A 72089-nucleotide genomic window follows, 5' to 3' on the forward strand; every position below is an offset into this window, starting at 1 on the left:
TTAAGATATCCAATAATCCCTTAATGTATGATCTTAGGATTTTTTTTGATACATCAATGTGTCCTAGGAATCAATTGAGATCTATTATTATATTGTAGGATCTCCTAATCCTATTAATGTATCTTAAGACCCACAAGTATATCCCATGATCCATTAAATATCTCAAGACCCATTAATACATATTTTGACCCCTCTAGTTAGTTAAGGTACCAAGGACTCCTTAGGACATCCTAGGACCATCTCTATCTCATCTCTCTCCCTAATTGCCCCCATATCTTACTCTCTCTCATCCCTCATCTGATAATCCCATCCCTTCCCCCGCCATCACCTCTCTCTATCATCCCCTATTACCATCTTCACCCATTACCCTTAACTATTATTTATCTCTCTCCACCTCATATATCTCCCTATCATCATTTTCTCTTTATTTATACCTTATGTCTCCCCCATGACCCTTCTCCCTTTATCCTTTATCCTTTTCATATCTATCAATCCCACCTATTCCTCCCCACCCTATCCCTTCCCCAATTTAACTAATTAATTTATTATGATATGTCAAGGCATCGATTAAGAAAAGAAGAGATTTTAAAAGAATATTAAATATACATAGAGGAGTATGTGGAGCAAGATAGTAGACAAAAAAGTGGACACATAAAATAATTTAAAAAATTTAATAGTCATCCAAGTTATGAAAGAATTAAAAATAGGATTAGGCTTGGTAAGATCAATCCTAGAAGAAAACATTTTAAAGTATATTGTGTTAAGAACCTATTTGGTTTTGAAACCTAACCTAGTTCCAAGGACCAAAAACTTCTTCAAAAGTCAAGTAGGTTATGGAGGGAAAAAAAAATTACTTCTTCAAAACTCAATTAGGTTATGAATATATAAAAATAGGCTATACTTTTGAAGCCATAAATTTCACATTAAAAGTCTGATTGACTCCATTCAAAATATATTGAAAAGCTAGTGAAAAGCTCTACAACATACGAAAACTAAAACAATACTAGGAAATTAAAATTTTCTTTGTCATGAATTCAAATCAAGAATGGTCTAAAGTAGGTTGTTGTTATTTCCCAAACATACAAAAAAATTGGTAAATAAGACTAATAACATGTGTTCTCTCTCTCTCTCTCTCTCTCTCTCTCTCTCTCTCTCTCTCTCTCTCTCTCTCTCTCTCTCTCTCTCTCTCTCTCTCTCTCCGTGTGTGTGTGTGTGTGTGTGTGTGTGTGTGTGTGTGTGTGTGTGTGTGTGTGTGTGTGTGTGTGTGTGTGTGTGAGAGAGAGAGAGAGAGAGAGATAGAGAGATCAAATTCAAAATATGTTAGCATTCTTATTTACTTATTCATTACATTTTTTGGAAATAGGGACTACCTTCTTTAGACCATACTTACACCATGTTGTAGATATCATCCATAGATTTATTTCACTTGGAGTAGAGCCTATTTTTATTTCCTTCATAACGTGATGAAGTTTTGGAGATGTAAAATTAGGCTCTATGTGACCTGTTCTTGTTATGAAGGTATTTTTCTTTCCTTTTCATAACTCGGTTAAGTAATATGAATCTTATACTTGATTGGTTTATGTCTTAAAATAATAGCCTAGGGAAATGACCAAAAGGCCTGGGATCCTATTCTAACTCCATTTTTGTTCATTTAGACATTTTTCATCTTCTAAGATGAATTCTCATTTTTTCCTTCATCAGGTGTGCAAATGGCGAAGTGTGGATCTCTTAAATCACCACCATAATCTAAAACATATTCCTCTCTTTCTAACCACATTTTTTCTCTATTTATGGACAATATTAGCATTGTAAGTTTTAATTATTTTTACTACTATGTTGACAATCCTCACTAACATATGTCTACCTTATTTTTAAAAACTATTGATATACTTAACCAAATTCAAAATAAATTACATATAATTGTTCTACACTTGGTTATATACACACAGAACAAATCGATTTTTACTGTTTTGATATAAGTCATGCCCAACATATGATAAGGTACTGAAATTCTATGATGTGGTCACTACAAAAAATTATTAAAAAATAGTTGTAAAAAATTACAACAAAATACACAAATTATAGATATCACTCTTACCTATCATCCTACCAAAGGGGTTTGCAAACTATGTAGATTTTATGTAGCACATGAGAACAATTATGTTATTTTTATCTAAAATAATTAGGAGTTGTATTTTACGCCCATAGGGTTTTACCCACATAAAATTATCCATTTTTAATAAACTCTACTAATTTAGAAAATGCATTTATAGTAATATATAATTTTTATCTTTTATCTACATCTTTTAATTTTGAGTGGACAACACTCAAAAGTCTCTTCCATGTTAAAGTTTTCCTAATTTTAGAATAAAAAGGGTCCACTTATATCTCCTTTTTTCACTATCGTATTGTACTTATCTAGACATGAAAATATATCTACAGGGAGATAGATATACTGGAGGAAAGAGTGAGATAGAAAGGAGATGATAGAGAAAGTAAGAAATAGGTATTACGAAAGGGAGCTTGAGAGAGGGACATAAATAGAGAGAAAAGATATTATGGAAGGAGGGTATAGAGAAGCATTTTTCATAGGTCTTACAAAATTGTGTACAAATAATTAAACGCAAGGAAAACATATATGACGATTTATTATTAATTTTATTTGAGCATTAGTACCCAAAATCTATCTTTTTCCTTATTTACTAATTTTTAACTATGCCAATTCTTATGGGAGGAAAATTTAACTATAAAAGAATGATTTTGTATGATTCAATTCAAATGATTATAGTCAATTTTTTCTTTGTATTCTAATAAAACTACCTTAACCATACTATAGCTCTCCTAATAAGTTTTCCAATGCTTAGAAAAAAATCAAAATTTTGATAAGAAATGCAAAAGTTATGCCTTTTTACTAAATTTTCTATATTTTGTTCATTAATGATATCCAATTTAGAATAGATATCTGATTTGGATCATATATCTAATTTAGAATGGATATTTGATTTAGATTTGATATCCAATTTGGATCATGTACCTGATAATAACAAGTATTTGATATAGTCGGGTACTACCAAACCAAATTCAAGTTTTTGTGACCCATAAAATGTTGAAGAATATTTTAGTATGTTTGGAAAGAGAGAAAACATATTTTCTCTCATGGCCACTTTTTGGCATACTGTGATCCTACACATACACATGTTCTAAATTTTTTTTACATAGATTCCATACATCTTGATCATTGTTATCAAGCCAACACTATATATAAAGTGAAAACGCGAGATTGTACCACATAAGCAAGGAGGTCAACAATATCATCACTAGAGGAAAATATAAATAGTGACACATCATCATCATTTTAATAGTGTTTTGAACACAACTAGGCTTCTTATCACTACATGAACATCTTTTGGACCAAGGGATTCGTAAGTGTACAACACAGATGACATATTTTGAGTCATGTCTACAAAAGATACTTCAACTATGATTCATACTATCTGTACATTACTAACATGTTTGGACTCATTTAAATAATAAACAACATTAATATCAGACCAACACAAAATGGTACAAACAAATCTTTCCCAAATCATTCCTCTAATGTGTCATCAACACTTTATCCTTCCAACAAGTTTTACATCAATGATGACATAAATGGAAAAAAATAAAAGATATAAATTATTGTCTTATTTAGTGTATAAAAGAATTTATCCATTAAAATAAATATGAAAAAAGAACAATTTCATTTTAAACACATCCATTTTTTATTGGAACGACAAAAATAAAATACAAAATCTGAATGCTTGATGTTTGTCTTTTTGTATTGAAGAATATTTGAACTCAACACTAGCAAGGTGTGTGCAACATGAATTTTACAATGTGTAAGAACATATATTTTATATAATTTCATATTAACAAAAAGTATCTCAACTCATTACCAAAAAATTAGGTTTTTATATAATGTTAAGGAACAAGATTTACAAGCTTATTATTATACATTGTCAAACAGAATTATCTAGAACTTAACTCTGACATTGTTGCATCATTAACAAAGGGACAAGTTGAATGACAGATAAATGGAATGTGGGAAATTTTTCTACTACCTATAGATGTTGATTGTAATTTATGTGATAGATGATGTTCATGGTCAACATTAGAATAAGCATGCACTGCAGGATCTAGAAAATTGGTCACATCACGGTTTGAAAGCATTGTAAATACAATGGGCATGGATGGACGAAATGAGGCATCTTCTTGTGTACACAAAAGAGCCACATGAATGCATCTTGAAACTTGCTTGCTACAAAAACTATCTAGTATTGAATGATCGACCACATCCACAATATTTCCCATGATATTATAAGAACTCCACACTTGCATCATAAGATGATGTACACCCATCTTTATAAATATAAAAAATAAAAAATAAATAAAATAACATGTCTTTCTTTTTGGCATACCTTTTAGAGGAGGCTCTGAAAATTTGGAGATAATGTATTATCAGCATTCTTTCTTCCACATAAAATTTCTAAAATAACAATACCAAAACTATACACGTCGACTTTTGTTGATAGGTGGCCCAACATAGCATACTCTGGTGCCATATAACCACTGCATAATCATTTAAGTTTGGTCTGTCCACACATTGAACCCCACCTTAAGTTTTGCCAAAATTGCACTGTAATTGTGGTCACAAACAACAATGATGATTTAGTTCTAAATTGAATGCACCCAACGCGTTCAAAGGTGTTCAAGAGGGTGTGTTGAATGCTTAATGCTGTTTTAACAAATACTTTGTGAGCGAAGAGATCTCCTTCAAGTCTTCTAATACTGTTAGTCAAAGCTTATTGCGTGTCACAGCACTCCTCCAATCCTTTTCGTTGTAATCTCAATAGGAAAACACTATTGTTTAAAGACCATCTTTAAGAATTTTTTTGACCATGGAATCATCGCCCCACAATAAGTCATCTTGGTTTGTCAATTTGAATGGAAATGTTTGCTTTATCCTTCCAAAACTTTTGGACTAACACTGGAAATTGAGCAACAAAGTAGACTGGAGTAATTACATCATGGGTGTTGTTTTCAGACTGTCGTTGTAAACACGCTTGCATATTTTTATCTTATCGTTTGATTTATCTCGAATGCCACTTTCGTTCTCAAAGTGCCAATTGGCCACATGGCATATTCCTCGCCACAAAAACATGGATCCTCCAAGGACCTGATGTGACTGTTTCTGTATTTTATTAATTAATTTATAAATCGCATACCAGTAGTTCTGTAATTTATAAATTAATTAATAAATTGCAGAAACAGTCACATCAGATGCATATATTCTGCTGTTTAGCCATGGGCAGGAAGTTATAGTCGAATACAAGTTCCAAGCGTCTCACTTTTTCCTGGTCAAAGTCTTTATTCCTGTAGATTTAGAATTATCATGTGAATGTCTTTGTTCCCATTTCTATATGGTTTCAGCACTTTCAAAATCTTTGTTTTCCTTTATGCCTTGATATTATTCATAGGTGAAGCTTGACTAAGTTAGATGGTTTTATATAGAATTGTTTCCATGTGTTTATTGACCATCTAATAAGATCGTTTATTTTTTAAGTCATTTATCATATATTTTATAATGTTGCTTGTTTAAACAATAATAATAAATTTTTTTTAATATCCTTAATCTCATTTTAATATCTAATAGTATATATTTTCTAAAATAACTCATGTTACATAATTTTACCTATTTAATTAAAATAAATTTGATTAAATAATTATTCTTATTTAGTCTAATTGATTTATTTTGCTAGTAATTATTCACAATAATTAAATAACCTATTATTCGAATATAATTAATAAAATTCAAGTGGTTTGGCCTAGTTGGCTGAAGCAATGAGTTCTCACTCTCAAGACCCTAGTTCAAATCCCAAGAAGGACTCTAAGTTGTGACTCTTAGTCTTCCATTAGTTGTATGTGTCTCATTGTAAAAGTTGGATTCTATGTTGTGACTCTCAGTCTTCCCATTATTGTTTCTAGTGTTGTTGCTTGTAAGGAGCACTTGAGGGAACGTGCTCAATATTTGGTAGAGAAAAAAACAACCTTGAAACTTGTTTCTTCACCTAATACTATTGACCCTATCCTCCCTAAAATGATGTTGGAGCATTGTTTAGACATTGATTGAGACCTATCAAAATCTAAAGCATTCTTTGGTCAGGTGGACCCTACATTTTAGGTTAATAAACTTATTGGAAGAATAATAGTTTACATTATAGGTATGTTTTTCTCCTTTAGGCTAGTGTATCAATTAGTGCAATAATATGTGGATAATTATTACTCACATTTTTACTAAAGAAGATTTGATCAATGTCCCCTCAAAGGGACCCAAGTTTTTTGACAAGGGATATTATAACTCTATCTATCTGTCTATATCTAAATCTAAATCTATATCTATATAATCTCAAATTTTGAACCTACTAAATATATTAGTAGAGTTTCTCATAACTAGGTTGGCCTTACAAGAATCTTGATAGAATATTGGACCTATTATATCCTCATAATTATTGTGAATTAATTCAAAAAAAAAATCCTCCTTTGATAAGGTAACTCTTAGAAAATCTCATCTTGTCCATGCTAGATTGAGCATGAAATTTGTGGCAAAAAAATCATTAGCTAAGAATATTATTTCAAACATAAAGTTTGGCAAGTTGTATAATCTTATTTTCCAGGAAAATATTAGTTTCTTCTACCAAAACTATAATATATTCACCTACCTTGATAATAACTAACATAGAGCCTCACATGAAATGCCAGATGGTATTTGTAAGCATGTTTTTAGCAACTAAGTTTCAAACATGGAAAATTGGATTGGTGGGAAAAGGATTCCTAAATTGTTATAGATTTTCATTAGTCTTTGCTACTAATGGTACCGTATAATTTGGGAAAGATCCAATGTCATGATTTTGTGTTGAACTTGAACTTTGAACCTGAACCATTCAGTTCTAGTTCTAGCTTGAGGTTCGTGTTCTAGTTTGAGGCTCAAGTTCTAGCTTAAGGTTTCAGTTCAGGTTAAAGAGCACAAATGATGTGTCAGGTTCAAGTTCTAGTTCGACGCTCGAGTTCTAGTTTGAGGTACAAGTTCTAGTTCGAGGTTTGAGTTCAAGTTCAAGAGCACGAACAATGTGTTTAAATTTAATGATTCAAAGTTTGAGGATTGAAATTCAAAAAGTATAGTTCAAGGCTTGATATGCAAGTTTGAGGGCATTGATTTGAAGTAATAGTCCAAAGTTTCAAACTAGACAAAGAGAATCAAAGTATATGCCTAAGCTCAAAATACAAGCTTTAGATTTTAGTATGCAAGCCCAAATTCAATAATGAAACTCAGTTTCAGTTCAGATCCCAAGTTCAGTTCTAGCTCAAGATTTGAACATGTAAGAATTTTCCTTAGAGAAAAGGGTATCTGCAGGATCATGGTCAACCAAACTATGCTCTTTACTGGCAATAAAAAATTAGAAAATTAGGGTTATGTCAACTTGACGTGCAATTTTCTACTTCTTGTTAACTTTATATCAAAAAGTTGAGAGAAAAGAATCTCTAGAAAATTGAATCTAGTTTCTAAACTACTAGGACTTATCTCAAAAAAATAAAAAATTGATTTGTCAAAATTTTGAATTTTAATGCAATATTACAAAAAAAAAAGAACAAAAATAAGAAGCAGGCGTATGTCTGACCACTGTAATCAAAATCAAATGATAATATTTTTTTAATAATATTCTAGATATAAGTAGTAAACTCCTCCTGGATGTGATACATAGTTTTGGGTATTTTATTCTAAATAAATAATAATTAATTAATTTTTAAGTTTAGTATTTTTAGAATTAAAAAACTCTCATGTCTGACCACCTTAACTAATTCAAAACTCTGCAAAATTCAAAATTTCATTTTTTTCCCTTATAGTAGAAGAAACATAGAATGTGATGCATCTTTTGGATTTAAAAAATGTTGTACCATTTTAAAGTTATAAATATTTTTCAAGTAGTGTGTCAGTAAGAAATTTAAACATAACACCATTAGAAAATAAGTAATAATTATGTACTAAACTCATAATTTGACAAACCTTGCATTTATGGAAAGATAAGAACATTCTTAAGGAACCCTTTTCATGTCATTAAATTTTAGTGAAAAAAAAGTCATTAGCTACATGTTTGAAGTAAAAATCACAAGAAAAGGCCAAAAGCACATTTAAAGGATGTTTTTAAAGTTGACCATATAGGTTTGGTATCAAAAGATATAGTAGACCTTATTAAGATATTAATTGTTTTCATTTAGTATCAGGGTGGGTGGGAAAAAAGTCAAAATAGATTTTGAAATGGTTTGAGATTTTTTAGAACTACAAATTTTTCAGTTTGCCACTTTTTGGCCACTTTTTGGCACACCATGATCCTACACATACCCAAAAATAACATCAAGATCATGAGGCTCAAACACTAGCACAATATGGACCAATAATAGATGATCAAAATAACAATAATGAGTACATCATATGTGTTCTCTATTTAATACACACTAGAAGTGCCTATATATAAAGGCATCTAGAATGACTAGGAGTTAGCAAAGTGATAAATCTCACAACTAAGCACACATCCACCAGAGGTGGATTATCCTCCATTGAGCACAGAATTTAGTGTGATGATGAGAGGATAGCTATGACAAGGTATATCTTGTATAGAGATGTTGTAGACACCATGTGCTTAATTAGAGTGCAAACAACTATGTTGTCTACATGACAACTCAAATGAATATGCAAACTCGTATGTTGTCAACAAGACAACTCATTTAACTATGCATACTCCTAGGGTTCTATATAAAAATGCATTTAACCTAAGTAAACTTAAGTAAAGTGTAATAATAATTAATTATTTACGCTAATAGAACAAACATGCTTTAGATTTTAGATTCAAGGTATCATGTTCAGAATTAGCTTCAAGTTTAGATTTTGATATGTAGATTCAAGTATACTCAATTTAAAAATGTTAGTTGTACCCAAAGATTAATTAGAAGTTTATATGAATATTAAATGTGGAATCATGGTTATGATATCCCCTTCTAATTAGCAAGATGGATAAATCTTCTCAAGTAAAGGTGATATGCTATCCTACAATTACCTCACTCCCATTATTGTAACACCCCACCAGGGAACCCAAAAGAAGTTAACCTAATGTTTCACTAAGTCTTCCAAACACAAAGTTTCACTAAATTTTTCAACCATTTCTTTTTAAGATAATAAAAAATAACATTAGATAAAATATATTAGAATCTGTGATTATGATCATCATGCATTCATCCATAAGATTGAGTAGCCACTTAAAACTTGTAGGTTACTGTCAAATCAATTTGTAAAAATGTAAACATGAAACATAACAGATTCAACAACACATTTGACACAATGATTTATGTGAAAACCCAAATTAGGAAGAACCACCAGTAACATGCTACTCTTTTTCATTCTTCTGAAGTGATGCCCTATGAAAGGCCAACCCTATTAAAGGTTACAATACACACAATTAAATGTGACCTGTTAAAAGATTTCAATCACCCTATTAGGAGTGAGCCTTGTTAGAGGACTTTAGACCATTCACTAAGAATGTCACCTAGTCAAAGGATTTACCAATGACTATTAGGACAACCTTAATCCAAATGATTTACCCTCGACTAATACAATTCTTAGACAGTAACTATAAGGCTTTGATCTAATAACAACTTACAACTTCATTTGTAGATTATAGATCTCCATCTCAGTCCTCCATTCTACTTGGATTTTACACATTTCAGCTATGATAGTTTGTTCAACCTTTAAGCATTCATACCCTTAAGCCTTCTTGCTTAACATGCCAATGCAAACTGTTCACTTAGGTCACTTGATGAACCAATAACCTTGACTCCTTGTCTTTCTTAGGTTCTCACACATGACAAGCCTTGCTTCTAACCAATCATCCCTATAAATACAGAATTAAGATAATAAAAATTTCATTTTCCATCATCCAATTTAGGGTTAGGCCAGATTAGGTAGGATTCAATGAATCTAACTCTCATTCCATATCACTTCTAGAGACTTCTCCTTCAATCCTCTTTGAATTTTCCTCAAAACTATTTACCATAAATTCTATGCCACTAGCTCATCAATCTTATCTTCCACCTAGTTCACATAATCCAAGAAAATAAACTTGTCAACTCAGATCCATCGAATTCATGATCTTTCTAATTATGTTGACACTTAGAATTAACTTGCTTCTGATCCTCGGCACATACTACTTTTCTCGGCATGCTCTGAAAAATCACGTAGCATGAACTAAAGTTTACTAGTGCTCGACATCAACTAAAATTTACTCGCCATCCACTATTTTACTCATCAGACACTAAAATAAACTTTTACTCAACTCAAACTAATTTTTTGCTTAGCTTACAATAACTATGCTTAGCACCTACTATCCATTCGGTCAAGCTTGGCAGACAAACTTTGTTTAACTTATTCTTCTGAACTTACTTAGTGTAACCATCCTTTGCAACCTTAAGTAGATTATCAATACACTATGATATCACTATCTTAGCTGATTTTTGTACTCCTTTTTATATCATAACTCAACCTTTCCTCTAGGTGCTTTTGTTACATCTTTTTTATCAAATCATCTTCATCAATCAAACAAGTGATAGTAATTAAATCATATAAGCAGTTGTCTTACCAACAAAAAGAAGATTTGACATCAGTGAAAAAAAAATGATTGAAACATATTTATCATACTTGTATCAATTTGTTTTCAATAATCTCCTTTTTTAACAATCTCCCTCTTTGGCTTTGAAGGAAAACCAAACTAACTTGGTTAAAATAGTAAGACCAACAAAATACCAAAAAGAAAATAATTCCTTGTACTGAAATCTCTCCCGCTATCAGCAACTTTCATCTTTTGAATAGGTTACAAAATTCTTTTGTGTCATCCTTATAACTCCTTCTGAATTACTTCTTATATTGCCCTTCTATAGTTATCTCCCTCTTACTAGGTAGATGTTAACAACAAATACACTTTCTTTCTTAGTAGTCAACACTTCTCCCTCTTACTATGTGTTAGGAATTCTCCCTCTTTGTTCAATCTCCAATCTCTTGTATTTCTCCCTCTTTGACAACAATGCCAAAGACTTATCATCTTAATATGTAGATATAAACTTTTTTAGTTTCTCTTATGTCACCTTGCTTGTGACTGATTTGTAGTTTTAGCTCTTTGATTACTTTAGGCAACTCCTAAAATAAGATCTGTTGTATCAATTTGTAACTTATGGCATTCATCTTGTTTAATGTAGGGCACTCCTTTGTTACTTAGATAGCCTTTGATAGGGGTATCACCCCAAGTTTACCTCGTAGATACTAATGAGCATCCTTAGGTAATGCTTTTGTGAAGATGTCAACAATTTTCTTTTTTGTGTTAGCATATTCCATTTTCACCTCTTTATCTTGAACTAATTCTCTCAAGTATTGATACTTAATTGCAATGTGCTTAGTATTTGTATACACGATAGGATTCTTTGATATATTTATAGCATTTGCATTATCACAATAAAGTTTCACTGGTTCAGTGATCTCTTCCTTCATACCTTTGAGTAGTTGTTTGATCCATAAAATGTTTGTACAATTTACAACAACAACAACATATTCAGCTTCACTAGTAGATTGTGAAGTGCAATTTTCTTTCTTGCTAGTCCATTGAACCATCCCCTTGCCTAAGAAATTTTTTTCTCCACTGGTGCTCTTTCTATCATCAATGTTTCCAGCCCAATCAACATTAGTATAGGCTCTTAATTAAAATTTATCATTTTTCTTATAGTATAGACCATATCCCTTTGTTCCTCTCAGATATCTCATTATTCTATTTATAACCATCAAATGATTCTTCTTGGGATTAGCAAAGAATCTTGTAACTATCCCTATAGATAATGCAATATCAAGTCTTCTATGTACTACATGTCATAATTTTCTAATCATAGACCTGTACAATGTTTGATTCACCTTAGTTGAATTATAATTCTTTGACAATTTGTGTCCTATCACCATAGGTGTACTTACTGGTTTGGATTCCTCCAATCTAAAAAGATTCATTATTTCCTTGACATACTTTGACTAAGTGATGTATATACCATATTTCATCTAATGTACTTGTAAACCCACAAAGAACATGATCTCTCCAAACATAGACATTTCAAATTCTTGCTTCATTTCATTTGTAAAATCCTTACATAAAGCATCTTGACCTCCAAATATGATATCATCAACAAAAAATTAGACAACAAAATACCTTTTCCTTTCTCTATCTTCATGTACAGATTGATGTTATCATCAGTCCTTTCATATCCAATCTTCACGAGATAATTATAACGTCTCTCATACCATGCTCTTGGTGCTTGTTTCAAACCATATAGAGCTTTGTGTAATCTACATACCATGTTCTTATTGTTAACATCAAAAAATCCTTTTGATTGTTCTATGTAAACTTCTTCCTCTAATATGCCATTTAGAAATGTAGATTTAACATACATTTGATAAACTTTGAAGCCTTTGTATGCAAAGTAAGCAAGCAAATTTCTCACTCCTTCCAATATAGCAATAGGAGAAAATATTTCTCCATAGTCAACTCCTTCTTGTGCATACAATTTGCAGACTAATCTTTCCTTATTCCTTGTGACTTCACCATTTTTATCTAGCTTATTTCTAAATACCCACTTGGTGCCAATCACATTTTTGTCTTTTGGTCTAGGAACTAGAGTCCATGTCTGTTTTTCTCAATTTGTTCCATCTCTTCTTCCATGGCTTTACTCCAGCCTACATCTTCTAAGGCATATTTTACTAATTTAGGCTCTTTTATGCTCAGTAAGCATGTATCATTTTTTATCTTTTTTCTTGTCATTGGTCTGGCATCTTTATCTCCAATGATTTGTGTAGTAGGATGATGTCTCTTAACATATTTGGACAATATTGGTTCAGCTCTGACTTCTTCATTAGGTTTGTCTATCTCAAAGTCACTATGTATATCTCTATGAGGTATTTTAACATCTCTCTCATGTACACTAATCTCAGAATCAGAATGTGTCTCAACTTCATTATGTTACTCAACATCTGAAGGTAGCTTAGTTCTTGAATGCAACTCAGCATTAGTATTATGTGATTTGGGCAATCATTGAAAGTTGCTATTGGTTTGTGGCTTGATTTTAACCATCTTCCTCAATAGGCATACCTTCATAAAAGTATACAAATGATTTGTATTCTTATGGTTCTTTCATAGGTTCATCCTTATATACTTCTATATATACATCAAATTTCACATTTTCACTTTCCACAACTTTTTTAGTGTTAGTATTTAAACACTTATAAGCTTTACTTCTTGTGGAATAACCTAGGAATATACCTTCTTCACTTTTTGCATCAAGTTTACTATTCCTAAAATCATTGATAATAAAGAATTTGCTTCCAAATACCTTAAAATATATGACATTGGGTGAATATTTGTTGTTCATGTTTTTACCTCATGTTTTTTCTGAGTATGTCTTTCAGTGAATGTTCTTGGTTCTTTATCTGCAAACTAGGGTTCGGTCTTTTTAAAACTAGTTCTCCCTAAAAAAACCCTAATTAAACAAAATTTTTACCCTAAGTAGGCCCTTTAGGTCATATGTTTTCACCTTATAAATCGAGTAGGAAAATCATTTTGAAATAATATATCTTTTTTTTGGGAACCTTTTAAAGAGACTTTTGTTTTGTTCGATAATCTCCCAAAATAATCTTTACCATTAGATCTCTTTAAGATCCATGGTAGTTGCATTGTTGTCATAAAAATCTATTTTAATTTAACTGCATGCGACATGGCGACCAAGGAATTACTACACGTGGGACCCAGTAATATATGCATGGTTTCAAGATAAATCGTTTGCACCATCAAAACATTTAAGATCAACGGTGGTTGCTATATTGCTAGTAGAAATCACAAGGTTTTTACCAGTCATGACATGGCGACCTCCTACAAAAAGAGAAACATGGTGGGATTAAACCTAAAGAAAGGTACCATAATTTTTCATTAATAACCCTCGTCAGCATGATGGATATCAAAAGTGACAATCATAATAAATTATCATAAGATGAACATGTTGTGTTCATGGTCTTAGATTTCTTCGAAGTATATAGTAGTCACTTTGTCGCCACTAAAAATTGTAAAATCTTTGCCAGTCATGACATTGCAACCCCCAATGAAATGAGAACATGGTGGGACTTAATTTCAAAAATGGTGTTGTAGAGACTACTTGTCATAAAAGGTCTTGCCAACATCTCAGGATGGTATTATGTCATTTGCCACCATGGATTTGCACTCAAAAAAGGATACTGGTTGATTGGTGCCATTAGATCTCTCCTAGATTGATAGCAAGCACCATGTCACTATAGAAACTTGCTTGATCTTTAGTGGATGGGACATGGTGACCAAAGAAAAGATAGAAGAACCAACCACAATTTCAATAAAATAATCATGAAATATTCACTGTCTAATCAAAGCTACATTAATGATGGTCGTAATGTTGCTATGAGGAGGAGATGCTCAATATTTATGCATAGCAGCATAGTGAGAGTGTGACACATGTCAAAAGGTGTTAGTGGGTCCAGTATAACTTACCAGTAGTGTAAGGAAAGGCCTATGCAAAAAATTTTGATTGGGTTGATTGTCAACCTAGCCTATTGAAATTGAGTCACTAATGATTTTATTCCTAGATCATCAGATTTTTTAGAATCGGCGATTTGTTTTCAAAATTAGAAGGTGTTGCCACCTTGTTTCTTCCTTATAGTCTACTTATGAAAATTAAGTCTCCCTATGCAAAGTAGAACTAGGGATATATTGCAGAATTTTTCCAAGTTTTCCTTGAGATAAACAAATTTCAGAATTTCTAAGAGCTAGGAGCCTGTTGAAGAATTGTTCCTTGCCTAGTTAAAGTCACTAAAGAATTTTTAGTATCCACCGTTTCTACAGAATTTCAATAAAGACTAACAAGGAGCCAAGTAAGTATCTTAATCCATTTAAATAGTATAGATTTATGGTATTCTACATCATTATTAAACATGCCTCCAAATAAGGTTTTCTCAAGGAAGGTAGATTATGCAAGTTGAAATATACATGATGACTTCTTGGAACAATTAACTTAGTCTACAACTGAATCTATCCAAATGGGAAAGTTATTTCCTATGAACCCTAGGCTTAAGATTGTGGATGACTTATATGACAAGATTAGCAGAGTGTTCGAGTAATTAGATATTTTCTAATTAACTCTAGTCTACTTAAGCTAAACTTTAGGTATCTAATAATTAATTTCTTTTATTAATTATTATGATACAACCTATATTAATTTCTCTTCCTGTATTTAATAATTACCTTGTAATTATTAAATACCTAGATTAAATGTGTTTCCTATATTTAATAATTATCTTGTAATTATTAAATACCTAGATTAAATATGCATCCTGTATTTAATAATTATCTTGTCATTATTAAATACCCTATACAGTTTTACATCACCTTTTTGGGTTTTCATCTCCTTTATAAGGACGATCTCTCATTGTAACATGAACTTGAGATAATTCATTTTTTATAGAAATCTTCTCTTGTGCTCATCAGGAATGTCTCATCTATGGATCTGGCAATTCCTGCCTCCATAGCTTTTTGTCACTCTCTTTTGTAATAGTTGTTTGCATGTAGGTGATTCTTGGGAGCTATGGGGCTGATCATTTATCAACTTCAACATGGTTTTCAAATTTGAGCTTTCAGCGCTACATCAACCCTCCTACAAGTCCTTCAGGTCCTTTTTTGACCTTTTGTTAGTCTTTTCATTGTAACTTGAGTGTATGGGCATAATTTTTTGATCCAAAAGAAGCACCAAAAAGCTAATTCTAAGATGGAGACATTGGTGTAGGAGTTTTTTTGTTTCAATGTAGTTTGGTTACCTATTTTGGCAGTCAAAGTTGGATGTTCTATTTTTCACTCTAGAAGGCATATTTTGAGCGTCTCATCTCCATTTTTTAAAAAATGTTATATTTTTGCAAAACTAATTCCTTCTACTTTTTAGAAATGCTATAATTTCTTCTAGATTCTACTCCATGCTCTTTCTATCATATATTTTTCTTTTTTGCACTATGGTGGATATCTTGGGTGTTTCAGGTCTAGGGATCATTTTCATGGCATGGGATCTCTTTTGTTGTGTTGTACTATTTGTTGCATCAACTCTTTACCCTTTGTGATCATTTTTTATATCATTTGTAAGCATTTTTAATGCAAACACATTGAGATAAAGTGTCAATCCTTGCTTTTCAAGATCTTTTTCATCATTGTGACTTATTGTACTCACACTACATTATAAAGTGCCATGGGGGGATAGTTGTTTTCCTTTTAGTGCGCTCTTCATTTTTCAAGTGAGTGTACCTTCCATGAAATTAGCCTCATGATGTATCAATGAAATGTGCCTTTATAGGTGTTTGTACCTCTTCCTCACTCTTTATTTTCTTAGTTCTTTTTGCAGGAGAATTTTCGCCCACTTTATCAGTTGTCTGTCACCTCACCTTGTCTCCATTAGGGCAGGGGGGTTCTTATATTTTTTCTAATGCTTTCTTGGTTTGATGGAGTGAGCTATGTATTCAATATTTGATCCTATGTACTAAGCAATTATAGTGGATGGATACCTATGCACTTCAGTGAGATGGATCATTTACCATATAAACACTCTTCATTTAATTCCTACTTTGGTTGCAGTCTTCTATTTCAAAGGAGGTTCTATAGATCAACAGTTTCCTTTTGACTGAGTTTGCAGCTTCTTCATGCTTTAATGGTTTTCTTCATGATCACTCTTCGTTCCTATCTTCTAGGACATTCCTCTAGTTGGAGGCTTCTATAGTCCTTCACTAGGTTTTTAGCTATCTCTTTAGTAGGGTTTCTCCCATGTGGTTTTCTCTATTTCTCCTCTTTCTAGAGATTTGGTTGTGCTTGGGTACCTCATCAGGCCTTGTTTGTCAGGACCCAAATCTTGTTTCACTAGTAATTTTTAGGTTTCTAGCTACTCCCTAAGTTTATCTTAAGGGGGGCTATTAGAGTAATTAGATATTTTCAAATTAAATCTAGCCTACTTAAGCTAAACTTTAGGTATCTAATAATTAATTTCTTTTATTAATTATTATGATACAACCTAGATTAATTGCTCTTCCTGTGTTTAATAATTACCTTGTAATTATTAAATACCTAGGTTAAATATTTTTACTGTATCTAATAAATATCTTGTAATTATTAAATACCTAGATTAAATACTCTTCCTATATATAATAATTATCTTGTAATTATTAAATACCTAGATTAAATACACTTCTGTATTTAATAATTATCTTGTAATTATTAACTACCTTGAAGAGTATTATGTCACCTTTTTGGGTTTTGATCTACTTTATAAGAATGATCTCTCATTGTAACATGAACTTGAGATAATTCATTTTTTATAGAAATCTTCTTTTTTGCTCATTAGGAATGTCTCATCTATGGATCTGGCAATTCCTGCCTCCATATCTTTTTGCCTCTCTCTTTTATAATAGGTGTTTGCATGCAAGTGATTCTTTGGAGCTGTGGGGTTGATCAATTATCAACTTCAACACAGAGAATCTTGTAACTATCCTATAGATAATGCAATATTAGCTCTTTTACGTACTACATATTGTAATTTTCCAATCATAGACCTGTACAATGTTTGATCCACCTCAATTGAATTATCATTCTTTGACAATTTGTGTCTTGTCACCATAGGTATACTTACTGGTTTGGAATCCTCCAATCCAAAAAAATTCAGTATCTCCTTGACATACTTTGACTGAGTGATGTATATACCATATTTCATCTAATGTACTTGTAAACCCAAAAAGAATGTGATCTCTCCAAACATAGACATTTCAAATTCTTGCTTCATTTCATTTGCAAAATCCTTACATAAAGCATCTTGACATCCAAATATGATATCATCAACAAAAATTTTGGATAAAAAAATACCTTTTCCTTTCTCTATCTTCATGTATAGATTGATCTTATGATTAGTCCTTTCAAATCCAATTTTCACAAGATAATTATGAAGTCTCTTATACCATGCTCTTGGTACTTGTTTCAAACCATATAGAGCTTTGTGTAATCTACATACCATGTTGTTATTGTTAGCATCAACAAATCCTTCTGGTTGTTCTATGTAAACTTCTTCCTCTAATATGCGATTCAGAAATACAGATTTAACATCCATTTGATAAACTTTGAAACCTTTGTATGCAGAATAAGCAAGAAGAGTTCTCATTCCTTCCAATATAGCAACAGGAGCAAATATTTCTCCATAGTCAATTCCTTCTTCTTGTGCATACACTTTGCAGACTACTCTTTCCTTGTTCCTTGTGACTTCACCATTTTCATCTAGCTTATTTTTGAATACCCACTTGGTGCCAATCACATTTTTGTCTCTTGGTCTAAAAACTAGAGTCCATGTCTTATTTTTCTCAATTTGTTCCATCTCTTCTTCCATGGTTTTACTTAGTCCACATGTTCTAAGGCATCTTTTACTAATTGAGAATTTTTTATGCTCAGCAAGCATGTATCATTATTCAAGGTTTTTCTTGTCATTGATCTAGCATTTTTTTCTCTAATGATTTGTGTAGTAGAATGATGTCTCTTGACATATTTGGACAATATTGGTTCAATTCTGACTTCTTCATTAGGTATGTCTATCTCAGAGTCACTATGTATATCTCTATTAGGTATTTTAACATCTCTCACATATGCACTAATCTTAGAATTAGAATGTGCCTCAACTTCATTTTGTAACTTGGCATCTAAATGTAGCTCAGTTCTTGAATGTAACTCAACATTCCTATTATGGGATTTGGCAATCACTGAAACTTGCTATTGGTTTGTGGCTTGATTTGCAATATCTTCTTCAGCAGGCATACCTCCATAAAAGTATACAAATGATTTGTATTCTTATGGTTCTTTCATAGGCTTATCCTTATGTACTTCTATATATTCATCAAATTTCACATTTTCACTTTCCACAAGTTTGTTAGTATTAGTATTTAAACACTTATAAGCTTTACTTCTTGTGGAATAACCTAGGAAAATACCTTCTTCACTTTTTTAATCCAATATACCATTCTTGAAATCTTTGATAATAAAGCATTTTCTTTCAAATACCTTAAAATATTTGGCATTGGGTGAGTATTTGTTGGTCATGTTTTTACCTCATTTTTTTTGAGTATGTCTTTCTATGAATGTTTCTAGTTCTTTATCTGAAACTAGGGTTTGGTCTTTTTAAAATCGGTTAGCGCTAATAAAAACCCTAATTAAACAAAATATATGCCTTGAGTCAGCCCTTTAGGTCATACATTTTCACCTTATAAATCAAGCGGGAAAATCATTTTGAAATAATATATCCTTTTTCGGGATTCTTTTAAAGAGACTTTTGTTTTGTTCCATAATCTTGCAAAATAATGTTTACCATTAGATCTTTCTAAGATCTACAGTATTCGTGTTGTTGTCATAAAAATCTGTATGAATTTTATTGCATGTGACATGGCGACCAAAGAAATGCTACATATGGGACCCAGTAATATATGCATGGTTTCAAGCTAAATATTTTGCACCATCAAATCTTTTAAGTTCAATGGTGATCACTATGTTGCCATCAAAAATCACAAGGTTTTTACCAGTCGTGACATGGCGACCTCTTGCAAAAAGAGAAACACAATGGGATTAAAACTAAAGATGGGTGTCATAAATTTTCATTAATAACCCTCATTAGCATGATGGATGTCAAAAGTGTGAGGCATAATAAATTATCATAACACAAACATATTGTCTTCACAGCATCATATTTCTTTAAAGCATACGGTGGTCACTATGTCGCCATTGAAAATTGTAAATACTTTTCCAGTCACAACACAGAGAGCCCCCATGAAATGAGAATATGGTCGAACCTAATTTCAAAAATGACTCCATAGAGACTACTTATAATAAAAGGCCTTTCTAGCATGTTAGGATGGTATTATTTCATTTTCCATCATGGATTCAGACTCAAAAAAGGATATTGGTTGATTAGTGCCATCAGATCTCTCCTAGATCGATGGTGGGCACCATGCCACTATAGAAACTTGCTTGATCTTTAGTGCACGTGACATAGTGACCAAAGAAAAGATAGAAGGACCCACAAAAATTTCAATAAAATAATCGTGAAATGTTCATCATACAATCAAAGCTACATCAACAATGGTCTCTATTTCGCTATGAGGAGTTGCTCGATGTTTATGTGTAGCAACATAGTGAGAGTGTGACACATGTCCAAAGGCACTAGTGGGTCTAGTATAACTTACCAACAATGGAAGGAAAGGCCTATGTGAAGAAATTTGATTGGGTTGATTGCCAACCTAGCCTATTGAAATTGAGTCAATAACAATTTTATTCTTAGATGCTCCCGCATCATACTCGCAGGTTTAAAAGATTTCCATGTCCCACGGAAATGTCAATTGGTGCACACTTCTGTTGTGTAGTCTGATGTTGAAACTGACTTGGTTGCTATCCACCTTGCTTCATGTTATTTCACACCATCACCCTATTTCCATCTTATCCACCCAATATCCTAGAAGATGCTAACCACCCTTCACTTAGTGGTTGCTCTCATGCACCTTCTACCCAACCTTATCTCGATGGAGACAATACCAAGACCTCTACTCTTGAGATCTTCACATGAGAACATCTTTATTCTGCTATAGCTTCGATGGATCACTCGTGCAACCAATTACAAATTCTACCCACCAAATCACCAAACATTTCTCTAGCTCTAATACCAATCTGATGAGGAGAAAAATTGCTTCTCTTGCACACATTTGCATATTGTCCTCTTATTGCTTCATAGACCTTCACTGGAGGCTATTAATATCTTGATATCCCAATAACAATATTATTAATCTCAAATATTAAGGCATAAACTCAATGATAATAATATCTACTTGTTTTAATCAACCTCACAAAAATATGTTTTACTGTCACCATGGGTCAAGACTGGACTATATTCTCTACATTGGACTCATCTGAGGCTCTTTGCATCTTCAAAGTTTCTTCTCACCAAGTTTGCATACTAAAACTCTTTTTTTTTTTTTATAACTATCGAGTCCCATTGTGGTGCTCCTCCATTATACTATTGTGCTTATTATAAATGGCAAGATATATATGTCGTCTTATGTGTCTCTCTCTGTGTGTGTGTGTGTGTGTGTGTGTGTGTGTGTGTGTGTGTGTGTGTGTGTGTATGTTCGATGTCAGCTTGAATAGATGTACACCATCTTGTTTTCACAAATCATAACTCTTTTAAACTTGTGGCGATACCTCATGACACTTACACAGTCATCTTGATTCTTCATTCCACCGAGACCTTTCTCACCCTCCATTTCAAGCTTCTCACACCCATTACCCATTTCTATTCGGGCTCTTCATTCATGAGCCAGAATGTTGTTGTCGCAACCCTTTGCGAGTATTATCACAATGCTTCAATTGCCCTTGCCACATCCATTCCAGCATACTGAAGAAAACTATGAGCTCTCTCCATCAATGTGTTCTTCTTTCTCCTTCATGGCCACCACCTTTCTCCCTTCTCCTTGCTATTAGTTTCACAACTAATTCTTTCTATTCCAAAAAAAACTACCATCTCCCAAATTTAGGAATACTACAAATAACTAACATTTAAACCCAATAACACCCACAACATTACACTCACACATTCCAAGCTAAGTAAGAACATCTCAAATTTCCAAAAATTTGATTTCCAATAAGTATCCAACAAAAATGATGAAGAGAGGAGCCAAAAGTAAATTGCAACAGAAACCAAAAGATTGAATCAATATATTGAATTTTAAATTTCTTACATGACAAACATGACTAAGATATATGTGGCTCTCTGGCCTTTAGCCAGAGAGCTAATTCCTTCCTACTCTTTCCTCTAGTCACTCTCTCCCCTATGTGGATACATTCAGCTTTGTTTAAAAGGTATCCAGCTTTGTTTAAAAGAAGAATTAGCGATTCTTGGAGTAGTTTGGAAGTGGGTAGTTATAAAAATCGAAACCTATTTGCCCGCAAGCTGTTGTTTAAAACATTCCCATGATGTCTTCTTTTAACACATTACAATGCAATTTTAGGGATTTTAAACCTTTCTTGACAGGGTCCAATGAAACTAAAAAGACTCAAACATTACAATATTATGAACCTCCTTATAATGTGAATGGTTAAGATGCTCCTGCATCATGTATGACCCCTTTTGATGCATTCAAACCAACCAAATGGGTCCCTAGGGGTCCTAGGGAACCTAGGGACATATGTTGTCATGAAATGCATCAAAAAGGGTCATAGGTTAGCATATGACCCCTTTCGACGCATTCAAACTAACCAAATGGGTCCCTTAAGGTCCTAGGGACCCTAAGGACAGATGTTATCATGAAATGCATTGAAAGGGGTCATAGGTTAACGTATGACCCCTTTAAATGTATTTGAACCAACCAAATGGGTCCCTAGGGGTTCTAGGGCCCCTAGGGACCTATGTTGCCATGAAATGCATCGAAAGGGGCATAGGTTAATGTATGACCCCTTTCGATGCATTCAAACCAACCGAATGGGTCCCTAGGGGTCCTAGGGCCCCTAGGGACATATGTTGTCATGAAATACGTTGAAAGCAGTCATAGGTTAATGTATGACCCCTTTCAATGCATTCAAACCAACCAAATGGGTCATTATCGATCCTAGGGCCCGTAAGGAAATTTGTTGTCATCAAATGTATTGAAAGGGGTCATAGGTTAATGTATGACCCCTTTTGACACATTCAAACCAACCAAATGGGTCCTTAGGAACATATGTTGTCATGAAATATCTTGAAAGAGGTCATATGTTATCTTATGAACCCTTTCAATGCATTCGAAACTACCAAATATAATAGTATCCTATTAAATATAATAATCATAATCACACACACACACACACACACACACACACACACACACACATACATACATACATATATATATATAGGTCATAATAATAATAATATTATTAATAATAATAACAATACTAATATATATTATTATATTATATTTAATAGTAATAGTAAAAATTGTAATAATATAATATAATAATCATATATATTAATCATATATAATAGTAATAATCATATATAATAATAATAATCATATATTAATATATTATATTTATATAGGTCATAATAATAATAATAATAATAATAATATATAATAATAACAATAATAATATATTACTTATTATATTTAATAATAATAGTAAAAATATAATAATCATATATATTAATATATTATATTTATAGGTCATAATAATAATAATATATTACTATATTATATTGAATAATAATAATAATATCAATAATAATATAAATAATAATATTAAAAATCATAATAATAATCATAAAAAAAGTAATAACATTTGTACAAATTTTTTCACATTGCCCAAACTTTCCAAATTTTGATTTCCCTCCAAAATTTGGGCATCCATTTTGGGTACCTAAAATACTAACATACTTTTTCTAGAATATTCTATGTTACTACAAACCTGACAATCACGCTTTTTGGGGGTCATTTTCATGTATTTGGAGAAAAATGATTTCTTGGGGCCCATATGATCAAAAAGGTTCTATAATGTATGGTTAGGTGTCCAATATTATTTTCTAAATGAGGAGTAGTAGTCATCAAAAGGCTAAACACAAAAGGAAGGTATTGAATGAAGACATTGCAACATATAGGGAAAGGGACAAGGTATGTTAAATGTGAATCAAGTTGATGATGTATTAATTGAAGGTGAAATCATAGTCAGATAATGGATATGTATAGTTTGGAAATAAAAATGTACCAACTGATAATGATAATGTCGAGATTGAAAATTTAGAGAATGAAAATTTACCAGTTCATAATGAAAATTGCATGATTGACCATGTCAAAAATGATAGTGCATAGGAATGTTACAAATTTCTTAATTATAATCGACATGAAGGTTCTAGAACACCAAAATGGATAACTGAAATTGATGAAACAATTATTACCAGTTTGACAGGGAAAAAATCACAAAGAACCATTCGGTTATGGGCTTCAAGGCTATATACGATTTTTTTGACAACAAGACAGTGGTGGAACAATGTCAACTTTTTGTGCACTTATTAAAGATGAAAAATATGAGACCTATGTTTTCCAAATTGAAGATTCGTGTTAATAAAAAATTGGAAAGAAATGCCATTATTGTGAAGAATCTTTTTAATTCTCTCAATAGTATTGGGAAAAATAGTAGGGAGAGGGATAAGAAAGTTTCTTGAAGGATTATTACAACCTCTTTGGTAAGTCATCATTTGGAAAAGGGTAGATATATGAGACAAACTTGTATAGACTTGAACATAAATCATACTACTTTGAGAAGAGCACTTAGTAGACGAGAGAGAATTGATGATCCTCTTCAAAATGAAACATGGGATTTTGGTGGGAGACATCCACATTTTGATAAGAAGCTATCTAATGATGTACACATTGTTGACTTTGATGTGAACTACACATTGTAGCCTCAAAATGAGACACAATCTTAGTATTACAACTCCATTTAGATTGCTATTTTTGTCCACATAACATATAGACATGCTCTTGATAGTGAAAAAGATAATTAGAATATTAGTGGAGAGTACCATTTTTATATGAGTGACAATAGATCTCACTCTCACGAGTTTGTGCAACATTGTTTCGAGAATTATTTTGATTTCTTACAAGAGCATGATATTGATATGGATAGACATATCATTTGGTCAGATAATTGCACAAGTCAATTTAAGAATGCTCGTATGTTTTATTGGTTGTGTAGGATGCACATAGAGAGGGGGATGCCTCATATTTGGAGTTTTTCTTATTCCAACCATGGGAAAGGAGAACATGTGTGATGAGAGCTCTAGTTAAAGAGCAATTGAAGAGAAGAGCTTCTTGATGCTCATAGTATTCTTGATTGGTGTAGTTCAACATTATCACAGGGGGCACTCTTGATTCAGTAGTACGCAGGTTCTTTTGGTTAATTTAGGAAGGGTTCATAGGTGATAGATTAGATTGTGCTACTATGAGAGACTCATCAAAAATGTATTCATTCTAGAGCTCTAATTCTAGTACATGGACCATTTGGACATGATAGCTAGCTTGCTTTTGTCCTAGTTGTCTTTAGTGTGATTGGGATCACTATGAGTTAAGTGAGTGGGTGGACACATGGGCTCCACATTATCTTACTCCATTTTCTACCATACCCTCTATTAGAAATGATGACATGGAAAGTTCACTTGAGCATAACCATCTATCATATCTTCTTCAGTCAAAACATGACTTTGCATTGGTTGCACCATAGGGGAATGATGAAAAATCAGATTATTGGTTAACATGTTGTGTAAGAGGTAAACAAAAGATTGCACAACCAATCACAGATGATGATGGATTCATATATCCTACTAGTTCAATGTTTCTTGCTAGAACATGGCTGTGGAGATACATGCTTAGGAGGAATGGAATTCCTACATTTGAAGACTATCGAAATCACAAAACAATTCTCATATATTTGCATCTTATTAGAGCAACAAATCTAAAATTGTTGAAGTATCAAGGAAGACCAAATGTAAAATAACTTTTACTATTACTAATGTTAATCATGAAGCCCTAGTGGAGACCCTAAAATAGAGAGAGCACCCTACTAGAAGACTCGACTAGGTATATTTACTTCTTAAGTTATTTTGTTCATAATGATTTAGTGAACTGGTGATTATCTTGTTTAATACAATAAGTTAATAAAACAAATTATGATATTGGAATGTAGGTACATCATGAAGAGTAGCCATGCATGAAGATAAAAAAAAACTAAATAAGGAGCAGAGTGAAGAAAAATCTATTCTATTTTTGACACTAGAATTTTTTATACTACTATTTTTGACACTACAATTTTTGATAGTTGTGTATTGATGTAATAATGATGAAACAATTGAGATATTTTAAATGTAAACTTTTTTATTTAATGTAAGAAATAAAGATGATTTTACTTAATGCAATTTATGTGGAGGGACCTAAAAAATGATGATTTTAATACATACTAACACCAAAATTCCATTGTGCCCAATGACAATAACTTGAGAGAGGTAAAAATAACAATGTTTTTACTTAGTAATAACCCTATTGACACCCTTGTTCCAGTCGTAGAGAGCTTCCATCGTTCGTAGCCACCTTGTACCAAGCAGTCTCCAAGGTGCTTTAAGTGTGTTTTGAGGTCGATCTTTTGAGGGTCGTAACTTAGAACTCGTGAGGGATATCAATGAAACATCAAATGCTATAGGACATTAATTCATGGACTAAAATAACCTATCTTATTTTCAAGCGATCACATTCTATTTGGATTTAGCACAACGATCTCTCTCGATGCCAAAACTCATAGTGTGCCTCAATTCAAAGGTGCATCACAACATAACTTTGAAACCAATAATCTTGGAATAAAATCATTAGTTTCATTAGCTCTGGATGGGTGGTGAAGCCTAATGATACCCTTGTTCTGACCATGGAGATCCTCCATCATTCACGGACACCCTCGTACCAAAGAGTCTCCAAGGTGCTCTAAGTGTTTTCAAGGTCGATTGTCTGAGGGTCATAACTTAGAGCTTGTGAGGGCTATTGATGAAAAATTGAATGATATAGGATGGTCCTATTGAGGCTTAAAATAACCTATCTCATTTTTGAGAAATCACATTCCATTTGGATTCGGCACAACGATCTCGCTAGATGCCAAAACTCGCAATGTGCCTTAATTCATAGGTGCATCACAATGTAACTTTGAAACTAATAATATTGGAATCAAATCATCAATGCCATTAGCTTTGGATGGGTGGGTGAACCCTAGTGACACCCTTGTTCTGGCCATGGAGAGCATGCATCGTTCGCAGCCACCCTGTACCAAGGAATCTCCAAGGTGCTCTAAGTGAATTTCAAGGTCAATCTTCCGAGGGTCATAACCTAGAGCTTGTGAGGGCTATTGATGAAATGTCAAATGCTATAGGATGGTCATGCCAAGGAATAAAATAACCTATATCATTTTTGAGAGAACACATTCTGTTTGGATCTGGCATAGCAATCTTGCTCAATGCCAAAACTCGTAGTGTGCCTCAGTTCGTAGGTGCATCACAACATAACTTTGAAACCGTTGATCTTGGAATTGAATTATTAGCACCATTATCTCTAGATGGGTGGGTGAACCCTAGTGACAGCCTTGTTTTGACCTTGAAGAGCCTCCATCATTCACAACCACCCCATACCAAAGATCCTCCAAGGTGCTCTAAGTGCATTTCAAGGTCGATCTTCCGAGAGTCATAACTCAGAGATTTTGAGGGATATCAATTAATTTCAAATGCTATAGGATGGTCATGTCAAGGCCTAAAACAAACTATATCATTTTTGAGAGATCACATTCCATTTGGATTCGGCACAACAATCTCGCTTCATGCCAAAACTTGTAGTGTGCCTCAATTCACAGGTGCATCATAACGTAACTTTGAAACTATTGATCTTGGAATCAAATCATCAGTGAAATTAGCTCTAGATGGGAAGGTGAACCATATTTAAACCCTTTTTTTGACCAAAAAGAGCCTCCATCGTTTGTGGCTAGCGCATACTGAAGAGTCTCCAAGGTGCTGTAAGTGCATTTCTAGGTTGATCTTCCAAGGGTCGTAACTCAGAGCTCGTGAAGGCTATCGATGAAATTTTGAATGCTATAAGATGGTCATGCCAAGGCCTAAAATAACCTATCTCATTTTTGAGAGGTCACATTCCATTTGGATTTAGCACAGTGATCTCACTCGATGCCAAAATTCGCAATGTGCCTCAGTTCATAGGTGCATCATAGTGTAACTTTGAAACCACTGATCTTGGCATCAAATCATCAACACCATTATCCCTAGATGAGAAGATGAGTCCTAGTGACACCCTTTTTTTGGCCCCAAAAATCCTCCATCATTCGTGATCACCACATACCAAAGAGTCTACAAGGTACTCTAAGTGTGTTTTGAGGTCGATCTTCTGATGGTCGTAACTCGGATCTCGTGAGGGGTATCGATGAAATATTTAATGTTATAGGATAGTCATGTTGAGGCCTAAAATAATCTATCTCATTTTCAAGAGATCACATTCCATTTGGATTCGGCACAACGATCTCGCTCGATGCCAAAACTCGCAATGTGCCTTAGTTCATAGGTGCATCATAGCATAACTTTGAAAACATTGATTTTGGCATCGAATTGTTAGTGCCATTAGCTCTAGATGGGTGGATGAACCCCAGTGACACCATTTTTCTAGCCATGGAGAGCCTCCATTGTTCATGACCACCTCATACCGAAGAGTTTCCAAGGTGCTCTAAGTACATTTTGAGGTCGATCCTTAGAGGGTCGTAACTTAGAGCTCGTGCGGGCTATCAATGAAATGTTAAATGCTATAGGATGATCATGCCAAGACCTAAAATAACCTATCTCATTTTTGAGCTATACCATTCTATTTGGATTCGACATAGTGATCTCACTCGATGCCAAAACTCACAATGTGCCTTAGTTCATAGGTGCATCACAATATAACTTTGAAACAACTAATCTTGGCATTGAATCTTTAATGCCATTAGCTCTGAATGGGTGGATGAAACCTAGTGACACACTTGTTCTGGCTTCAGAGAGCTTCCATCATTCGTGGCCACCTGGTACCCAAGAGTCTCCAAGGTTTTCTAAGTGTGTTTCAAGGTCAATCTTCCAAGGGTTGTAACTCAAAGCTTGTGAGGGCTATCGATGAAATGTCAAATGCTACAAGATGGTCATGCCAAGGCATACAATAACCTATCTCATTTCAAAGGTTCTCTAAGTGTGTTTGGGCAGGTGAACCATACTAACATCTTAAGGGATTGCAGAGATTATTTCAAATTAAACATATATGATAGCATTTCAAATTAAATAGTGCATCAAAATTTGATAATAATGGTTGTTAAAATGTTATTCACAAATTATTTCATTTGAATCAAATATAACAAATATGATCAAAATGAATGTTATTCCATAAGCATGAACAATACACATGATCCATGATAAATTGAACAATATTATACTAAATTAATATGTATATCATTGTGCACATAAATGAAAAAAATATAAACATCAAAATACATGTATCCATAGACAAATTACACAAATATATATCAAACTTCATTTATCCATAAACAAGTTACGCAAATATATATCAAAATACAAAGATCCATTTAACAAATGTGGCTGATTATGCCATCAAAATGTGTATAATATCAATGTTTTTGTATACAAAGTGTCATATGTCATCTCAAAACATCTCATGATGCATCTTGTGACAACTATACTATCTTATGCTCCTAGCAGATGATCAAAATGTAGCCCCTTCCTTGCACTAGGTGGATCGGATGCCTCCTACATAAACAAAAATGGAAAACCCATAGTTAGACTACTAAATTTATATGATTATATGTATCTAACATTTAATTACTCAAATGAATAATTATCTTTTTTTAATGAAGATTTATAGTATTAAACTTTCATCATAAATACCTCTATCATCAACCTTTACGCCAATTAGGAGTCATCTCATATGTCATTGGCAATGCTTGAACCTCGTTGATTGTGGCCTATGTATATTCAAGTATGTTTGTCAGATTAATCTAAAAATTAAACTATGACATTATAATTCATAGCATGCTAAATTTATAACATATAATCAAGAATTCAAACTACAACTTACTTATGTCGACTCCTCTAGATATAATGGTTGCGTCAGCAAAGATGCAAAACTCTAGTGTCCAACTTCCTATGCATTGGGTGTTCCCTACGAGATACAAAATACTAGTTGTTCATATCATGAAAATTAGTTTTGAATTTATTTATTAAAATAAGAAAAATAAAAAATAAATGATACTTATACATATGATGGGGCTCTAACTAAAAATGGAAATGCTAGAGCATTTGTGATGTGGAATCTACCTAGACTCATGACCAGTAGCCACGCTCTGTATAATAAAGAATGTAATTAAATTTCATTACCACAAACATTTTACAAGTATGCATCAATATTTAATCACTTTAAAAGAACTTAATTACCTTTCCCTTGTTAATGGGTTGTGCCTCATCCCCTACACTTTGCCCCCCACTAACAGGTGATACATGCAAGAGAAAAGAAAGATTAGAAACCATATATTCTCCAATATCAAATAGAAAAAAAAATGAGAACACAACATAATATATCATACATGTTTCAAGGCCAAATGAAATAGTTGAGAGTGTGACATTATCAACTTGTCTGAGCTGCTCCTCAGTCATCAACTAAACATGAATGAAGATCATATACATGTATAAGTCAGTACGGGTTAAAATTTTAAATTACTCTATTATAAAGATTAACTTTAAATCACATATGTCATAAAAAAAAAAGTATACATGTACTAACACATAAGGATTCCATGCCTCTGCATGCCCCTCCTCTCTCATGTCAGGGTGTGTAGCCTTTGTACGCACATTTGGTGTATCCTCCTCAAATAGAAAATGATACTCAAAATGATCACCTATGGGACCCAAAAAAATATTCTTGCATGTTATGCAAGTATGGCGCACACAAACATGTGATGAGCTCACCAACGATGAACTCATGCTAGCATCATCAACATGGGGAGGCAACACTAACATAACCTAGGATATCAATAGGCTACTCAATCTATGGATCACTCTAATAGTCTAAGAGCTAGCCTCTAAAATGATATCAGGATGTTGCACTAGAGGAGGGGGGGAGACATCTGTAGGGGAGACAAAATTTCTAGCTTTCTTTTGCTGGGAAAAGGGTCTATCCTAAGGTGCTCTCCCTCCTACACCCATGTTAGGCCTCATACTCCAATAGTTCACCTTGAGGCCAAACACAAATTCATCATACAATATCAAATCTTCAATTCGAAGAGGGCTTTGAGGGGGTGGGGGATCATTTGGTGGACAGTTTTGATGGGGTACTGGATCATTTGGTGGAGGGTTATGATGAACATTATTTTCTACCTTAGTATTATCATTTCGGTCAGCCATGCCTATTAATTTTCAAAACATAATTTCTATTAAAAACAACCTAAATTTCAACAATTTCTATTTAAAAAACCTAGTTTTTAACAAATTCAATTTAAAATAACTAATTTATAATAATATTCAATCAAAACATGTTTTTAAAATTTTTTAAAAACTTACCTTATCTAATACCTGTTCCAAAATCTAATACCCGAATCGACCTCCACATTCAAATAAAAAAAATACAATGTAAAAAGAGCTCTCAGGTTTTCCTTAAATCTATGGCGTAGGTTTTAGGTATCCTATTTCATATCAGATACCTGATATTATATTCGGTATTTGATCGATATGAAATCGGATACCCGATTACTGATCAGATACCTAAAAAGGCTTGATCTTGACTTTTTAGCCTTTGTATCAGGATGGGTGAAAAAAAGTCAGAACAGATTTTGAAATGCTTTTAGACATTTTCAAACTTCACTTACATCACCACTTTTTGGCACACCATGATACTGCACATACCTGTTAGCTAGATCCTTTGCTAGATCCCTTCTTTTCTTTCCTTTTCCTTGCTACGGCAATGTTCTCCTATTCCACCTCACTTTTCTGACTTTTGTTGGATCCATTGACAAGACTTAGTCTAAACTCCTCCTAAGTGAAATCAATCCATAGTCGATCCCAAATCGGTAAGGTATCTCATCTACTGAAAACTTGAACAAAGACACTCCACTATTTAGAAAACAAAATTAGGGCTATTCTCACTAGCTTGTCATCACTTGGACTATCTCCAACATCTGCTAATTCATCCTTGAAAAGTCTAAGCCTGGTGAGGTAACTTGTAACGTCTTCTCCTTGGTTCATTCAGGGATTCTTTAGCTTCTCTCTGAGAATCATCTTCCTATTGGTGGTAGCATTCTGGTACAGATTCAGAATGGCATCCCACATCTTCTTCGCTATATCTAGCTCCATGATATGTGGAACAATATGATCTTTGACACCATCACCTTGGCATCATCCTTCTTATATGTTGCAAGTTGTATAACATCTATAAGTACAACTATATTAATGGTAGCATAATCCTTGATACCATTCTCTTCCAACAATAAAGAAATATTGGCCCTCTAGACACAAAAATTTTAGGCACCATCCATTCTATCCTAATCTCTCAAACCGGCTGAAGCCATCTTAAGGGATTAAAGCAATAATTCTAAATAGATCAAAATTTCTTTGCTAGGAAAAAAATTTTCTACCCTCAACACCGCTCTTATACCATGTGAAAATTAACACTATTGCAATCACTAATTATTAATCTTCTATCGTAAATGATTATTAAATTGCTAAAAATAAATTCCCGGCTAATATCAAAAAATATCACAACTGCAACTTCACCAATAAAATATAGAAAGAAATTCATAACACAAAGAACACAATATTTTTGGATAAATTGTCTTTGGAAAAATCCCTAAGGGAAAACCAGTTCTACAGATGAGGAATTATATTAACTTTAGCAAATCAAGAGATACAAAATTCCTTGCCTATGACTTGTAGAATTCAGACAATCTCCTAATTTCTCCTATTGATATTCCTCTGCTATTATCCCCAATGCTGTCACTGCACCCTTGCTAACATTGCAAGACTATTTTCTATCACTACAAACTCATTTGCTAACACTACAAATGCTTCTACAACTTCTTGTTGTTCTCTATTATGTTTTGTTCTCTAAATGCCTCCCTTGACCCCCTTTTATACTACTTAACCAAGAGGTTTCTAGTTGCTCTTGATCAAGACAACTCAACCAAGAAATTTCTAGTTGCTTCTCAATTAAAACAACCTAACCAATAGGTTACTAGTGGCTTCTAGAAGGAGTCAATTAATTAACAAATAATTATTTTTCATAACTCTAACAATTATTTGCCAATTAATCACATATGGACAAACAATTGTCCATGCTACCTAAAACTAACAATGATTTGTTTTAAAATCCAAATTCACAATCAGAATTACATGTTGGAATAGTAAAAAAATCCTTCAATAACATCATCATATGAGGATGAGTTACACATGTCATTATTTTGTATTACAAAAGAATGTGCATGCATCTTCAATTTTTGACACATTTTGAAGATCTCTTTTGAAATGCCTACAAAAATCAATATAGTAATCATATGCAAAACACTATTCTATTCAATCATTGGAGAAATACATAAAATAATTTATAATGTAATTGTATTATGAAGAAGTTACCATAAGTCTATTTCTACGATTCACTGTGTTTCGAAGAAAAAGATTGAAGCTACTCTAGAAGTGAGATGTAATTTGTTTCTTCATAAGAAATGATAGTTCTTGTTATATTATTTTTTGATATAGATGTAAAGAATATAAAATTAGAAAAAAAAGTAAAAATTAATAAGATGAACAAAACAATTTAAGTTATAGAAGAATGCTTCTAAACTTATAGATTTGATTTTAAAAGTTTTTATTAGATATCAATAGAAATATTTTAAGGAGATTCTAAACTAATATTAGTATATTAATAAAATAAATATATTATTACAAATATATTTTATTTAGCATACATATGTCATATATATTATAAAATAATATATTTATATTATTAAATATTATTCCCTATTACAAATTTTGAGGGTTTATTGTAAATTTTAAATTTAAAACTTATAGTTTAATAAAAAAATTAGCCTTAAGTCAATGGGCCCTTGGTCTATTGGTGAAGATGAATGGCTCACAAAGAGCCCGCCAGGGATCAAGTCTTTTTGAGTGCAAGGCTCTAACACCATAAGGGATGAGGTCAAGATCATGTCTCGGGTGATTTTGACAGCATGGATGCCCCTACATACTTGGCTCTAAGCCAAAGATGTTTCAGACACGCGTGGGCTCGTATCGAGTTCCTAAATCTTCAAGTGGTGGTCTTTGCTAGTTGGTAGCTCATAGGCCTCGTGTCTTATTGAGCTACTTGACAAGTGTGAACCGTCCATCAAAAAAAAAATCTGGCCTTAAAAAACTCCTTACATTATTAGAAACTAAATATAACTATCAGGGGTTTCTGATTCACAAGATGAAACTTAGAGGCCGGATGGGCCTGTGCGGCAAAGCTGGGTGCACACAGGTGTGGTGTAGGCAAGGCATGGGCCGAGCCGAGGTGCAAATGGGACTATGTCGTGTGTTGGGCAGGCATGGTTGTGGTGTAGGATCTTGTCCTAGACATGATCCGAGGTGTATGCTTGGGATTGTGTTGCGAGTTGTTCCCTCCAACATAGTTGTGGTGTAGGCACAATGTGCAATCGAGCTAAGGTGTGATCTTGGGGCAGTGCTATGAGATGTTCCCTATAGCATAGTTGTGGTGTAGGCAAGGCATGGAGCCGAGCTGAGGTGTATCCGCAGAGGGTAAGTGTCGGTGTGCATGATGGGTGGCTTGGAGAGTCCACCTCCCTCAAGAGGGACGAAGCAGAGTACTCCCTCCCTCTAGTCTCAGGATGAGATAGAGGTGACACAAAGTCTTTAGGAGCGATGAAGTGTTGCTCCGTTGTTACGCAACGTGGTGAGGTTTGGTGTAATGACAAGGGTCCCTAACTTAGTGAAGCGGAGTAGCTGAGCCAATGTTGGCAGCCTACCCTGGAGGTTGTCCAGAGTTTGAAAGCTAGGGAAAGGGAGTACCTAGTCCTGCGGTAGGAGGCAAAGTGGTTTGTCCGAGTAAAAGCATTGTGGGCTTATGGTGAGATGTATGGGGGATGTTTTGTTGGGCCAGATAGCTAAGTGACGCAGTTTCAGTTGGGTGTGGCACCAGGTGCACATCCAGGGTGCTTGGTTGTGTGGGTTTGCATTGAGGTAGGATCTCAGAGATCGGGGTGGTCCAGTATGGCAAACAGGATGTAGTGTTTTGAGATGGTGCTAAGAGGATGTCGAGTCAAGGGGGCAGATTTGTGTCAAGTATCCAAAGGGGTAGTCATTGGGCATGGCTCAGGGAGGTGAGTCATGATGGAAGGCTAGGAACCAAGGCTTGTGGTGCATGAGTGAAACAGGTGAAGCAGATGAGTGAAGTGGTTCAGAGGTGAAGCTATGGAGGGCTAACTGAGTTGGCTTAGGAAGTCCAACATCCAACAAGGTTGGGTGGATCATGGAGCTAGGGTGTGGAGCTCAAGTAGGTTGTGCAATGCAAAGGGATTTGTGGATTGAGTATGAGACGGCTTGGATGCATGAAGGGGTTGGTTTGAGTGCACCGAGTGCACGAGAACACAGTGTTCACCAACATGGGCATGTAGACATAGACTTGGGTGTCAAAGCAGTCGGGGCTCAGTGTGAGGATCCAGGGCTTGTCTAGGGTGGTTAACAGTTCCGTGGGGAACAAGGGGTTGGGCTTCAAGGGTTCAATGGGGAGCTAGGAAGACCAACAACTAGAGGTGGAGTGTCGTGGGGGCATAGTCATGTTGAGGTAGCATGCAGGATTGGACTGGAGGACTCTGGGAAGTTTAGAGAGGTGCCATAAGGGTGTCGAGTATACCATGTAGGTGTACACATGAGCTAGGAAGTTTAGAGAGGTACTATGAAGGTGTAGAGTATACTCTGGGAGTATGCGTATTGAGCTAGAAGGTTCAGAGAGGTGTCATGGTGGTGTTGAGTATGCTTTGGAAGTATGCACATGAGCTAGGGAGTACTCATGGAGTCGAAGTCAGCCAGTGTGGGTGCAGTGTTCAGCAAGGGAGTCAGGGTGGTTCTCAATGCAAGGTAGCAGTGGTGCAGCATTGGGCTCGTGGAGTCAGGCAGAGTTCAACAAGGGAAGTTGTGGGAGCTCGGTGCATTCCTAAAGTGGTGTAAGTGATCATGGAGGATTAGGAGGTGGTCAAAAGACTCGAGGGAGTTGAGGTCACATATGGCCGATGTCGGAGTATGGTGGTCTTATGGGGGACATCATGTCAAAGATATCACAAGGGCTAGGAAGGGGTTCAGCGTGGAGGTTGAACAAGGGTAGAGCTAGTAGCTCGAGGATGCATGTGTGGAGCACCTAAGGAAGAGAACTAGGAGTAAGGGTGGTTTGGCATGCACTTCTATTCCGCAAGAGTGTATGTTTAGGTAGTCAGGTGTGTGGGCATTTGATGAAGAAAGGGGAGGCGTAGTCTGGGTGAATGAAAATGGTCGCATCTTACAGTGGATCAGAGGTAGGGATCACCAGTACCGCGCAGAGTTTGGAGATTCTCAAGAAGAAAACTTAACCTGGGCATAAGCATAAAATCCAGCCCCGTGACAATAACCAACTCCTTACAGTATTAGAAACTAAACATAACTACATGGACGATTACTTTTTCTTCCACCGTAACACGGCAAAAAGATCAACCGGACGATTGACATGGAAAGGCAGCTTACATGTCGGATTGTCATCTGAATGTCATTTCTATTTAACGATGCCGGCTTGAATATTTACATCTCCGCGTGGACCAACAGCTTACATCGCCATCTATTTTCTAACTTTTGATACCCGTCTAGCTCTTTTCAATTATTTTACTGCTAAAATACAATTTTGTAGATCTCATCACTTCCAAAGTGGAGATTTGATTCTGACAGTCAACATTTCTATATAATTATTCTTAGCTAAGGCTAAGGAAGAATCTCTTTTCTCACCAAATGCGCATTACCAATTTATTACCTAACCTAATACAGTCTACTGCTTCTCGACGCATCAAGTTGCAGTACTGAGAAACTTCTGAGCTTAATGTTTTACAAAGCATCTGAAATTTAAAGGTGACATCAAATTATGTGCCAACAGACTAAACTTCAATAGACTTGTTTCATGTGACAACTCTTAAAGGGAAACCAACAATGCAAATCGCCTACAGTTCAAAGCTTTTAGCGTTGTTCTGTGTCCTGTTGTTTCCATGTATTGTTCGCATGCAAGATCGGCCCAACATTGCGAGAGCACTAATTCTACAAGCGCTATGTTTCAGAGTAATTTGAACATAGTCCTCAACAATCTCGCAAACAACACATCGTTATCAAAGGGTTTCAATACATCTGTGTTCGGCCAAAGCCCATTCACTGTTTATGGTTTCCTCCAATGTTGGGGAGACACAACTGTGGAAGAATGCCTCAGTTGTTCACAAGAAGCAAACATCGCCATTCGCAAGAGTTGTGGAAATGCAACGGGCGGTAGAGCTCGGATGGACAAGTGCTTTATACACTACGATTACTATTCCTTCTTTGGAAACCTAGATACCAATTTTGACAGGGTTTATTACAATTGGCATGCGGTCACAGTTCAGCCTGATGTGTTCAGTGCGGCAGTTAGGGAGCTTTTCACAAATCTGTCAGATGACGTCCTCCTATCCCCAATTCGTTTTGCCACCAGATCAACAGTCACGGCGTCTACATTTTATATGATAAACGGTCTGCTTCAGTGTTGGAGGGATCTAACTTCTGTAGGATTCAAACAACAGCAGCAACACAAAAGAAAAAAATGATAATATTCAAAACAAGTAAGGCTCTGTTTTACTGCAGAGAAAAAAACTGATATATTATTCCACCTACAAATTTCTATTCAGCCAATACATTTATTCAAATAAAAATTGTTAAAACTAATCCCTAACACATAGATCAAAATATAGATTAGGAGTTCTGATAGTAGTTTTAGCATTATTCCATGCCTATTATTAAGGATTGGAGAAGAAGTAACTAAGACTAAACTAAAATGCATTCAAAAATATCATCTAATGCATGCCATATGTACAACATGCTTCTTGTTTAAACTACTCCTAAACTGAAGTATTCTAGAAATTATTCATAGAATGGTGGAAATGGAGCGGTGGAGCTGGAGTTTGAAGTGAAGATCTCAGCATCAATCTTCATACTCCCCCTTGATGCTGAGAGGACTCACAATCTGATCTCTGAGTATCAAAAACTGATCTTTTGTAACTGCCTTTGTGAAGATGTCTGCAATTTGCTCCTTTATGTTGATGTACTTCAACTCAACCGCTTTATTTGTACCAAATCTCTGATAAAATGTTGTTTAAGATCAAAGTGTTTGGTCCTACTGTGATGAACCGGATTTTTGGCCAATTTAATGGCACTTATGTTGTCACAAAAAATCACAATAGGCTGAACCTGTATCTCTCCAATTTCTTCAAGAAGCTTTCTAAGTCATAAAGCTTGTGTGCCAGCTGAAGTGACCGCAACATATTCCGCTTCTGTAAAAGAGAGAGCAACCATACTTTGCTTCTTTGAACTCCATGTAATTAAACTGGAACCCAAAGAAAAAAAATTACCAGATGTAGATTTTCGGTCATCCAAACAACCTCCTCAATCTGAATCACTAAAGCTAATAAGCTCAAACTTATTAGAAGAATAGTGAATGCCAAAATCTACCGTGCTTTTCACATACCTCAAAATTCTCTTGACTGCCTTCATATGTTCCTCTGATGGATTTTCCATATACCTTGAAACCAATGAAACTGAATAAGCAATATCAGGCCTTGTGTGAGTTAAAAACATCAAACTCCCCACAATGCTCCTGTATAATGTCTCATCAACAATTTTAGCACCATCATCTCTACATAATGTAACTCCATGAGCAATTGGAGTGGAAAGAGGTTTACAATCAGCCATATCAAATTTTTTCAACATATCTTTGCATACTTTTCTTGACAAATAAAAATTTCATCTTTACCTTGATAAACCTCCATGCCAAGAAAGTACTTCATGAGACCTAAATCTTTCATCTCAAACTCATTCATCATAGCAACTTTAAATTCATCTTTCATCTTTGAACTACTACCCATATATAACAAATCATCAACATACAAACTCACAATGAGAATATCATTACCTTTTTGTTTGTAGTAAAGGGTAGGTTCACTCTTACTTCTTTGAAAGCTATTCTACTGAAAATATCCATCAATTCTTGCATACCATGCACCTGGTGCTTGCTTGAGGCCATACAAAGCTTTCTTCAACTTGTAGACATAATCTTCTTTGCCTTGAATCTCAAAACTTTGTGGCTGTCCCACATATACCTCTTCTTCTAAGTACCCATTCAAGAAAGAACTTTTCACATCCATATGATGAATACTCCATTCCTTTTGAGCTGCAAGAGAGATTAGCATCTTAATAGTTTCTTGTTTTGCTACTGGTGCAAAAGTTTTTTCATAATCAATGCCATACCTTTGAGTGAAACCTTTAGCAACCAATCTTGCCTTATGTCTTTCAACACTCCCATCACTATTATACTTGGTCTTATAGACCCATTTTGTGCCAATCTTCTTCTTCTTATGTGAAAGATCTACAAGCTCCCATGTTTCATTCCTATCAATGGAATCCATCTCTTCATTCATTGCTTGCATCCAAACCTTATTAGCACATGCATCTTCAAAACATGATGGCTCAAAATCAGCTTTAGCAAGTAATGCAAAATTTACTGTCTCACCTATTGGATCTTCTTCATGTGCTTGATTTTGACACCTCTCATAAATATCACTCAATCTTCTTACCTTCCTTGGAGGACTAGAGGATGGACTTGCTCTTGGTATTGGTGAGGGGTTTCTTGGTGGGCTTGGTGATCTTGAAATAGAACCATTAGCTGGCTGCTCATTATCATCATCATCCAAAACTGATTTTGGCTTTCCAACATGTTGTTTTTGATGACCATAAACTCCCCCTTCATCAAAAATCACATCTCTTGAAACAACAATCTTATTAGTAATAGGATTGAATAATCTATAAGCTTTTCTTTCCTCACTATAGCCCACAAAAATACATGATTCACTTTTAGCATCTAGCTTTTGCCTATTCTGATCAAGGATGTGAACATAAGCCAAACAACCAAAAACTTTAAAATGATTTACATTAGGCTTTTTCTCATACCATGCTTCATATGGAGTCATCTTGTGTAGGGCACTTGTAGGACTCCTGTTGAGAATATATACGACTGTAGCAACTGAATCAGCCCAATAAGAATTGTTCAAACCCTTGGTTTGTAACATGCTCCTTGCCATTTCTACCATAGTACGATTCTTCCTTTCAGCCACTCCATTCTGTTGGGGTGTGTATGCAGTTGTGAGTTGTCTTTTGATGCCATTTATCTCACAAAAATTTTGAAAATTGTTTGAGCAAAATTCTCCTCCTCGATCTGTTCTCAAACATCTTATTATGTTCCCTTTCTCATTCTCTACACAAGCTTTAAACTTCTTGAATGTATCAAAGGCTTCATCTTTAGTTTTCAAAAAATATACCCAACATATGCGTGAGTAATCATCAATAAAAGTAATGAAATATGACGACTTACCCAAACTTTGTGTTTGCATTGGACCACAAATATCTGAATGAATAAGTTGAAGTGGGTATTGGGCCCGCCATGCATTGCCTTTTGGAAATGATTCCCTTGAATGTTTCCCTTTTGCACACCCTTCACAAATCTGTTTATGCTCTTCAACCTTAGGCAATCCAAGAACTAATGCATTTGATGTTAGATTCTTCAAACTATTGAAATTTAAATGGCCATACCTGAGATGCCACAACCAACTTTTATCCTCATAAGCCATATTGACAAGCTGATTATCATTTTGACCAAACTTCAAAGGAAACATCCTATTCTTTGTCATAGGAACAACTGTAATCACTTTATTTTTTTTATTCTTATCATAGATAGTACAGTGCATGTTCTCAAATACCACTCTATAATTCTTCTCACATAGCTGCCCAACACTCAATAAATTATGTTTTAACTTGGGAGTATAATAAATATCTTGAACACTTTTCATACCTTCCTTTGTCTGAACATCCATGGCTCCTTTGGCCGCAACATCCATAGTATTGTTATTACCAAAGGTAATATTGGATCTGTAACTATCATCAAGCCTTGAAAATATTTCTCTGTTACCAGACATATGGTTAGAGCATCCAGAATCCAAATACCAAACATCATTCACATTACTTTCACCTTTCCCATAACACAAAAATAAATTACCCGAGGAAGGATCCTCATCTTGTTGGGCATAATTTGCACTATTGTTACCTGATTTCAGTCTACACTCTCTCTCAAAATGTCCATACTTATTGCAATGATAGCATTGGATGTTCTTTTTATCAAATCTGCCTCTACCTCTTCCTCCTTGAGCACCTCCTCTTCCTCTAGATCCTCTTGAAAAATTCTAATTTTGGCCCCATCACGAGCCTTAGTTGTTGCTACTACTGCTGCTAGCACCATCGTTCTTTGAAATTTGCAATTGAGAAGCAAAAGCCTTCTCATTAACACTGATAGATGTGTCCCTTACTCTATCCTCATGTGATATAAGAGATCCAACCAATCCATCATACTCCATGGTAGCTAAATTTTTTCTTTCTTCTATGGCAATTACTACAATATTCCATCTTGGGGTTAGAGATCTCAATACCTTTTTTATTATTTGCTCTTGAGCAATAGATTCACCCAAAGTGGCCATTTTATGAGTCACATCTTTCACTCTCACACAGAAATCTCCCACACTCTCTATCTCCTTCATCTTCAAGTTCTCATATTCTCTTTTCAAGGTTTGTAGCTTCACAACCTTGATCTGATCATTGCCATGGTAAGCATCTTTTAGAGTCTTCCAGGCCTCTTTTGCTGTCTTTGCATCAGCAATTTGAGGAAACAAGCTCTTATCAAGAGCCATCTGAATGTGAAACAATGCCATTGCATTCTTCTTCTCAGCTTCTTTCTTCAATCTCCTGTCATTAGGTTGGAGAGTATTCCAATCTGCAGGCTCTTCATATCTAGATTCAACGATCTCCCAAAAATCTTTCCCAATCAAAAAGTCTTCATCTTGATTGACCAATATTGGTAATCAACTCCATCAAACTCTGGGATTTGCAAATTGTTTGCCATGCTGCTGTCTTCCAAACACCTTCAGCTCTGATACCAAATGTAGGATTCAAACAACAACAGCAACACAAAAGAAAAAAAATGATAATATTCAAAACAAGGAAGGCTCTGTTTTACTGCAGAGAAAAAAACTGATATATTATTCCACCTACAAATTGCTATTCAGCCAATACATTTATTCAAATAAAAATTGTTAAAACTAATCCCTAACACATAGATCAAAATATAGATTAGGAGTTCTGACAGTAGTTTTAGCATTATTCCATGCCTATGATTAAGGATGGGAGAAGAAGTAACTAAGACTAAACTAAAATGCATTCAAAAATATCATCTAATGCATGCCATATGTACAGCATGCTTCTTGTTTAAACTACTCCTAAACTGAAGTATTTTAGAAATTATTCATAGAATGGTGGAAATGGAGCGGTGGAGTTGGAGTTTGAAGTGAAGATCTCAGCATCAATCTTCAACTTCTGTCGAGGACTGCCAATTTTGCTTAGCAAGTGCAATTTGGAATCTGTTAGCTGTGACCTTAACGGACAACGAAACTTTTGAGGGAGGAGTGAGTCGATGCGGTAGTTGCATTGCTCGTTATGAAACGTACTCATTCTTTCATCCCGCCCCGCCGCCGCCGCCACCGCCATCTCCCCTACAACTGCCTTCTCCTCCGCCGATTCAGCAGCCACCATTACCATCTCCAACAGGAGGTAGGAAGCATATCAATTTCCTTATTAGCTAATTTCAATCATTAGTATTCATATCAATTTTCTTATCAGCTAATTTCAAAACTATAATTGTTCTGGTATGGTGACTAATTCCATGAGAGAGGAATGTCATGACGGCATTATTTGGGTCCGTTTGGTTTGTGGAATTTAAAAAATTCGGATTTCTACAAACCTTGGTTTAGCCAAATCAAGGTTTTGTATATCTTCATTCTGATTTTTGGGATTTTACTAAAACTGTTTGTTTCACTCGGAAGATGCATGTGAAGACACATTGCGTAAGCTTGGAGTTGAAGGGCAAATTTCAAAAATTAGTCCAATCTATTGTTTGTACACTCCTTTAAAAACAAAACCAAGTTTTGATTTTCAATTCCTATTTTTGTAGGAAGCTGGAAAACTTGGTTTTGAGGCAAAATTGGAAGTACCATATGCTAATTCCATTTTTCAAATTTTGAAACAAAAGCACAAATTTTCTAATCCGAATTTTGAAAAAGTCAATTCCTGTCATCTTCCAAAACGAAACAGACCCTTAAGACTTTACAGGCACAAACTGTTTCAGAAAAACCTATCTCAGCCATAAGTCTTGGTGCTATCAATATTATGGCTTCCAGGGAAAGTCTGTAATAATTGTTAGGGGTTCGATGACTGAGGTTTTTGTCAAGTTCATTTTTCAATTGCTGGAAGAATTGTATACATGTATCAATAGTCCATTTCACAAATCACACATCAATAAAATGTACTTTTGAATACTGTAGATTTTTCTTTCTTAAATATTTAATATTTGTTCTTCATGATCTCTGATCACCTTTTGTAATAGAAAACAGCGAAGTCTATATTAATAACTGATTATTTTTTAACTTTTTTAATTGTTCATTATCACAAGTTTGACATTTTGAATCACCCATCTTAAGGAAAAACTTGCGAAACCCAACTTATAATTTAAGATTTCTAACTGTGCAAAACTATCCTCGATGACTATTACAGACTTTCCTCTATAGATGTCGTTTCTGGTTCATTTTACCCTTCATTCATATTCTTTGATAACCTACAGAGGGTTCATTTTACCATTTGCCATGACCAAAAACTAAAAATTTGATCAATTGTGCAGGAAAATCAACAAACAAAATTGGCATACTTTTGGGTATTCTCGGCGGCGTAGTGTTTCTGCTACTTATATGCCTGTTTGCAATCGAAGAAAATTCATGTCTGCAGTATTATGGATGCCAGGCCTGATAAAGAAAGGTATTTTTATGGCGTGATTTTGTTGAATTTGTCATACCTGTTTAGTCTTTCTGGTTAGATACAAATTTGTAAGTTTAGTCTACCGGGTGCATTTATTATCCAGAGAATCGGCCGGCAGCGAGAGATAATCTAAATAGAGAGGTAAATTCAGCGATCGGCCAGGAGGAGGGCATAATTTATAATTTGGAAAACGTCAAGGCCGCAACTAGAAATTTCGACGAAGATAACAAGCTTGGACAAGGAGGATTTGGTGATGTATACAAGGTAAACTAACCATAACCGACTCCGTTTCCTTGTTCAAGACAGGAAATTGAAAAATACAAGTAATTTAATAAGTATGCTTATCCATTCGTTATGCCCATTTTATCATTTTTTATCGAGTTCTGATTTGAGAAGAGATCCGTTCACACATCAGGTTTTTTCACAAATTTACAAGCTACTTATCTACATTATAATTGTTTTACATATTCAAGAGCATATACTTATTGGATATATGTCATCTAGTAAAAACCTCTAAAGATTAGCTTGTTGCCATCCTTTCAATTTTGACTTTACTTTTACTCATTTATAGAGAGCCTGCACAAACTGCTATACTGATCTTCTAGGAAATTAGATGTATCTCCTAAATAATCTTCTAGCAAATTACACAGCCACCAATTCTATGGTAATCCTCTTCTGGGGGAACGGTTTATTGATCTTTTAGCTGATGACTGGGTTTGACGCCATAAACAATCTCTGACATTTTCTATGTAACAAGTGGGGTATGTCTTTTGTCATTTCATAGTTTCTTTTACAACCTATTCAGTCTGCTTCCTTTATGTTGGCTGTTTGGAGTTTCTTAAGTATTATTGAGCGTATATATTTATGTGTTTTCTTTCATGTCAGGGCACAATGCCAAATGGAACACTGATAGCGGTAAAGAGACTTTCTGTCCAATCAACTCAAGGAAAGAAGCAGTTTCTAAATGAGGTTAAGCTGGTAGCAGGAATTCAACATCGTAGCCTTGTGAAGTTACTTGGATGTTGTACGGAGGGCTCAGAAAGATTGCTTGTTTACGAGTTCCTCTCTAATAAGAGCCTTGAGAAAATACTTTTTCGTAAGTTTACTCAGTCTCAATTTAACATCGGTGTCATAAAATGTTTTTCCTAATTCTTTTTGGAAAATTGAATGTCATAAATCATTAATTTAGAGGTATGGATATAGATACGAAGAGGAGAAAAGAGGGAGAAAAGAGCTTGACTAGGCAAAGCGATTAAACATCATACTTGGAATAGCCCATGGGCTTCTATATTTGCACCAAGATTCCCAACTCCGGATCATTCATTGAGATATCAAAGCAAGTAATATCTTGCTTGATGAGAAAATGCAGCCAAAGATAACAGATTTTGGTTTAGCAAGGTTGTTTCATCTAGATGAGACTCATGTCAACACAAGCATTGCGAGAACTCTATAAGAATCCTCCTCATTTATTTTTATTTTTATTTTTCAAATCATCTTGTACACCAAATAGGTTAGCTTTTAACATTTTTTGAAGATTGTTTTTTAAATTGAAGTTTTCTAATAATTATTTCCCATTATATAGTGGTTATATTTGAGAGGGCAACTATCTGCTAAAGCAGATATCTATAGTTTTGGCATAGTTATTCTAGAAATTATATGTGGAAGGAAGAATAATGATAATAGACTGGCTCCTGAATTTCAAAACCTCTTGGAATGGGTAAGATTATATATGATAGCTAATATGAAGATGAGTACGATTCATTCTTAACATAGTCAATACAACTAAATTTCAAAAATTTATATATTAATAAGATGAATATGATTTTTTCCTATGTAGGTATGGAGATCTTACAAGAAAGGAGATATTATGGATGTGATTGACAAAGTGATAATAGATAGTTCCAACGACCAAGTTTCAAAATGCATTCAAGTGGGCCTTTTTATGTACACAAGCAAATCCATCACTTTGTCCACCAATGACCAATGTACATGCAATGCTTTCAAACCCTTCTAGGGCCAACTTACCAGATCCCACAAAACCTGCTTATGTATGGAATACCCAAAATACTACTCCATAGTCTACATCAACATCAACATCTAATAGCACTTCTCTATCCACTTCATTAGCTTCTCAGTTAGTTTACCCATCTATCAATGATGTAACTGTAACATATTTAAGTTCTAGATAACATCACTCCTAACTAACTAAAATAAGAGAGTTTGTATATTACGAGACGTATATAATAATTTCTTAATTTAATAAATATTTTATTTTATTATATTTTATCCAAATGAGTCATTAAATTGCTGATGGTAGTTGAATGTTTTCATGAATGTTCAATATTGATCTTTACTGTAACGAATTATTATTTGTTAAATGTATTGAAAATATTAGGACATGGTAGTATTAATTTAATTTTCTAATATCACAAAATTCTAATATAATTCTAAGCTCAAAAGGGGTGCCGGTAGGAAAGAGCACATCCACCTAATTGTAGTAGAAAATAAAATATGCAATGATCCTTCTAATACAAAAACCCAATAACTTGATGAAAAAAAAAAATCATCATAATTCTAAGGATTATATTTCTTCTATAAAACTTCATAAAGTCTTGGTCATAAGATGCCTTGTCCTTAACATATAAAACCAAGAACACCAGCCACCTTCTATTCCACAAAAGCTTGTTATCATACCATCTCAAGAAAAGATAAACAAACATATCTTGCCATGAGTGTTACTAATGAGAATTAGTAGTGAAAGAAATACTATATTTCAAAGAGGAAAAAAATCTTTATTTAACTATACAAACTAAACGATAAAAAACTCAACATAAAAAAAAAAAAAACACCATATATAATTGACTATTAAAAACTACTATTATAAACAACAAGAGAAGACCAAACTAATAACACCAAGATTTGTGACACCTAAAGATCTTAAGAAGTAAAAAGATAAACAGAACTCATGCATCCTATGACCCTATAAATTGAGGAGATTGGCCCCAATTAAAACAAAATCCAATCTAGCAGAAGCCTAAAGACTAACTTCTATATACTCTATAAGGAATTAACTAATTAAATAATTCAATTCTATCAAAATAAGACCTCTTCTTTCTATTAAAAACCCTTCAGTTTTACCTAGATAATACAAATTGAAAATAATTATGGAAAGAATAGCATTATACTTTATATCTCATAACAATTGGTGCTACAAATCTAAAATACACCCATAATACATATATTATTATAAAGTCATCCATATAGATTTAGGGATAATCGTTACAAAACCACCAAAACATATAACCAATCCATAGCCAAAAGTCGAGCTTGCCTTAAACAACTTCAAGTCTAATGTTTACTATACACAAAACCTAGTCTACTTCAATACCACAAAAATATCGGTATTTAACCAGAAGTCCTAGTATATGTATACATTTAAGGACACATTTATATAAAACCTAGACACTACTAGACCTTATCTTACCTTCATAGTTTAGAAACCAATTAAAGCCCTTCTCATCTACACAAAAGTGAGTTTTCATAAAGGCCAACATAAACATCCAATTACAATTAATCTCCTTGTATTTCTTATGCGAGTCACTATAGTTTGTAATCTCCAAAATTAGGTACACCATGAGGAGTTGACGAATTATCCCATGTTCAATCTACATTGGAATGTAGAGATTGTCATTAATATCTCCAATAAATGATCTACCTCCTTCAACACATGTCCCTTGTGGAATTTCTTTGCAGACCTCTGAGATAGCTGCCTTGTCCAGGCCTACATGGAATATTTTAAACATTGTCATGATATCTATATTATGTTTATCCTTGTCCATATAATTTGAAAACTCTTCCTAAACCACCTTTGAAATTCCTCTATAAACCAATCTAGTGTTGATCTTCACTATATTACCCAACATAAGCTTAGATAATTCACCTTAGAAAGACATTTCCCTATTATTAGGTTTCATCCAAATGGGGGCTTCTATGGAAACTAATTATGGAATTCACCTAGAAAACTAAAGTCTTTCTAGCTCAAATTTACTATAAAGAAAGAAAATATTGAAAGGGAAAGTTGAATAAATAGAGGAAAAGCCTAAGAAGCTTTTTTCGTAATGTATGAATATAACCATACTATAAAAAGAAAAATAGGTGCAACCTCTAACCTATAAATATTATCACCTAATAACCTAGCCAACCTAAAACTAACAGAAACTATGCTAACCAAGATCAAGTCTTTTTATGGTGGCTCCACAGTTCGCTTATTGATTGGCATTACTATTACCCTCCTAGTAAATATGGTTAGCAATATAAATTTTGAATCCAAAAAGAAAATTACTCACTTGCTACATAAATTCATCTAATTTCCAGTTAACAGTAGACTACTTCCTAATAGCATTAATAACTAAAGTTGACTCTTCTCCAATTTCTAGGTTTCTGATACCTAGATGATAACATTCTTTAAAAACTTCGAACGTGACAGTAATTTTTCTAAATTATTGGCAATTATCCCTATAGGTTTAGCTAAACTAGATATTAGTTTTCCCTCCTAGTTGTTGATACAACATCCTCTACACACCTCTCTTGGGTTATCTTAAGAGGACTTAAATAAATTTAACTTATGACATCCCTTCTTCAGGGTCTTCCAAATGCATACTTTCTTTGATCTATATGAATCTACTCTAGAAAATTCATTCAATGGAGGAATAACAAGTCCTAACCATTTATTTCTCATCTCATCATTTCAAGACAAAAATATAGTGATCCCCTTCTGTAGTCTTAAATGTTGATTTACTACTTCCACAATTCTTACTTCAAGTTTATTCAAAAATTGATCAAGATTTAATGTTTTATCCTTCAAAATTCTTCAATTCCTCTATTTCTAAATTTCCCAAATTAGGAGATAAGGAGTTAAAACCATAAGACATCATGATGAGTCCTTATTATGGAATCTAGGCCGACTAAGAAAAAGGTCAACCAACTTGTTAGGAAGAGAGTATTTTCATCCTAATTTTTTCATAAGCCAAAGCCAACATCTATATCAAAAGTTGCAATTTTTGAAAATATAATCCACTAACTCTTCATCTTTTTTTACATAGGGCACATTTGGAAGGACCCTAGAAACCCAATTTGGCATTTTTTTTTGTTGTCAAGATTTTTTGTTGGAAGGTCATCCAACAAAATATCCTAGCTTTGGGTAAATAATCCTTCCCCCAATACAAATCATGATGAATAATAGATCTAGGAAATACTCTAAATAGGTACAAGATCTCATATCCCTTTTTGGGGAAGTAATCACAGGAATCAATTTCAGTCCAAATATTATTATCCACTCTAAGTTTGGGAACCAACTTTGTAGAATTAAAAATATCCATTACTTTAGATTTGAAACTTTTAGGAACATCTACATTCCAATTTTCTTTCCAGTGGGAATCCAAGCTAGATGGAGTCCAATTCAGGTTAATATAGTCCTTCACAAATATTCCCAAGATATCTTAAATTATCTTTCATTACTTGGATAGGCCCTCTATGTGGAAAGAATTTATCTAGAATAGGGAGGCCTCCCCATGAGTCATCCCAAAAAGGGCATTATTTGCATTACCTACACTTCAATATATCTTGTTTCTAATTAAAGGTCTACACTTTTTTAGAAAATTCCACTATATCTATTGGGTGGATTTGCATGCCTTGAGATACTAAGTGGGTTATGCCCATCTAAATATTTAAATCTTAATATCCTTACCCATTTCAAATTTGTTTCCTTTACCATTTTTTAAATTAACGTGTCTCGTAAAGCCATATACTGATCATCTGATCTTTTCACTCCCACACCACCACCATCTATTGATCTATAGATCTTATTCCAAGTAATAAGAGTCAGTTTTTGTTTATCATCATACCCTTGCTAGAAGAATAAATGATTTTCTTTGGGTTATCCTTTTTCTAAACATCGCTTGGAATCTTAGACCATGCCAACTAAAAACTGGGAATGACTGACAAGACTTCTTTAAGCATGGGCCCTCCTAGCTAAGGAGAGTCATCTGCCTTTCCAAGAAGCCATCTTATTCTCAATTTTATGAATCACATCTTCCCATAACTCAACTAGTCTAGATATCTTATTCAGTAGGGTCTCAAGATACTAATGGGGAAGGGTCCTTTTCGTAAATCCCTATTATGTTGTAGTGCAGAAAGGATGAAGTACTTAACCTAAAGAAAGTGATGGAATGTTATTCCCTATAGGTATATTTTTCAAATTTATATATAAATAATGTGCATTTATTATTAAATGATGAATTTATTTATTACATGTACACATTAAATTAACTTTTAAATGCATGGTGTGTAGGTTCAGTTATTTTGGAAGGAACATACCTTAACCAACACAAATTAGTGAAATATGGAATTCACTTTGTTGATTACCAACCTGACAATAAAGTGTTTCAATATAGTTACCATGTTATTACTACATCCATTTCTCTACATCTAGTTAAACATAAAGGTGGATATTGCAAGTGGAGATTAGATACTGAGGACCAAGAGAGAATATTAAATTTTCTCCAACATGTGGAACCACTTGGCATATTTCATATTTGTAGCACTTGCATAGATATTTCATATTTCTAGGACTTGCTACATTTAAAACTTCATATTTCTAGCACTTTCTTGGATATTTCATAGTTCACATTTTATTTAATACATTTCATTTGTGTATATTCATTTCATGTAACTTAGGACAATTATATGTGCAGACATGTGTACATGTTCAGTTTAAACGTAACTTGTATGACTTATATAGATTGTATGTATATGTGCTCATTTGATGTAACTTAGGACAATTATATGTGTACACATGCATGTACATGTTCATTTCACACATAACTTGTATGACTTGTATTGAGTATATGTATATGTGTTCATATCATGTAACTTAGGACAATTATATGTGTAGACATGTGCACAAATTCATTTCATACATAACTTGTACAACTTATATTGAGTGTATGTGTATGTGTTCATTTCATGTAACTTAGGACAATTATATGTGTAGACATGTGTACATGTTCATTTCATACATAATGTGTACGACTTAAATCCAGTGTGTGTATATGAGTTCATTTCATGTAACTTAGGACAATTATATGTGTATACATGTGTACATGTTCATTTCATACATAACTTGTAGGACTTATATCGAGTGTATGTATTTGTTCATTTCATGTAACTTAGGACTTATATGTGTATACATTGTACATGAACTCATTTAATGCAACTTAGGACTTATATTGTATTGTGCATGAATGCATTTTATGTTACACATGTAGGACTTATATTGAATACTTACATGTTCATTTTATATGAAGCTAGGAGTTTATATGTGTACATATACATTTTCACCAATCATGTCTCTTTGAATAATTTACATCATGTGTTTAAATGTTGAATAATGTACATCTAACCATAAAATAAATACATATATAATATGTCCAATCATAAATTGAATCAATCATGTACATGTCTAACCATAAACTAGAAACATATATCACATTTCTAATCATAAATTGAACCAATCATGTACATCTAACTATAAACGAAATACATATATCACATGGACCATAAACTAGAAACACATAACACATGTCTAATCATAAATTGAACCAATCATGTGTCTAATAAAAAATAAATTATAAACACAAATGTGCAAAGATCAATACATATATATATATAAATGTCAAATCATAAATGTATATATGTCTTGATAAGATCAAAGATAAAGTAAGCATGTGCATGTGTCCTAAACTAGAGAGTTATCTAGATGCATACGAATAGAGTGACCCTCTGATTGGAACTCATGAGGACCATGTGTCTGTGGAGTATCAACTGAGCCTTGCAAATCAAAATACAACAATGCATTAGACATATACCTGTATATATAAATGGGAACTAGTTTCAAATATTTGCACAAATTTAAATGCATTGATGCAAGTGCACATGTATCTAGTATTGAATTAATTTAAATTTCTATTTAAAAATCACCTGAGTACTAGTGGTTGTCACATCCATCATAATTGTACCACCACAAGTAGTAGGTATCGCATCGATAATATCTCTTCTCCTACTATGATCAGAGGCCACACTGGAAGAAGCATGCTTTGCGACCTATGCCTAAAAAAATATAATTAATTTGGAAATATGAGTACATAAATATATACTTGTGAATAGAGATTTATTATTGTAAAAATGAAACTTAAAAGAGGTGTACCTAGGTCTAAGGAGCAAGAGGGTCATCAGTGACATGTACTAAGGTGTCATCAATAGAAACTACATCTCCAATAGTCTCAATCCTCTATAATAGCAACAAGTGAAAAGGAGTAACAAGCTAGGATGGAAGCAATGTAGAGTTAGTAGACTAAAATAGCATGTCCATGTATGATGCTATCTCAGTGGGAACATGAATTTGACTCAAATCTAGCAACTATTGATCAAGCACATCAATCCCATTAGTAGAAATAGAAATAGCTTGACCAACTCCTAAGGCCCCTCAAGTGGAGTTGCAATAGATTTTTGTGCATCTAAGTGTTGAGCTAGATTGTTGAGCAATAGAGTGATGTGTAGAGTGCTCAATGCTGAAGTCCTATGTAGAGTGTTGTGTACTATGGTTTGCATGACTTGATGACATGTCATGGGTCACTCAAAATATAGGCCTCTATGAAATCCTCTCTACGACACTATGTAAAGGCATCCCCTATGTATCTGTGATGCTTGAATATGCCTATAAAAGATCATCTAGAAGATACAAGGCCATCTCTATATTTATGTCTCCAGTGAAGCCACATATATCTCCTAGGGTAGGAATATGTACTACTCTATGTATATCATCAGTGGGTGGTGTAGTACTCGATGATGCCTCAGAAGATGATCTACGTTGACTAGGTCTACTCAAAAGACATCCACCCAGAGTGTCAGATGTAATAATCCTAGTTGTAGATGTAATGTGTCATATCTGATCAGTTACTTCCTTGTGAGAAGCGATGACAACTCTATCTATAGTAGCATCCATCACTGGAGTCACAGATGGGGTCTTAGATCCCACCAATGCACGAAGATGAAGAACAACATGAGTCGGGTCAGAGACACATCACGATCAGAAATTTTATCGTGTCCTTAGCTATAATATCTTGGAATATCTAAATAGTTAACATAATGCCCCAAATAGTTGTTCATGTACAATTGTTGGCCAAAATATAATGGAATATGGTCATTACTAGGATAATGATCATGTGGTTATTGGAATTGAGGGTGTATCATACAAGCAATCTAATGCACAACACATCTAGTAACCTGATATGCCGTGAACTTGGTCTTCTCCTCTTTAAATGGAAGACCTCTCATTTGATAATATCCTTAAAGACCAAGTTTTGAACCCTCTCTAAGGATATACCAACCAATATCTCTACTCTAAGCTTGGCAAAAATTCTATCTACAGACTATGGTGCAAATGCAGTATGTGATCTAAGTTTGTCGGTAAGCTCCTCAAGACTAGTCAAAATCTATTGGCATAAACCTCTATATAGATGATCTTGAGACCTCTCAATAGTTGATCTCAATCTAGCATTCTCTCTGGTTGCAAACTAGAATATAATCGTCATATCAGGAATGCAAGGTTGGACAGGGAGTACATTAACATGTAGTCCATCTCCCTATCCTTGAGCCTAATGCTATCCCTATCCTTGTCCCTGCCCTTGCCCATGATCATGTCCCTATCCCTAATCCTGAGGCTAAGGCTAATTGTGGGATGCCATCTATGGGTAAAACATGTACAAATTAAATGTTAACTTAATATTACAAGAACATAAGGGGTCAATAAGGGGATGCCATATAATTACAAGAACATGTACTCAATAAGGAGTCAATAAGGGGATAGGTTAATCTAAGGTCATAAGGGGTCCTATTAAGCCTTATAAGCATTTATAAGGTCTTAAGAGGTCATGTATAAGGTCATATTAGGTCTTATTAGTAATCTAAGGTGTTCATAAGTCATATTAGGTGTTAATAATAATAAATTAAATGTAGGAGAGAGAAATTAAAGAGAGAAAGTAAGAGAGAGGAGAGAGAAAGTGAAGAGAGTGAAGAAAGAGATATTGAGAAGAGAGAAAGTGAGAGGAGAGAGAAAATGAGGAGAGAGAAAGTGAGGAGAGGGAAATTGAGGAGAAAGGGATTTCAAGGAGAGAGAAAGTAAGAAGAGAGAGAGAAAGTGAGGAGAGAGAGATTTCAAGGAGAGAAATTGAGAGGGAGAGAGAGGGAGAGAGAGAAGGACAAAGAGAGAGAGAGAGGAGAGAGGGAGGGAGGGAGAGAGAGAGAGAGAGAGAGTAAGAAGAGGGAGAGAAAGTGAGGAGAGGGATAAAGTGTGAGTAGAGATAAATTGACAAGAGAGAGAAAGAAAAAAGTGAGAAGAGAGAGAAAGTAAGGAGAGAAAAAGTGAGAGGAGAGAGAGAAAGTAAAGAGAGAGAAAGTGAGAAGAGAGAAAAAGTAAGGAGAGAGAAAGTGAGGAGAAAAAAAGCAAGGAGGGAGAAAGTGAGAAGAGGGAGAGAAGGTGAGAAGAGAGAGAGAGATGAGAGAGTCAAGAGAGATAAAGTGAGAAGAGAGAGAAATGAGAGAAAGTGAGAAGAGAAAGAAAGGAGGGAGAGTGAGAGGAGAGAAAGAAAGTAAGGAGAGAGAAAGTGAGAAGAGAGAAAAAGTAAGGAGAGAGAAAGTGAGGAGAGAGAGAGAGTGACAGGGGAGAGAAAGTGTGAGGAGAGAGAGAGATGAGAGGATGAGGACAGATAAAGTGAGAAGAGAGAGAAAGGAAAGAAAGTGAGATGAGAAAAGTAAGGAGAGAGAAAGTAAGGAGAAACAGAAAGTAAGGAGAGAGAAAGTGAGAGGAGAGAGAAGGCAAGGAGAGAGAAAGTGAGAAGAGAGAGAGTTCAAGGAGAGAGAAAGTATGAGGAGAGAGAGAAAGAGAGAAGAGGGAGAGAAGTGAGGAGAGAGAGAGTGAAGAGAGAAAACACTCTAGAGAAGAGAGAGAAAGTGAGGAGAGAGAGACTTTTTCTACATGTCAAGTAAGTTTTTATGTTTTAATTCATCTAGAGTTTTAAATTAGTTTTTATTTTCTTTATCTAATCCTATTTTTGGTTTCTTGTTTATCTACCTAGAATTTTATATTTCTAAACATATTATTTCTTCCATTGACTACAATTTTAACTATAATTTCTAACATTTAAACTAAAATACAACATATAAACATAAAACTAATTAATGTATACTAAAAATAGAAAAATACCCATAAAAATAACTAAATACTCATTAAAAATAGCTAAATATTCATCTAAAACTTCTAAACATTCATCAAAATCAACTAAATATCCATTAAAAACAACTAAATAATAATTAAAAATATAAAAATAAACATACCTAGTACATTGAATGCTTGACAGAGGTCAAAAATTGTAGGCCAGAATGATGATGCAACTAAAGATCCAATGTCACAAAGTTCGCTCTAAGCCCTACTGGAAATCTATCACTGTAATGTCCAATTAACTCAAAAATAGTAAAATGAAAATTATAAAGCCAATTTTGATGGCCTTCTAGGGTTTCAAGAGCTTCAAGGGAAACCTATGAGGTTTTGAATGAGCCCTTAGGGCTTCACACAAAGCACTAGGCTTTGAGCGAAGTCCCAATGGGCTAGCGGGCCTGTTGGGCTTCACATAAAGCCATGTGGATGCTTCAAGTGAAGCCCTCACTTCATGAAAAGACCCCAAAAGAAAAGATTCCCACTTTTTATCTAATCCATTTGTGATGAAAAGTAAGAATCAGTAGCATGGCCCAACCCTATGGTCATTTTCATTTATAATATTATATCAAGGCTTTACATAATCTTAATTTTTTTTAATGATTAATAAATTTTTTGTTTAAGGTTGAACTATCTTCTCATTTGAATTTTATATTAATATTAAATTATATGGATATAAATGCATATTGTGAGTTATTTTAATTATGTTTATCTTACAATTTACTAAAACTTCTATTACGTGAATGTTCACATTCCAAGCATAATCATATTGGCAACTCTTTTAGTAATACATTGCAATGTTAGGATTCACATATAACTTACTTTTATCTCGTAAGTTTGTACCACTTTGTGATTCCTTCAAATTTAGAAATGTGGATGAAATATAATGTTGGGAAAAATAGAATTTTCAAATAGAGAATGATCAAATCACCAAAGAAACAAAGACATGCAAATTTTAAGGTTACGACAACTCTTGGAAAATATTACTTTATAACATCAAAAAAAGAAGTGTCATTAGTAGTAATATTTTATTAGTATATTTGTAAATGGGTAATATTTTATATAAAGTAAATATTATTTCTTTACAAATATTTTGTCATCTACATAAAATATATTGAATAATTTTTTATTTTGAATTAAATATTAATATAGTAAGATACAACTAAATCATAATAGTATTATTCCATTTATAAATTAAAAATTAATTTTAATTATAAATATATTTATATTTAAAAATATTATTTTTCAAGTATTTAAATATTTAAAATACAAGATAATTTTTTAATCTATTTAAATTGAAAATTAGATGTTTTAATGTAAACGTATATCAAAAATGTTAAAATATTAATCAAATATTCAAATATCAATACAGTTATATTAAATATTATCAATTTTTTAACTTTATTATTCTACTTAATTAACCATTATAACTTAAGGAAAATACAAGCCACTATGTGGCACTTGTTTAAGACTATGGTCAATTTGAAAGCTATTACATGGTCACTCACACTTTGGTCAATTGACTTGTATATAACATAGATTTATGTAAAATTAAATTCCAAAATCTAAAATTTACATATGATGATATCAATATCATGAGATTTAAAGTAGTTGACCATCTAGATATTCTCTTTAATCTCTCAGGGTTGGGTATGTGTAGGATCATGGTATGCCAAAAAGTGGTGATGTGAAAAAATTAGAGTTTGAAAACGTCTAAAAGCACTTCAAAATTGCTCTAACTTTTTTCCACCTATCCTGATACCAAAGCTAAAAAGTTAGGGCCAAGCCTTATAGTGTATCTAATTTCATATTGGATACCCGATATTATTGGTATCCAGTATGAAATCAAATACCGAAATCTTGTTGCATTGATTAAAAAAAAAGAAAAAACCCGAGGGCTCTTTTCACATTGCATTTTCTTTGTGTTTGAGAGTTCCCTTTATTTTGGTACCAAATCTCAGAACGAGTATACGATATTAGTAAGTTTTTTTTGTTTCTTAATGTCTTAGTTATTTTTAATTGAATTTGTTAAAATTTTGGTTTTTTTTAATAGAAATTGTTGAAATTTAGGTTGTTTTTAATAGAAATTATGTTTTGCAAATTAATAGGTAGGGCTAACTAAAATGATGATACCAAGCAAAGAAATAATGTTCCTCATAACCCTCCACCAAAGGATCTAGTGCAGCCTTAAAACCATCCACCAAAAGATGCCCTATCTCCTCAAAACCTTCCTCAAATTGAAGATTTGATATTTGAAAATCTCGTCGATTTGAGGGTTTTGCAAACCACATTTAATAATATACCCACATTGGCTCCCATGTTAGCCACATTAAACACCATAGTGGATAATATTGAAACACTTACCAATGAACAAAATATTGTTCTTCGCTAGCGTGACCAAATGCATGATGAGCTTGATGATGGGTTGGACTATGATGAGGTTGCGGGCCTAAATATAAGTAAAGATGATTTGGTTAGCCTTTTTGCTGACCCAAAAATTGGTAAATAAGTGGAATGCACAAAGCCCAAACTATCAATTAAGTGGTGCACAAATGAGGCTATGCATGCAAACTTTTGGGATCGTTGGTGGATAGTTTTTGACATCCCTCCATATAGCAATTTAGAGGTGTCATTTTATTTCCTTAGAAAATTGTATGTAGAATTTGTGTTGGTCCTCAAGGTAAACTATTGGAGCATGAAGCCCTACATGGGTGTAGGAGGACGAGCTCCTCAAGATAGACCCTTTGTCCAGCAGAAGAAAGATGGCACTTTTGTCCCCCCTACTAATGTCTCCCCCACTCCTTGAGTGCAACATCCTGATATCATTGTAGAGGTTAGCTCTTAGACTATTAGAGCCATCCATAGATTGAGTAACCTATTGATATCCTAGGCTAGGCTAGTGTTGCCTCCCCATGTTGATGATGTTGGCACGAGTTCATCATCGGCAAGCTCATCACATGTTTGTGTGCCCCATACTTGCATAATGTGCAAGAATATATGTCTGGGTCCTATAGGTGATCTTTTTGAGTATTAGTTTGTATTTGAAGAGGATACACTAGATGCATGTATAGAGGCTACACACCCTGACATGAGAGAGGAGGGGCATGTAGAGCCATAGACTCCTTCTATGTCAATATGTGTATACATTTTTTAGTTATGACATATGTGATTTAAAATTAACCTTTATAATAGAGTAATTTAAATTTTTAACCCAGACTGACTTATACATGTATGTGATCTCCATTCATACGGAGGAGCTCAGATAGGTTGATAACATCATGCTCTTAGCTATTTCATTTGGCCTTGAGACATATATGGTACATTATGTTGTGTTCTCATTGTTTTTTCTATTTTATATTGTAGAATGTACGGTTTCTAATTTTTCTTTCTCTTACAAGTATCACCTGTCAGTGGGGGGTAGAGTACGGGGGATGAGACACGACCAATTGACAAGGGAAAGGTAATTAGGTGCTTTCTATTTGAATAAATATCAATGAATTCTTGTAAAATATTTGTGGTAATGAAATTTAATTATATTATTTATTGTATAGGGTGTCACTACTAGTGATGAGTCTAGGTAGATTCCATGTCGTGGATGCTCTACCATTTCCATTTACAGTGAGAGCCCCATCATATGTATAAGTATCATTTTTTTAATTTTATTTTCTTATTTTCATAAATAAATTCAAAACTAATTTTCATGATTTTAACAACTAGTATTTTGTATCTCATAGGAAACACCTAGTGCACAGGAGGTTGGACACCAGAGTTTTGTATCTTTGCTAACACAGCCATTATATCTAGAGGAAGAGTCAACATAGGTAAGTTTTATTTTGAATTCTTAATTATATGTTATAAATTTAGCATGCTATGAATTATAATGTTATATTTTAAGTTTTAGATTCATCTAAAAAACATACTTGAACATACATAGGCCACAATTAGTGAGGTCAAGCATTGCCAAGGACATATGAGAGGACTCCTGACCAGCACAGGAGGTTGAGGAGAGAGGTATTTATGATAAAATTTTAATACTATAAATCTTCATTAAAAAAAAGATCATTATGCATTTGATTAATTCAATGTTATCTACATAGAATCATATAAATTTAGTAGTCTAACTTTGGGTTTTCCTTTTTTGTTTATGTAGGAGGCATCTGATGCACCTAGTGCAGTGAAGAGGCTACATTTTGATCATCCACCAATAGCCTAGGATAGTATAGTTTTCATAGGATGCATAATGTGACATTTTGAGATGGCATATGCCACATTGTTTATAGAAACATTGATATTATACACATTCTGATGGCATGATCAGCCACATTTTGTATATGGATCTATGTATTTTGATATATATTTGTGCAATTTGTCTGTGGATACATGAACTTTGATATATATTTGTGTAATTTGTGTATGGATATATGTATTTTGATATATATTTTTGTCATTTATGTGCAGAATGGTATACATATTAATTTAGTATAGTATTGTTCAATTTATCGTGGATCATGTGTATTGTTCATGCTTATGGAATATCATTCATTTTGATCATGTTTGTTATATTTGATTCAAATGCAATAATTTATGAATAAAATTTTAACAACATTTATTATCAAATTTTAATGCAATGATTTAATTTGAAATGCTATCATATATATGTTTAATTTGAAATAATCTCTGTAATCCCTTAAGATGTCACTATGGTTCACCCACCCAAATGCACTTAGAGTACCTTAAAATGAGTGGGAAATGAGATAGGTTATTTTAGGCCTCAACATGAATTTCTTGTAGCATTTGACATTTCATTGATAGCCCCCATGAGCTTCGAGTTATGACCCTTAGAAGATCGACCTCAAGACGCACTTAGAGCACCTTGAAGACTCTTCAGTATGAGGTGTGATGTACTACAAGGCTTGCTCACACTGACTAGTGCTTCTTAGGACTTCCAAAGGTCAAATTCAAGGCCTTACTATTTTATTCTTGCTTCTTTCACTTTGGATCCAACTAAGATCCACCTCCTTCACCCTGGTACATCAACTTTACAAAGAAAAAGGAGAATAAGTGTTATTATGAGACTTTACTACACATTCATCTTACCAAGCCCACATGAAATTTTGGAAATGCAAGAAAGATTCAAGGATTCCATCATCATCATGAAATTGATATGTATGAGTTTGGATCAACCAACATCTCTACAATAACTAAAAATCAATATCTCAAACAAATTTCAACTATATGTTGTTGTTAGCACATTAAAATCGCAGTCATAGCAAGGTCATTTCACACCTTATATAGGTGCTTCCAACCATGTATAGTTGTTCTCAAATCCCTAACTCACTCTTTGCACTCATTTTCAACTTTGCAAGAAAAAATTGCAAAAGTTGCAAAATTGCAATTTTACAACTTTTGTAATTTTGAGCAATTTTAGCAATAACTTATAATTATTAATTAGATGAGTTTAAAAAACTTGGTAAGGAGTCCTATTAGGTTTGTTTAGACATTCCAAGATGGTTTTTGACCCTTGGTCAACTTTTCTACCACTTTCGTCAACCTAACCCCTATTGAGCAACTTATAAGCATAACAATAACTTAGGAGCAAAAATCCACTTAGCAAATAAGTTAACCTTACTTAAGGACCTAATAGGTCTTATTAAACCACTAGTGATGTGGCTAGCATAACTACAAGCCAAAATGACAAGAAAGAAGCACTAGGTACAAACTAGACTACCTAAGTGCTTCTGCACTAGATTGGTTGTGGATGATGAAGGCTCTCCATGGTCGAAAAAAGGGTGTTGAGTTAACCTACCCATCCAGAGCTAATGCCACTGACAATTTGATGCCAAGATCAATAGTTTCAATGTTACGCTATGATGCACCTCTGAACTGAGGCACACTGCGAGTTTTGACATCAAGTGAGACTGTTGTGTCAAATCCAAATAGAATGTGATCTCTCAAAAATGAGAGAGGTTATTTTAGGCCTTGGCATAACCATCTATAGCATTCAACATTTTATCAATAGCCCCCACGAGCTTTGAGTTATGACCCTTATGAGATCGACCTGGACATGCACTTAGAGCACCTTGGAGACTCTTTGGTACAGGGTGGTCATGGATGATTGAAGCTCTCCATGGCTCAAAAAAGGGTGTTAGTAGGGTTCACCCACCCAGTTAGAGCTAATGAAACTGACGATTTGATGCCAAGATTAGTGGTTTCAAAGTTATGCTGTGATGCATCTATGAACTAAGGCACACTGAGAGTTTTGGCATCGAGCGAGATCATTGTACCAAATCCAAATAGAATGTGATCTCTCAAAAGTGAGACAAGTTATTTTATGCCTCAGCATGACCATCATGTAGCATTCAACATTTCATCGATAACCCCCACAAGCTCTGAGTTATGACCCTTGAAAGATCAACGTCAACACACACTTAGAGCACCTTGGAGACTCTTCGGTATGAGGTGGCCGTGGATGATGGAGGCTTTCCACAGCCAAAAAAAGGGTGTCAATAGGGTTCACCTATCCATCTAGAGCTAATGGCACTAACAATTCCATGCTAAGATCAGTGATTTCAAAGTTATGCTATGATGCACCTATGAACTGAAGTACATTATAAGTTTTGGGATCGAGCGAGATCACTATGCCAAATCCAAATGGAATGTGATCTCTCAAAAATGAGATAAGTGAAATTAGGCCTCGGCATGACTGTCATGTAGCATTTGATGTTTCATCAATAGCCCTCATGAGCTCCAAGTTACGACCCTTGAAAGATCAACCTCAACATGCACTTAGAGCACCTTGGAGACTCTTCGGTATGGGGTGGCTACAGATAATGGAGGCTCTTTGTGGATAGAGAAAGGGTGTCAATAGGGTTCACCCACCCATCCAGAGCTAATGGCACTAACAATTTGATGCCAAGATCAATGGTTTCAAAGTTACGTTGTGATGCACCTATGAACTGAGCACACTGTGAGTTTTGGCATTGAGTGAGATTGTCATGCGAAATCTAAATAGAATGTGATCTCTTGAAAATGAGAGAGGTTGTTTTAGGCCTGGACATGACCATCTTGTAGCATTTGATATTTCATCAATAGCCCCCATCGGCTACAAGTTATGACCCTTTGAAGATTAACCTCAACACACACTTAGAGCAACTTGGAGAATCTTCAATACAGGGTGGCTGGAAATGATGGAAGCTCTCCATGGCTAGAAAAAGGGTGTTAATATAGTTCACCCACCCATCTAGAGATAATGGAATTGGAGATTCAATGCCAAGATCAATGGTTTCAAAGTTATGCTATGATGCATCTATGAACTGAGGCACACTGTGAGTTTTGGCATCAAGCGAGATTGTTGTGCCAAATCCAAATGGAATGTGATCTCCCAAAAATGAGAGAATTTATTTTAGACCTTGGCATGACTATTTTGTAGCATTTGACATTTCATCGATATCCCCCATGAGCTCCAAGTTACAACCCTCCAAAGATCGACCTTGACACGTACTTAGAGCACCTTGGAGACTCTTTGGTATGGAGTGGCTGCGGATGATGGATGATCTCTGTAGCTAGAACAAGGATGTCACTAGAGTTAACCTACCCATCTAGAGCTAATGGAACTGATTATTTGATGCCAAGATCAATGGTCTCAAAGTTACGCTGTGATGGACCTATGAACTAAGGCACATTACAAGTTTTGGCATCAAGCAAGATCACTATGCCGAATCCAAACAGAATGTGATCTCTCAAAAATGAGACAACTTATTTTAGGCCTTGGCATGATTATCATGTGGCATTCAAAATTTCATCGATAGTCCTCACGAGCTTCAAGTTATGACCCTCGAAAGATCAACCTTGACACACACTTAGAGCACCTTGGAGACTCTTGGGTACAGGGTGGCCGCAGATGATGGAGGCTTTCTGTGGCTAGAGCAAGGGTGTTAGTAGGGTACACTTGCCCATTAGGAGCTAATGACACTTATGATTCCATTTTAAGATTAGGAGTTTCAAAGATATGTTGTGATGCACCTATGAGCTGAGGCACACTACAAGTGTTGGCATCGAGTGAGATCATTTTACCAAATCTAAACGGAATGTGATCTCTTGAAAATGAGAGAGGTTATTTTAGCCCTTGTCATGACTATCCTATAACATTCAATGTTTCATTGATAGCCCCCACAAGTTCTGAGTTACGTCCCTTAGAAGATCAACCTTGACACACACTTAGAGCACCTTAGAGACTCTTTGGTATGGGGTGGTCATGAACGATGGAGGCTCTTCACAGCTAGAACAAGGGTGTCACTAGGGTTCACCCAACCATCCAAAGCTAATGGTACTAACAATTCAATGCCAAGATTAGTGGTTTCAAAGTTACATTGCGATGTACCTATGAATTAAGGCACACTGAGAGTTTTCGCATCAAGTGAGATCGTTGTGTTGAATCCAAACAAAATTTGATCTCTAAAAAATGAGAGAGGTTATTTTAGGCCTTGGCATGACCATCCTGTAGCATTTGAAATTTCATCAATAGACCCCATGAGCTCCAAGTTATGACCCTCGAAAGATCGACCTTGACACGCACTTAGAGTACCTTGGAGAGTCTTTGGTACTGGGTGGCTGCAAATGATGGAAGCTCTCTGTAGCTAAAAAAAGGGTGTCACTAGGGTTCATCCACCCATCTGAAGCTAATGGTCTTGATGATTTGATGCCAATATCAATGGTTTCAAAGTTACGTTGTGACGCACCTATGAACTGAGGCACACAACAAGTTTTGGCATCAAGCAAGATCCCTATGCCAAATCCAAATGGAATGTGGTCTCTCAAAAATGAGATCGGTTATTTTAGGCCTCAACATGACCATCATGTAAGTTACATCCCTCAGAAGATTGACATTGACATGTACTTAGAGCACCTTGGAGACTCTTTGGTACAGGGTGGCCACGAATGATGGAGGCTCTGATTGGCTAGAACAAGGGTGTCACTAGGGTCACTATTAAGGTAAAACATTATTTTTTACCTCTCTCAAGTTTTTGGCATTGGTAATAGTGCAAGTTTGGTGTTAGAATGTGTTAAAATCGTCATTTTTTAGGTCCCTCCACATAAATTGCATTAAGTAAAACCATAATTTGTTTCTTACATTAAATCAACAAGTTTACATTTACAATATCTCAATTGTTTCATCATTATTATATCAATACACACCTACCAAAAATCATAGTATAAAAAATTGTAGTGTTAAACAAAGTAGTGTCAAAAATAGAATAGATTTTTTTTCATTCTAATCCTTGTTTAGTTTTTTATCTTCATGCATGGATACTCTTCATGATGTACCTACATTCCAATATCATAAAAAATATTAGTAACTTATTGTGTTAAACAAGATAATCATTGATTCATTGAATCATTATGAACAAAATAACATAAGAAGTAAATATACCTAGTTAACTATTTTATTAGGGTCCTCTCTCTATTTTAGGGTCTCCAATAGGGCTTCATGATCAGCATTAGTAATATTAAAAAGTACTTTTACTTTTAGCCTTCCTTGATGCTTCAACAACTTTACATTTGTTCCTATAATAAAATGCAAATATATGAGAATTATTTTGTGCTTATGATAGTCTTCGAATGTAGGAATTCCATTCCTTCTAAGCATGTATGCTTGCTATTACCACACTCATATTTTTCTTGTGACATAAAGTGTCTCATGCATGAGTCATTTCTTGATCGTGAAATTGAACTTGAAGCTTCAATTAACTTCAACTTCAAGTTTGCATCCTCACATTGTCTTTCATGTATCAAAATCCACATTCAGTACCTTGAGTCAGTCCTTACGAAGTTTAAGTCAAAGTTAAAGTTGAAGTTGGAACAACTCAAACATTACCTTCAATTTTGATATTATTTTTGTGTATTAACCTTATGTTTTCATGCAGGCATTCAATCTTTGAAGTGAAAAAAAGGCAAAAATGGGTACAATGATGACATTATCCAAGGCATGCAAAATAATAAATAAGGATGTTAATGAGGCACGTGTCTTGATACGGCAATAGTTGGGGAAAAGATAAATTTTTCATTTAATGATGTCATGGAGTATTAATAAGTGTACAGATTTGATGGGCATTAATAACAAATCACTCAGAGGCTCTTTTCGGGTGTGCAGCACACGAATAGTAATTATTATATTTACTTGCCATATCTGTACTGAGATTTTCTTCATAAGTTTTCCCTTAAATGCATTGCTTAGCCATTTCACTGCTTATTCCACCATTTTCAAAAGGAAAATCTTGGCATCATCTGGTAGGGAGAACATGTTGCAGGATAAGCTTTGTCAAATTGTAAGTGCATTGCCATTTCCCTCTGTAATTTTACTTGTGCTTACTTTTGTCTTGAAAGCTTTTAATTTGCATCTTCTAGACCCTATCATTCCATAGCAAACCATGACATTATTTTCCCCCAAAATGACCAAATTGGAAAAGCCATGTCTCCTTAGCTCTTTACCTGAGATTTGTGACATATTCTTGGTTAACAAAAGCCTGATTGATGTAATTGAAAGGGCTAGAAATGTCCAGTTAGGTCCTATATAAAAAAAATTGGTTAATAGAAGATTACTTGAAGCCACCACATTTCCTGCAGCTATTAAATGCCCAAAGTTAATCATTGAATGCACAAACCACTATGATCTTAGCATGAGATGTGTCAATAAAATTTTAGGGGAAGTGGTAGTCAAAATCAATAGGACCAGTGTTTGCTCAACCCATAGGATCCCTCATAATGAACCCTATGAACCATGGACATTTGAGGAGGAAGAATGTCTGTATGCTGAGAGGAAAAATAGTTATGACAATAAAGTAGCCCAGTCTTGGCTCCTAAAACCAACAGAAGGTGGTTCAAAGGAAATGAGCATGCGTTTCATTGGGAAACATGGATGTATTTCTTCATCCAAAAGATTGTTGAGGAGTATAAGTTCATCGATTGGGCTGACCTAATTGCTAAAAATCTACACAAGGGTTTAGTGACTATTAAAAATTTTGGTTCATTCTTCCTAGATCCTCTTTTTTAGTCTATGTCTTGGTAGCATCTAAAGAATGGGAAAGCCTTCCAAATTCGCCATGGATAGATGAAATGTCAATTTACCAATACTGTAGTAATCTCCAAGAGACTACTTTGTGTAAAGAGTTCAGAAGAGTAAACGATCTCTTTTTGGGAAAGCTAGTTTTTGAGCTTTAGTTTCATGAAAATAATGGACTATCTGAGGGAAAAATATAGGTTGTCCAAGTCTATGAATATTTATAAATTCAATTTCCTAAGTTCACATACCTTAGAATAGGTGGTTATTCAAGTGAACCATTAAAGTTGCCTCGTTATTGCTTAGACTCTTTTATTTTATCTAAAATGTGTAGACAATTTGTCTCAGTGGTGGAGTCTTTTGAAATAACCAAGAGGTCTTCTTCTATTTTCTTTCCCATTGAAATTGGTCACTACAGATGTCCTAATCTAAAGCAAGCCATGTTGGCAAGAGAAGCATTGACTTGTTTATGTTTCAAGCCTTTTTTCCCTTGAGAAAATTTTGATTACATAGGATTTATCAAGAACAATTTTAAAAATGCAGTTTCTTTTATTCACATTCCACATTCAAAGGACTATTGGGCAAATTGTTTTGATGAGTTTGAAGTAAGAAAAAGGTTATGGTTGAGGTTAACAATTAAGTGAATTAATATGTTTAATGTTGATCTTGACACATACGGGTTAAAAGAGGAAGATTTAGAAGAAGTAATTGATCCATTTTATATTGACCAAATTGAATGCATGCATATTCCTAAGATTGATTGGGAAAGAAAAGAGGAAGATGATTTGTTTTCTCGCACTAAGGATGTGTTGACTAGGACTGAAAATTGGCTAAAATCAAAAAAAGTTACTACCCCTAATCTATCAACAAAATCTTCAAAAACCAAAAGTAAAAAGGCCTCCTAAAAGAAAAAAGCTACTACTAACCAAGGTGTTCATGGTCCCAATGCAGGTTTAGTTGAAGTTGAAACTAAAGCAATCCCATAATCACTTCAAGTTCAAGTTCAAGAAGAAACTCCTAATGCTAAAAGGGTGACTCATTCTAGTACAAAGAAAACATCATCAAACAAAAGAAAAAATATGGTGATAGTTGATCTTGAGGCTACAGAAGTCAAGTTTGAATCACCAATGACAGACAATGTACCAAAACTCCAGAAGTCACCAATAAACACTAATAGTCAAGAGGGTAATCTCACCTTGACTAGGTTCTCCCCTACAACTGATAAGAAACCAGTTACTCTCAAGTGGTTGGAGACCTCTATTGAAAGGAAGCAGAGTATGGTGCCTCTTTCAATGCCAATTAATGATTTGTTTATTAAATGTTTGGGGAAAACAACTAAGGTAAAGAAAGCTAGAATAGAATCAAGAACCAAGTTTGATAAAAACATACAGCATTGGTCAGCTAAAATAGCCATGCGATTAGATGGAAGCTCACAGGAATCTCTAACCCCTTAGGATTATCAAATAACAAAGGTTGACTTGGGAAAAGGAAACCATGCAATGAATATGGAGTTTTTTAAAGCTCTTGATCTTCCTTTAACCAAAACTTTTGGTAAGTGTTATTCCATGGATTCCAAGTAGGTGCCTTTAATAGGTAAGATTAAAGATGCCCAAGTTTCTTTAGCAGGTTATCCTCAAAAAAGAATTAAGCTTACTATCCTAGTACCAGACATTCCTACCAGTTATGACATGCTTCTTATTCAAACTTTCTGCCGAGACCTAGGAGGGGAAGTTAAAATGGATTGGTCCCAAGCTATTATACTTGTGGGGAAAGAAAAAGTATCTTTGTTACCTAAAACCAAATCCAAATAGATAGTCTTCACATTTGATGATCTCAAATCTCAGATTCTTTATCAAGAGACTAATTTTACTAATTATTTGATTTTGTTTGAAACTAAAAAAATAGGTGAAAAAATAGAAGGTGAAGACTCACTTTGGACTTTAGGGTTCAATGGAAGCTGCTACTCAAATGGGAATGGGGCTAGTGTTGTGTTGATATCCCCTAATGATCAAAACTGTACATCTTCTTACAAGCATGCTTTTGAAAATACCAATAATATAGTGGAATACAAAGCTTTGCTCCTAGGTATAGAAGAAGCCAACAAAAGAAACTTTAAACTACTAAAGACAAGGGGAGATGCTGAATTAATAGTAAAGAAAGTTAAAAACATGCTCTTAGTAAAGAATCAAAGACTGAAATAGTATAGGAATCGTGTATGGGATGAGATGGAATATTTTGAAGCCTTTTCAATTGAAGCAATTTCCAAAGAACTAAATGACAAAGCAAACTCTCTAGCAGTATCAACCTCTTTGTTGATTCCTCATCCTGACTTCATAAATAACAAACATTTAGTTGATATCATTCACAAGCCAAGTGTCCCTAACAATAACAATCCATGGCATGTATTCAAAGATGACGCTCACATTAATGCTTTTTTACAAAGCATTGAAAATTTTTCTACTAATTATTTTAAAGGTTTGGATTTTGAATGTAGAGAGTTTTTCCCTGATCTCACTGATGAAAAATCTAGTGATGTATTATAGTTGAAAGGAAATGTGATACCTAAAGGCCTAGTTGAGCTTGAAAAACTCTTTGACAGGCGAGATGCTTTCCTGGGGTGCACAAGTGGGTCCCTTAGCCCTTGGATCCAACATAAATCCTTTCCCTAAAGGTGCCAGAGAAGTATTACCAAAATTTAATAGGGATGGGAAGAAATCCACTGATGAAAATCTTAATCCTTTCAACACTACATGTATAGTTCTTGTTGTCACCCATGATGAGGTAGCTGTGAGGCTATTTGTGAAAACCTTAATTGAGGATGTTGTTGATTGGTTTCATCATCTCCCACAATGGTCCATTACTAAGTGGGGTGACATGCAAAATGATTTTGAAGATAGATTTAAATCTGTTGATAATGAACATACCTTACTACTCCAATTAACCAAGTTTTTTTTAAAAGTACATGAGCCCATGAGAGATTTTGTAGCAAAGCTTAATAAAATAATTCATAAAATTTCTACTCTCAAGAGACCTAATGCAAAAAACTATAAAAGTTTCTTTGTTAATGCAATGTCTCCAAATATCAATTTTCACTTAAGGAGAAATAGAGTAGCAGATGTTGACACTGCTCAAAGGCTAGCTATTGAATTGGAAGGTGATCTTTTAGCCACAGGAAAATGGAAATGAGAAATGGAGAATTTTAAGTCACAACTTAGTTCAGAAGCTTATGAATGATGTGATTACTATTAAAAAGCAAATTCCTTAAATGAACACTCATTACCAAGATATTCCAAGAAAATATCTAGGTCAAAGTAGTTTTCAAGGAAAAAAGATTAATTTACCCCCAAATCAACAAATATTGCAAATTGAAGCCCCACCTAATAAAAATAATATGTGCTTTTTCATCTTACCAATGATCATGAAGGAAGTACTTGTCTTGAGAATGTAAGATATCAACAACTTAGAGTAGAGAAGGTGGCCATAGCTAATATAAAAATAAAGGAAGAATCTTCTTAATAACCTAACAACTTCATAAGCTATTACCTTGAATATGAATTTGATTCTGACAGAAGTAGTGACATCCTTTTAACCTTAGAAGAAGCTTCATGTTTAGTTTTAACCCGTGGACACAGAGCCGCTAAAGCTAATGTTTATTCTAAAAATAATGCAACCCCTATTTTGGCAAAGGAATTAAAGACAAAAGGGGAAAGCAAAGATAAGTCATCACCAATATAGACAAGTACTCAAATCTTGAATAGGTATGATCCTAATTTTACATTTTACATCGTTGAGTTCTGTAAAGCATCCAAAATATAGATTTCCCCTACTAAATATTTAAGAATGAACCCTGGAGAGCTTAATAAATTGATTGAATATGTTCATTAGTCTTCCCCTCATGTAGCAACTAAGAAAATTAATTAAGTTAAGATCTCAGGGAGTACTGAGATATCTGCTAAGAAAACAAGTGAAATTTCTCAAACTAAGAAACTTAAAACACAAGCATCTGATAACAGGGAATAGATACTCCAACCAGACAAAGTTCACCTTGAAGTTCCCTTTTCTCATAAACCTGACCCATTTTATGTATCCCTCTTTCTTCATGGTTTTAAGCTAAGTAATTGCATCATAGATTAAGGTGCTTCTAATAACATAATGCCAACCACGATAGCAAAAGCTCTTGATCTTCCTTTAACCAAAACTTTTGGTAAGTATAATTCCATGGATTCCAAGTAGGTGCCTTTAATAGGTCAAACTAAAGATGCCCAAGTTTCTTTTGCATCCTATCCTTGGAAAATAATTAATCTTACTATCCTAGTATTAGACATACCTACCAGTTATGGCATGCTTCTTAGTCAAACTTTATACTGAGACCTAGGAGGGGAAGTTAAAATGGATTGGTCCTGAGCTATTATACCTATGGGGAAAGAAAAAGTTACTTTGTTACCTAAAACCAAATCACAATATAGATTCTTCCCATCTAATGATGGAAAATCTTAGATTCTTTATCAAGAGATTGATTTTGCTAATTATTTGGTTTTGTCTGAAACTGAAAAAATAGGTGAAAAATTGGAAGGTGAAGACTCACTATGGAATTTAGAGTTTGATGGAAGCTACTACTCAAATAGGTCAAGGACTGGTGTTGTTCTAATATCCCCTAATGGTCAAAATTTTACTTCTTCTTACAAGCTTTCTTTTGAAAATACCAATAATACAACGGAATACGAAAGCTTTGCTCCTAGGTATAGAAGAAGCCAATAAAAGAAACATTAAACTACTAAAGGCAAGGGGAAATGTTTAATTAATAGTAAAGTAAGCCAAAAACATGTTCTTAGTAAAGAATCAAAGACTAAAACACTATAGGAATCATGTATGGGATAAGATCAAAGATTTTGAAGCCTTTTTAATTGAAGCAATTCCCAAAGAACTAAATGACAAAGTAGACTCTCTAACAGTATCAACCTCTTTGTTGATTCCTCATCCTAACTTCATAAATAAAAAATATTCAATTGAGATCATCCACAGGCCAAGCATCCCTAACAATAACAATTCATGGCAAGTATTCAAAGACGATGCTCACATTAATGCTTTTTTACAAAGTATTGAGAAATTTTCTACTAATTATTTTGAAGGTTCAGATTTTGAATGTAGGGAGTTTTTCCCTAATCTCACTGATCAAAAAGCTAGTGATGTATTGTAGTTGAAAGGAAATGTGATACCTAAAGACCTAGTTGAGCTTGAAAGACTTTTTGACAAGTCGTATGCTTTCCTAGTCCAAAATCTACTACCTAAAGATGACATACATGGTGATTATGAAAACGTCAATTTGGGAGATAAACATGATCCCAATATTATCAACTTGGGAACCTGTTGTAGAGAGGATGGGAAAGCAAGATTCATCAAACTACTTCTAGAATATATTGATGTCTTCACATGGTCTTATGAAGATTTCAAAAATTTTTGAAGTTGACAATTCAATAACATATAATCCAAAGGTTTATAATGCAATATTCAAGGAAATAGATAAGATTCTTAAAGCTCGCATCATCTTTCAAATTCATCATTCTACATGGGTGGCAAATATAGTGCCAGTTAGAAAGAAGAATGGAGAGATAACGATCTGTGTTCACTTTAGAAACCTTAATCAAGTAAACTTAAAAGATAAAT

At 34.2% G+C, this 72089-nt stretch overlaps 1 pseudogene; it reads left to right on the forward strand.

Annotated features, from left to right (window-relative positions):
• The first annotated feature begins 37047 nt into the window (after positions 1–37047).
• Positions 37048–46229, forward strand: LOC149531189 (cysteine-rich receptor-like protein kinase 15; annotated as a pseudogene).
• Positions 46230–72089: the final 25860 nt, after the last annotated feature.

The sequence above is a fragment of the Cupressus sempervirens genome, chromosome 11, assembly GCF_028749045.1.
Source record: "Cupressus sempervirens isolate cs-2001-9-10 chromosome 11, ASM2874904v1, whole genome shotgun sequence".
Lineage (NCBI taxonomy): Eukaryota > Viridiplantae > Streptophyta > Pinopsida > Cupressales > Cupressaceae > Cupressus > Cupressus sempervirens.